Genomic DNA, 70753 nt, shown 5'->3' on the forward strand with positions numbered 1-70753 from the left:
ACTGCAGTGGTTAATGACTTGTTTCTCTTTTTCAAAAGCAATTTATTTTATTTATGTATGTGGCTAGGCTGGGTCCTAGTTGCAGTGTGTGGGATCTAGTTGCCCAACCAGGGATCAAACCCGGGGCCCCTGCGTTGGGAGTGCAGACTTAGGCACTGGACCACCAGGGAAGTCCTGGCTTGATTCTTGTAGAACTGGGTGGTCGGTGACATTCTTTATTACACAATCCCTCTATTTATGTCTTAATTTCAGCCAAGGTTTAGGAGACATTTTTCACCAATTTGTCCCAGGGTGCTAGGAATGCTCATTCCCAGGTCAGATGGGGATTTCACTGATAGGCCACTCACATGGTATTACTCACCCTGTCCTGGCAACAGTAGGACGGCTGGACCACCTGTCTTACAAGTCTTACAAGTCTCTCAGTTCCAGGAGATGGTTTCCACTTGTTGCTTCTTCTCATATCTAGAATCACACTACTACAATCATGGATCTTAGAGAACTATATATTTCATTTCAAGTAGCCAGGGCTAATGTATGCTTAGTTGCTCAGTTGTCTCCAACTCTTTGAGACCTCATGGACTGCAGCTCTCCAGGCTCCTCTGTCCATGGAGATTCTCCAGGCAAGAATACTGGAATGGGTTGCCATGCCCTCCTCCAGGGGATCTTCCCAACCCAGAGATCGAACCCAGGTCTCCCACATTGCAGGCGGATTCTTTACTGACTGAGCCACCAGGGAAGCCCAAGAGTACAGTAGTGGATAGCCTATCCCTTCTCCAGGAGATCTTCCTGCCATAGGAATCGAACCACGGTCTCCTGCATTGCAGGCAGGTTCAAGTAGCCTAGTTATCTAATTTTTTTCATCATTGACTCAAGAAACAAGAATCTTGTAAAATGGGCAGAACACAAACACAAGTAATACATCTAGTGACCTCAATAAGGTCGTAAGTAAGTAAGCAGTGTTATCTTCTAAGAAGTTCCATGGCTTGGGCTAGAAAAATTGATGTCTATGGTGGAGCAGATATTTCTGCTCTTAAGGAGGTCATATTAATGCACAATGCACACTAGCAAGGAAAGAAGAGGCCCAAATGGGCAGAGAAACATTTTATTTGCAAATTTTTCTTCTCTTGCCTTAAAATAAGAATTTTATTTCATTCCCTCTTAAGATTTGCCTGCATTAGGATGAACTTCTGGGAGCCCTCCCCCTCCACCCCCCTACCAATGGGTGAAGATCACACGCTTCATCCCACTCAGGAGTGAGGGGCAGGAGAGGGGGTCCTTCCCCTCCCCTCCCCCGCAGCTCTGCTTGCCAGCCCCTCTGGTCCTGGTGACGCCAGGATGCTGGGCTCTGAGGCTTTGTAATTGACAACAGGAGACTTGTGGGACCTTCACAGCCACCAGTTACTGTAAAGGCCTGCTGATCTCAATGCAGGGGAGCACAAGGGTGCACACACATGTACACACAGTGCACTGAGCATGCACACAAGCACACACCTTTATAGCGAGGCATCCAGATGCTGTCACGGCCCCTTTAAGAACTAGGGGACAGGATACTGGGCACTGGGGTGGGGCCCAACATCTAGTGTCACAGGCTGGACCACACCCCCAGGCTCTAGTCCAGGCCTGGGTCGGGAGTCAGTGGGAGGGGCTCCCAGAGACCTATGTTTGGGTGAGGGTGGGAATTGATTGGGACTCCTTTGAGCTCTAGGCAAATTTGCAGCAAGTAGAGTATGTGGATTTTGTTTTGTTTTGCTTTCTTTCTTTTCTTTCATGTTTATATTGAGGTTGAAAAGGTTATTATGAATGTGGGAGAATAGAAAAAGCCATTCTCTATGATTGTCAGCAGTGCTGATAGGAATAAGTAGCTCCAGAAAATCTTTTTAAATTGTGCACATTTATATAGTTCAAATTATGCCTGAGTCCCAGAGAAGCAGGAAGCAACATCAAAAAGCAACGGACATAGAAAAACACACGTATATGTCCCCTCACATTCAAACAATACAGTTCCTTTGACAATGGAAGCAGCAAACCCACCCCCTACAAACCACCTGCCCAAGAAAATTTGAAACTTTCTCTTGAAGAACAGAGTCACTCAGTAATTTTTGGCCTCCAGACCAGAAGAAGAAAATGGAAAACAAAACAAAACAAAACACCCAGACAAACTACAGTGTTAGGGTTGGCAGCATCCATGCTCTTCTCCCTGCAGAGGCAGGATCTGCTGTTTTGATCACTGAGTCAGGGGGACCACATCACTACCCCTCACAAACACTGCAGACAAGTGTCTTCAAGACTCTGGGGTTCCTCACCAGCTCTTTTTTTTTTTTTTTTTTTTTTGATTCCCCAGAGAGTAGTTGGGATGGAGGCCTTTACCCCTGGCTTCCTCTAAAATGCCCTTTAAGAAATGGATGTTTAGTGAGCCTGCAAAAATTCTGGAGCCAATCTCTTGGAGGACTGAGCACGAAGTGGGGCCCAGGAATCCAGAATATCTCATGCAAGAATCTCACCCACTAGAAATTATTGACCTTCAGAGCTCTTTTTTTAACTTAGAGGGGAGGTACACTGTACAGTTGCTCCACTGGGAGAAAAAAATCCCAATCCCTTCCTATCTGCCCACATCCCCTAAACTCTCCCAACCACACCATTAAGGCACTGCCGGGGGACAGACACGCTTTGGCAATGAGGCCCCTCCAGAGGCCCAGGGTGTGAACAGCTGCACAGAGGGCCGTGTGCTGTGGAGTCAGCACCTTAGGAGGTGGTGGGCAGAGAAGGAAGGAGTCTCAGGTCGTGATGGATCAGAAGAAGGAAAATGGGGAGAGGTGGTCAGGACACAGGAGATGAGAAAGCCAAGGATGAATGCAAGAGGGGTGAAAACCAGAAAATATAGAAAAGATGAGAGGAGCAAAGGAAAGAGGCAAAACAGGATGTGGGCAACAAAACAAGAAGGAGACACAGCAGAAGGAGGGAAGGAAACATAAAGAGAGTGAGATGAATGGGGAAGGATGTGAGGAGGGAGAGAGGGAGCCAGGAAGAGGACATCATAGGATATCTTCACTCCGTGAAGACACCCGATAAGACCAGACAGAATCAGGAGCACTGGAGACATCCTTAGTCCCTATGGAAACCTGGCGGGCCCAGTACACCAGGTCGACCATGTACATCAGCAGGTTGATGGCTGTCAGGATGGCTACAGCCAGGCACTGGTCCCAGTCGCACACGTTGTAGGAGAGCTCATCAACGCAGCTCATGTCCATGAACCGCTGGGGCAGTCCGCCGAGCTCCTCGCTGAACTGGTAGAGTGGCCAGAGGACCATAGAGCTGACATAGAGGAGGACGGAGAGCAGGGTGAGCAAAAGCTGGAAAATGGAGAAGGGCCTGGGCTGCATATATTCCCATTCACCCAGGTTTAGCAGGAGGACCACAGCTGCCAGGATGAAGCAGATGGAGTACACGGCCACACACCACTCCAGGGCTGGCTGGTGCAGGTACAGGGAGGTGTTGCTGAGGAAGGCAAAGATGACACCGGCCACAAAGGTCTCCAGCACCTTCAGCAGGGCTGACATGGTGTGTACATAGAAGAAGATCTCCTCAAGATCATACCAGGCCCTCATCCTGGCCACTTCTATGACATACAGCACAGACGCGATGCAGGAGAAAGCAGTGGCAGCGATTGCCCGGTCCCGGTAAGGATGATCAGGCAGGAACTGGAGGTAGGTGATGGAGTAGATGATGGAGGCCGAGAGGCAGATGAGGGCAGCGTAGCAGGCATAGGTGACGCAGATGTTATGCCAGTAGAAAGGAAAATCGTAATAGAGATTGCATAAGTCGACTATGGAGATGATGAGGGTCATGGCGAAACAGACACACCAGAAGGACATGGACCAGTTACCTATGGCGCCTCTCAGAGTGCCCATGTCGGCCACAAGCGAGAAGGCCACGCAGGTGGAGAAGAGCTGCGGCAGGCGGAGGAGCAGTAACACACAGAGGATGGAGTCATTGCTTAGGTGTATCCACCGGGTGGGCATGGTGCTGTGATGGTCAGGCAGGTCACGGTCACCAGTACAGCAGTGGTCTTCCCTGAGGACCCACCAGAGAAAGATCCAGTTCCAGAGGTGGATTGTGTCAGACGCCTGGAAAAGGCTCAAGGCCCTGTGAGGGCTGAGGCTCAGGACCTGTGGAGTTGGAACCAATGGCTCAGACACTCAGGTAACAAACAGCACAGCTGCTCCAGAATGGTTCTCCCCACCCATCACCCTTGGCCTTGTCAGGAGACTTGTCTTATCCCAAAGCTCCCAGCTGGTTGTGGTCTAGCCTCAAACCATGAACATTGTGGATCTCCCTAAGCTGGCCATTATTTATGGAGACACAGAGATGGATGGTCCTTATCTTTAATCCCAACCCTTCAAGTCTCTCAAAACTGAAAATGAATATTTAAAAAATTGGTAACAAAATTCGACCCAAAGAAACTTGAGACAAATTATGATCTTTTTTTATTTTACTTAATGTGACTGTTCAAAAGTTCAGTTCCCGAAACACTAATGTGTATGATTACAAGGTGCTTTCAGACCCCAGTGGGGTGTGATGTCATGTAGAGTAGATGTACTATGTCACCTGTATGGAGCTGAAAATCCTGAATTCTAGAGAATATCTGACCCCAAGGGTTTCAGAAAAGGGACTATGGAGTATCCTTTTGACTAACCCCATTTTACAGATGAGAAAACTAAGGTAGGGGAATTAAGTCCTTCCCTAAGGTGGCATGACCATGAAGCTGGAACCCCAGATAAATATACCAAAGCCGTGGGCATGAACTCTTTGCTCTACAGCACACATGGCAGAAATCCCCTTAGGTGGAGCCCAGGACCAAAGCCTAGAACACACCTTCAGGGCCACAGCCTCCTTCCACAGCAACCTGAAAATACATGAATCCAGGCCTCTCCTCCCTGCAGCCATCACTAGAAGAAGCTGCCATGTGAGGGGACACAGCTCCACCCGGAGGAGGGCAGCTTCAGAAGTGAACAGGGAGGAGCCATGGGGTGAGAGCAAGGCCGTGGGGACAGGATGAAATGGGAAGTAGGGACTATTGTGACTCCCCTCCCCAATTTTGCCTTCACATGTGACTCTTTTGCATTAGGTCAGGGGACCCCAACCTAGCATGATTCCAAGGTGGAGCATCATGGAAGAACCAAGGAACGAAATGTTAAAATGCCAGCTTTTTAAGCTCCAAAGCAGCAATCCACGTGCAAATCTAATCCTTTTAAGGGCAGGAGCTAAGAGAGGAGGCCCCTGCAGGACCCCTGGCAGAGGCCAGCCCTGAGGATGCGCCTGGGTTGGGGTGGGGGTGAGGGGGCAGAGTGGAGATGACTGGGGGGATCCCAGGGTCCCAGGGGCCCTGAGGCAGCCCAGTAGGGGTCTTCTGACCCAGAAGGGATGCAGGCATGGAGCCAACCTTCCCATGGAGGAGGGGCCTGGGCTGGAACTGAGACAGGAGAACAGGGGCCTGAAGGGGTTTCAGGGCTGTGACAGGGACATGTGGCCAGAGTGGCAGGGACCCTGGAGACCACGGAATTGCCCAGGTCACCGCCCAAGACAGTCCCTCCAGCCAGGGCTGCAGTCCTGCTCACACGGGGCCTCCTCCTGGGTCCCGTGTGTGGGGGGAGTGAGGCCTCTCCCAGCCCGCCCCCTCCGCAGGGACAGCCGCCCTGTTTCCAAGGGATTATTTGCTAAGAGGCCCCCAGGGCTGAAGGGAGAGCAGCCTGAGCCCCAGCCAGCTTCCAGCCATCAGGGGCCTTGTTGCCTTTGCTGATAATAAACCTGGGACAAGCTGAGGCTGGAAAGAGAAACAGAGAGCAAACCTGAGAACCTCCCTGGACTCACAAAGCTCCTTGAGCCCCATTGCAGGGGAGCCCTGGAGCCTGCTGGCCTCCTAGTGGGCACTGCCAGGGTGGGGAAGGGTCACTGGGCTGAGGGAGGGAGGGAGTGTCATGCTCTGTGTACCCCAGTTTGATCCCAGTTTAATTACTTGAAGTCACCCTGAAATTCCACCTAAGATAAGAGACAACTTGAATGTTTTGAATCCATTGAATGCATCAGAGAGAGGATATGGAGAAGAGGAGGCATGGGGATTCCAACCGCATGACCCTGGGTCAGGCCTGTGCCCTGGAAAGCAGGAAGTGGAAGTTTGTCTGAGTCCCCCAGCAGCCCCTCGTCCACTCTAATCTGTGAGCCTGGACGTGGTGCCCCTGTCAGAGCACAGCCGAAGTGGCTGAGCCCTGCCTGCCCGGCAGCCAGGCATGTGGACTGGAAAACAGTGAGCTGGGAAGGTCATGGCCAGAACAGAGGAAGGAACGAGGAGGTGCGAGAAGGGCAGAGAAGTGTGAGATGGGATGGACACTCAGAGTGACAAGGAGTAGAGCCTTCATAGCTGGATGATCATGGCAAGCTACTCAATAGAACCTCAGTTTCCCCTTCTGTTCAATGTCTCTATACCTACTTTGTGTCAATTAAATGAATAACAGCATGTGACGGGTTCATCAGAAGGCCTGTCACATGGAACCCTCAATCTGTGCCAGCTACCTCCCCGCCCCCCTCCCAGAGGACCCGGAAGGCCCTGGCTCTGGACATCAGCACATGCAGCTTGATTTGCTGCAGATCAGGGGCTGCAAGCCAGTTTGCACTGCAGGTGGACTCTTGATGTGTTCAGTTTTCCATCACAGTGTTTTCATGAAAAAATATGTGGTATCACTAGCATTACTATTTCTTCCCTGAGTGTTTGGTGGCTGCACATTGTTTTAATTTCACGTGACAATTCGGATTACAGCTCCTTTTCAAGCCTCAGGAGATACAGTGTCACCTGGTTTGGTTCCCTTGGCAGTGATGTTGCTGGAGATAAACAGCTGCTAGCCTCTTTTCTTTATATTGTTTTCCATCCTCATCTCTGTTTAGTATTTTCTATATTTCTCTCATTCTCATGTATAACTGACATAAAGCAGGACTATGATCATCTCTCCTGTGACTGGTTTCCCATCTTCGGCATGGCCAAGCTTCCTGCCTGCTCACAGGAGCGTCCACCCCTCCATCCAGGGAGCATCCATGTCCTCAACCTCAACCTCAGCCTTCAATACATTACAAATGCTGTGAAATCACGTGTAGACATGTGTGTACATACATGCATACATGTTTGTAGGGAATATCTGTATCTTTTTCCTGTTTTGTCAACATGAGACCACGTCTTCCCAGAGCATCTTGCTTTTGCACCGCCCCAGACAGGTGCAGCTGGTCCTCTCCAGGGATCCCAGTGCTCTCCATCCCCTTATTTCCTTCCCTCCTGGCTCCTTGGGCATCAGTGGTCCCTCCCCTGTGAGTCTCAGACACGGGACATAGGATGGGACAAGGGATCCTGGGATCCAAGTGATCACCATGCTCTGGTGCAGGAGGTCAGCAAGTTTTTCTGAGAAATTTTTTTAAAAATATGACAAAGAATATATTTTTCATTTCTGGAAATTAAATCTGGTTTCCTAGATCTGCAACAAATTATCACAAGCCTGGCAGCTTAAAACAGCAGACACATATTCTCTCACAGTTCTGGAGGTCAGCGTTTTGAAACAAGGTGTCAGCAGGGCTGCTCTGTCTCTGATACCCCAGGGGAGGGTCCCGCTTTGCATCTTTTAGCTTCTGGAGGCCCTTTAGCTTGTCCCATGTTACTAAACTCTGGCTTGTCCGGTCATCCCTCAAGAAGCCAAATACCGAGAGATGAGTGCTGGGCTTTGCCTGGGACGAGGTGCCGCTCCTCCACTGTGAACACAATCATCGCTCACGTCTGTGCATCAGCCCATGTTGGACGGTGGTTTGAAAAAAATACTAATAAACATTTCTACCTTTTTTTGTGGATCAACTTGGAGGATTTGGTTTTTTCCAGGTTAGTAGATCTGAGGTGAGAAAAAGATTGTATGTCCAATAACAGCCCCTGACTCTTCTCCTGCGCTGAAAGCTCCTGCAGGGAATCGTCTCAGTGGAAATCCACCCTTGGCACGCCCCCACCCCACCCCCACCCCAGGGGACACACTCTGGCCAAATCAAGTGATCTGACCCGTCTTAAAAGGAGAGACTCCTTCAGACCTCCTTTCTTCCTCACACTGTGGTGATCTAAGGCTGTGTCCCACCAACACACTAGAACCCCTCCTCCTTCCGGGGACTGGAGTTGGGGGGAGGGGGGCGCAGATGCCCTGGCAGCACCTGCCTCGGGCATCAGAACTGGAACCACAGAGCTGGGGCTGGATTCAGTTCCCTAAAAAGCTGACCCCTCTTCTCCCTCCCTTGCCTGCAGACTCCTCTGTGAATGCGGCAGGCTTTTCACAGTTTCGTTTCCTTTCTACCTTTAATTTAGTGCCCTTGTTGGAAGAATCCTTATTATGGAGTAACAGGAGACCTGCACATGGAGTTCCCTCCCACTTACCAGCTCTTGACAAAAGAGCTCCAACTGCAAAATACTGGAAAAATTTAGAGATCCATGCAGGAACCAATGATCTTCACAGCTAAAGACATACATGGGCAAGGTTGTATTAAAAGTAGAAAACCATTTTTTTCTTGATACAGGGTCATACTGTTAGGAGAAGCACACTGACACAACCACCCACCCTGGCCAGGAACCCTGGTAACCACTTGTATGAGTTGTCTTACGACAGGAGGTCCCGGTAAGAAACACGGAACTAAGAAGCCACCACCAACCGGAAGGGTTCAGGAAAGGTCGAAAGGAGACAGCATGTGTCTGACCACCTTCCACAATCCTTTCTGGCATCCATCCTGGCTGAACAAGGCGGGCACCACCAGGAAGGACTCTAAATCAGAATGATTGGCTATGGACAACCTGGAAACTAATCCCATCACCATAAAACCCAAGCCTGTGAGCCATGCGGCAGAGCTGTTCTCCTGTGTTCCCTTACCCTCCTGCTCTCTGCCCCGGCGCCGTTTCCAATAAAAATCTCTTGCTTTGTCGGCGCATGTGTCTCCTCGGACAATTCATTTCCGAGTGTTAGACAAGAGCACAGTTTCGGGCCCTGGAAAGGGACCCTCCTCCTGAAACAATACCTTTAGTTTTGCCAGTCTGCCAAGATGCGTGCCAGTGGACTTGTAGAAGGGATGGATGTAGGTTCCCTCCCCCCAATTCATTGGCTCCCCCAGAACAGATTTCAAACAAACAAGCAATTCTTCCTTGGGAAGAGAGTGGTACAGAGTCACAAACAAGCCATTTCCCACTTCTGCAGTGTCCAACTGGCCCCAAAGTTCCAAACAGCAAAGAATACACACGAACAGGTGGGAAGGGGGCTCCTGGGACCCACACCCCTCTACTCACTCAGTCAAGAGCTCGGTGCTCCTTCAGAGGCCAGTTTCCTTCTCTTAACAGAAAGAGAAAGCACCCTGTGAGCAAGGCCTGGGGAGGGGCAGGGCTAGTTCCTGAAACTAGCAAGTTCGGCAGCTGCTGGAAAAGACCTATAGATCTTCCTGGGACTAGCTGGCACTCCACCCTATCTTCCCAGTGGCACTTTGCACCTTGTTCTAGGAAGAAAGGGAGGGGTTGGAGACTTGGGGGCCTGACTCCTGCCTGGACTCTCAACACTGTCCCCCAAGTCAGGCCCAGCTGCTTGTCGCTGAAGAAGCCAATACAGAGAGCTAAGTCTTGGGTTTAAGCAAAGTAGCTTTATCTTAAGGAAGCCAGCAAGAAGGTGTTTTACTGCCCAGAAGAATCAACTCCCAGCACTGCAAGGCTCAGCCGGGATTTATACGAGGAGGGAAGCAGGAAATGGCTGTAGGCGGCATGCTGGGCGTGCGCTGTGCTTCTATTTTGGGGGACTTTACAGTATCCACCAGGAGCCTTTCTGGGCTGAGAACATGTGGTTCTTGCTTTGTTCAGATCAGCACATCAGTTCCATGGGTCAGTGATTGTTTATTTTCTAGAGAAAAAAGAATTGAGGCAGAAACAGAGCTTAACGGGCAAAGCAAAACTGAAACTAGAAAACAATGAACTCTGTTTAACTATTCATAAGCCTTTGGTTGAGAAACAAGCAAGGTTACAAACTGGTGCTGCTGACCTGCCTGACCACCATGATCACCATGTGCCCGACCTCAGGCCTGGGCACCAAGCCCATCGTGGACTTCTTCCTCCACTTGGGGCAGCTGCTCTCCACCTGTGTGCCCTTCTCGCTGGGGGCCAGTGAGGACACTCTGAAGGGGGACGTAATTAACTGGTGCATGTTCATCTGGTGCGTCTGCTTCACCGTGACCCTCACCATCTTCATAGGGGAGTTTTGTGGGCTCCGGTCTGGCCTCCCCTTCTCCTGGGACGGCTTTCTCTGCACCCACACCTTTTACTTCTCCATCTCCTGCCTCTCAACGACCATCATCCTTGGCACCACCTACATCAAGTTCTTGCCTCCAGGCTCCGCCCAAAACAGAGTCATCACTGCCACTACATTCGCCTTCGTGGCTGCTGTACTCTATGCCATTGAAGCGTTCTGCATCATATCCAGCCTGGAGGCATGGTCTGGTTCAAGCCAGCCTTCCCAGGCCTGCTCAGGAAGCCAGAGAACTATGCTGACTGGCTCATTATCACCTTCATCAGCAGCCCCCACCAGTATCAGCATCAGCCAGCCCTACGTTCGTGGTTGTGTCTTCAAGTCCCTGGGGTTCTTCACCAGCTCCTTTTTTGATTCTCCAGAGATTGGTTGGGGGTGGAAGTTATCCCAAATTCCTTTAAGATGCCCTCTAGGCAGCCAGTGTGAGGCTGAGCATCAGGTGGGACCCAGGATACAAATTCTCTGCTTCAGAACTCTTGCCCATTGGGAATCAGTGACCTTCAGAATTTTTTTTTTTTATTTAAAGGGGAGATGTACTATAAACTCCCTTCTATCAGGAAAAAGAGGCCCGATGCCTAGCTACCCACCCTCACTCCTTCTCGTCCTCATCCAGTCCGATGGCTTTAAGATTCCACTCAGTTGACAAATATGCCTGTGCACCAAGTGTGTGCCCGGCAGTTTTCTAGACACTGGACAGAGAGCAGAGAAGATAACCAGTAGTTCCTCCCTCATGGAGCTTATCCTCTAGAACACAAGATGGAAAATCTGAGAACCAATGTGTAATATCAGGTCAGTTCAGTTCAGTTCAGTCACTCAGTCATGTCCGACTCTTTGTGACTCCATGAATCACAGCACGCCAGGCCACTCTGTCCATCACCAACTCCTGGAGTTCACTCAGACTCACGTGCATCGAGTCAGTGATGCCATCCAGCCATCTCATCCTCTGTCGTCCCCTTCTCCTCCTGCCCCTAATCCTTCCCATCATCAGAGTCTTTTCCAATGAGTCAACTCTTTGCATGAGGTGGTCAAAGTACTGGAGTTTCAGCTTTAGCATCATTCCTTCCAAAGAAATCCCAAGGCTGATCTCCTTCAGAATGGAATATCAGGTCAGTGGGTGATAAATACTATGCTAAAGGGAAAACAGGTGAAAAAGAGAGTTATTGGAATGCAGGGATGGGCGAGGCTGCTATTTTAGGTGGTTGGAGGTCAGGCCACTCTATGGATGTGAGCTGGTCTCCACCTGTGTGCTCCCATCTCCTGAACCCCCCTAGCGCCAACACACACAGATCCTTCCTTGTCTTTCCCATCTCAGTTGACGGCACCACCTTCACAGATGTGCTTCACAAAATACTTTGAATACACACACACACACACACACACACACACACACACACACACTCTTCCTCCTCTCTAGAGCATCCACTTGATCTTGGTCCAGATCCATCCAGCCCTCTCACCTGTGCCCCCTCATGAGCTTCTCACTGCTTCCTCTATTTCCATTCTTTCCCTCAAAGTCGGCCTGGGCTGAACTCAAACTAAGTTACCTTTGACCGCTTTTCTTTGCTCCCTCAAACCGCACAACGTCACCTGCAAAGCCCTGTATGTTTGCACCCCTTTCTACCTCTCTAGCTTCATCACCTCCCTCCCTCCAGTCACTGAGAATTACTTCCAGTTCCTCTTGGTCATCTCAAGGCCTTTCCTGCTACATGTCTACACACACCCCAACCCTGAATGGAGACCAGAACTCAGCCTGGAACATAGTAGTCTTGTGTTCAGTCAAAGTCACTGCAGATGGTGACTGCAGCCATGAAATTAAAAGACGCTTACTCCTTGGAAGGAAAGTTATGACCAACCTAGATAGCATATTCAAAAGCAGAAACATTACTTTGCCAACAAAGGTCCGTCTAGTCAAGGCTATGGTTTTTCCTGTGGTCATGTATGGATGTGAGAGTTGGACTGTGAAGAAGGCTGAGCACCAAAGAATTGATGCTTTTGAACTGTGGTGTTGGAGAAGACTCTTGAGAGTCCCTTGGACTGCAAGGAGATCCAACCAGTCCATTCTGAAGGAGATCAGCCCTGGGATTTCTTTGGAGGGAATGATGCTGAAACTGAAACTCCAGTACTTTGGCCACCTCATGCGAAGAGTTGACTCATTGGAAAAGACTCTGATGCTGGGAGGGATTGAAGGCAGGAGGAGAAAGGGACGACAGAGGGTGAGATGGCTGGATGGCATCACTAACTCGATGGACGTGAGTCTGAGTGAACTCTGGGAGTTGGTGATGGACAGGGAGCCTGGTGTGCTGGCGATTCATGGGGTCTCAAAGAGTCGGACACCACTGAGCGACTGAACTGAACTGAAGCAGTCTCCCAGGCCAAGAAAATCCTCACTCAGATAAGACTACTCCTAGATTCTTCCAGACTCACACCTGGATGGCAGCTTTGGAGCTAGAGACAGACATTATGTTAACTTATTCTGTGGTTCCCCCATGCTCCACCTTGGAGTCATGTTGGGTTGGGGTCCCCTGTCCCGATGGGAAACAGTCACATGTGAAGGCAAAACTGGTGGGAGGGGATGCACAACAGTCCTTACTTTCCATGTAATCTTGTCCCCACGGCCTTGCTGTCACACCATGGCTCCTCCCTGTTCACCCCTGGAGCTGCCCTCCTCTGGGTGGGGCTGTGTCCCTCAGATGGCAGCTCCTTCTGGTGATGCTGCAGGGAGGAGAGGCCGGGACACGTGTGTCTTCAGGTTGCTGTGGAAGGAAACTGTGGCCCTGAGTCCTCACTCACTCTTGTACTGGGATGAATCAAGTGATCAGCACCAGCGGCCTTTGTTGGATTGGGGAAAATCATAAGAAGGAATGAAATAAAATTCACAATTTAAGACAAGATAAGAAAAATTTAAACAAAAATTATCTCTCCCGGTTTTGACTGCTTCCCTCCCGTCTAGTGCATTGTGCATCAGCATTATGTGCAAACCAGCCCTCCCAAGGGCAGAAATACCTGCTCCACCATAAAGGTTAATTTTTAAAAATAACTCCTTAGAAGATAATGCTGCCTACATATTAGGTCAGTGCAAACACAATTACAGTTTCAAACCATGGATTTTAAATCATTATAACTAGGCTCAAACACATCTTTATTAATCAAAATAGTAACCATTACAATCACTGCATTTTTGCCAATGAGAAATAAGTTTGTTTATTCCTGTAGCATAAAAATCCGTGCTTCAGGATACAACAAACTCTTGGAAAGCATTTTCTGCCTCCTGCTGGTTATGGAAGTGTGTTCTCTGTACAAAGATGCTCGAAGAAGTGTTAGTCAGTTGGTGAGAGGTCAGGTGAACATGGCGAATGAGGCAAAACTTGTTCACAATTTGTTCAACGTTTGAAGTGTTGCTTGTGCAACGTGTAGTCGGGTGTTGTTGTGAAGAATTGGGTCCTCTTTGTTAACCAATGCCAGCTGCAGGCATTGCAGTTTTGGGTGCATCTCATTGATTTGCTGAGCATACTTCTTAGATGTATTGGGTTCACCGGGATTCAGAAAGCTGTAGTGGATCAGACGGGCAGCAGATCACCAAACAGTGACCATGACCTTTTTTTGGTGCAAGTTTGGCTTTAGAAAGTGCTTTGGAGCTTCTTCTCAGTCCAGCCACTGAGCTGGTCATTGCTGGTTGTCACATACAATCCACTTTAAGAAAAAAAAATGTTTATTTTTAATTGAAAGATAATTGCTTTACAATATTGTGTTGCTTCCTGCCATACAACAATAATGAATCTACCACAGGTGTACTTATGACCCCTCCCTCTTGAACATCCGTTCCACTTCCCCTACAATCCACTTGTTGCATGCCACAATCTGATTGAGAAACAGCGCTGTGTTGCATAGAAAAAGAGAAGAAGATTCTTCAAATGGATGATTTTTTTGATTTTTGGTCAGTTTATGAGGCATCCAGGTATAAAGCTTTTTCACCTTTCCAATATCTTCAAATGGCAAGTGATGTTAGAACGGTTGATATCGAGTTATTCAGCAACTTCTTGTACATTTGTAAAAGGATCAGTTTTAATTGTTGCTCTCAGTTGTCATTGTCAACTTCTGATGGCCGGCCACTATGCTCCTCATCTTCAAGGCTCTTGTCTCCTTTGCAAAACTTCTTGAACCATCACTGGACTGTATGTCAGCGATTCCTGGGACAAATGTACTGCTGATGTTGCAAGTTGTCTTCACTGCTTTAAGACCCATTTTGAACTCAAATAAGAAAATCACTTGAATTTGCTTTTTGTCTAACAGCATTTCCATATTCTAAAATAAATATAAAATAAACAGCAAGTAGTAAGTCATTAGCAATAAACATAAAATTAGATACATGTAATTAAAATGATATATAGCATAACCAGCGAGAAGGCAATGGCACCCGACTCCAGTACTCTTGCCTGGAAAATCCCATGGACAGAGGAGCCTGGTGGGCTGCAGTCCATGGGGTCACTAAGAGATGGATACCACTGAGCGACTTCACTTTCACTTTTCACTTTCATGCATGAAGGAAATGGCAACCCACTCCAGTGTTCTTGTCTGGAGAATCCCAGGGATGGCGGAGCCTGGTGGGCTGCCGTCTATGGGGTCGCATAGAGTTGGACATGACTGAAGCGATGCAGCAGCAGCAGTAGCGTAGCATATCCACATTTATTTAGAATGTATTCCAATACCAAACAGCAAATTTCAATAATGCAAAAACCGCAGTTATATTTGTACCAACCTGATACTTATGACCAGCTTCCCAGGTGGCTCTAGTGGTAAAGAACCCATCTGCCAATGCAGGAGATATGAGATGTGGGTTCAATCCCTAGGTCAGAAAGATCCGCTGGAGGGGGCATGACAACGCACTCCAGTATTCTTGCTTGGAGAATCCCATGGACAAAGGAGCCTGAAGGGCTACAGTCCATAGGATCACAAAGAGTCGGACATGACTGAAGCGGCTTAACACACATATAGTACAATACTTAGAATCAGATTAATGTCACTACCTTTATTACTTGTATTCTACCTAATTCTATAAGATTCTTGTTTCTTGCATTAATAGTTCTGTGATTGTGTCTGTGATGAAATTTAATGATGACTAGGCTACTTGAAATTATTCATATAATATTCAGCTCTATAAGATCCATGACTGTAATCTTGTGACCCTAGAGATGGGAAGGAGCAAAAAATGGAAACCATTTCCTGGAGCTGACAGACTTGTAGGACAGGTGGTGCAGAGGCTTTTGGCTGCTGTTTACGGGACTGGATGAGGAACAGCACACTGCGTGGTCTATCAGCAGACTTGTCTTCTGAGCAGGGAATGAGCATTCCCAGCACCCTGGGACAAGTCAGTCAAAAAATGCCTCTGAAAATGGATAATAAGAGAGAAATGGAGGGGACTGTGTAATAGAGAATGTCGCCCAAGCCCAGTTCTCCAGGCATGAAGTCATTAGTCCCTGCAGTCATCTATGATCCACCATGAAAGGGGTTCAGTGCGAAGGTCAGGATGAGACATTTTGTGCTCTGAGAAAACTTGCAGAACCAGCCCTCTGGTCAACATTTTCTGGTGAAGTTTTTATGAACCCAGTTTCTCACTTCTTCCCATACTTAGAAAAGCACTAAAACCATTAACTAAGATATCTCTTCCTCCTGCGTGAAGTTACCTTCTTGCCAAGCTGTGTGCTGATTGCATGTCCCCCTCCCCCCAAGTCACATACACATTAAGGCCTCCAGTCTTACTTCCTCAGAACAGTTCTCAGAGCTTCCTGAGAGACTGTCTCCCCAGTTATAATCATCAGGATGGCTCGAATAAATTTTCAGTTTCTTTCTTAGATGGACTATTGATTAATTTTTTATCTACAAAAGCAACTACGTACTGACTTCCACAAGTCTCCTTGCTCAGCACGTTGAGAACAGGGCTCTTCAGTGAATCCAGGTGATAACTCTCTATCCTCAGTCCCTGGTGCCACAGGCCCTACAGAGGGGGCCCAAACTCAGCCCCACCCCCTGCCTCCTGCACATCCCTTCTCCCCAGACAAGCCAACCCCCACTCCTCAGGCTGGAGCTCGGGCTCTCTCCTTCCTGGGCCCCCTCTCCCGCCTCCTCCACTAAGACACACCCTTCACCCTCCACTTGGAACTGGTGTGTCCTGCCTGCCCCTCATCCTCCATCCCCACTCAGGACACCTGCCCTCCCCTCTGTGGACATGCCCCGTGGATGTACTGATGGTCAGGTCATGGGTCTCCCTTCCTTCATCTGAGAGTTTCATAAGGATGGGCTGGGCCTTGCTCACCTGGGTCCTCAGCCTCTGGTCCAGCTTGGCCCAGAGCAGGTGCCTCATAAACATCTACTGAGCTGCAAAGGCCCAGATGTGGCCGCAGTTCCTAATGTCCAGCCCACCTCCCTGAGCCCCTCTACCTGGGTGAGCTCCCAGCCCCCAGCATGTACCTGCACCTGTCCGGGGTTTTGGAAGGCCTGCTAGTTTGAGCTCAGGGTCCCTCTCACTTTTTGAACCCTCCCCCTGCCCTATTGCATATCTGCCATTTTGCTCTCTGGGGGGAAATCCAGAAGCTTCTCTGTAAGTGAACATCTGGTTACATCTCGGCATGGCTTCCCACTGAGTCCCAAATGCTTAATATGGTACCCAAGGGTGGGATGGCCTTTCCTGCCAGAGTCTACTCTCTCTCTCTCACTTTCTCTCTCCCATAAACCTTGCTCACTCCTTCTGTCCCTGGATTCTCCTGTGAGAATTACCCCTCCCCCAACAAAGCCCTCATTCAGGAGCCCCTCATTCCCTGAGGATGCATATTCCAGACCACAATCAACTCTTAAGAGTTTGATCCAAATGTTAGAGAATCCAGCAGCACTCCATCTTCCCCAAAGGTTTAAATAGTTACCTTCTGAGGGTCCTGTGACGGGGGTCCCCAAACTCCTGAATCAAAGCAGGAAAAGAGGACCATGAAGGTGAGTGTGGGCATCATTGTCAGGGCTCAGACTCCTTGGTCTGCCTCCAGAGGGACTCTCTTGTCTATCTGGGGCCTCTGGTATTTGTGGGGAGGAACCACAAGGGGGAGCCCTAAGTATGAGCCCAGGATTCTGCTCACCCACACCTGAAGGAAAGGTAGTGCAGGAATCACCTGACTTACTTCTCCAAGGCTGCTTCGTACCCTGAGGCCCATGGGTCCACTAATGTCCTGGAATGGGCTCTAGGAGATCTACAAGAGCCCTGTAACTGAATGCAACATTTCCAATGTATGAGAATGCATATTCCTGGGACAGTCATATAGTCAAAGGGATTTATGCGCAGAAAATATTAAAGAGTCTCTGGGTGGTTCCCGCATAACTCCAAAGAAGTAGGCTCTGCCAATGTTCCTAAACCAAACTGAGTAAGTGAGGGAGCATGGACTTGAGATCTCTCCGGATTGCCCATCTGGGGCAGTGATCTTTCTTGGCATCAGGACAAGCAGGTTCAGAAAGATCTGGCACCCTCTCTGAGCTTTTAATTTCCCAAGCTTGTCGCCTTCCCAAAGCACAGCATCAGAGAATCCCTTAGTGGAGGGATCTCTTTAGAACTTTAGTTCATCTCTACATTATACCCCAGCCTGGGGCTCATCCATCATTTCCCAGAGAGCGCTCTGCACAGTGCTCCTCAAAATGCAGTTTGTGGAGTAGTACCAGTTGCAAACTGTTCCTGGTCCACAATGAGATAAGTACACACAGTGAACATTTATAAACTTTTATAGTAATTTGACATTGTCCAAAGATCCAGGGGTATGACCAGTGCCAGACAATGGGGCCTGGAGTTTAAGTTTAGTGTTGGAGTTTGTGCTGATGGTCCAGCTGCAGTGGCAAGACAGACACGACCCAGATGAAGGAGGCTGGGCCAGCGAATCAATGCACTGCTTCCTTCATTGAGAATGTCCTGCCAAACACAAAAAATTAACTTTGCAAAACTAAGTAGCCAGCTTCAGTTCAGTTCAATCGTTCAGTAGCGTCTGACTTTTTGCGACCCCATGGATTGCAGCATACCAGGCCTCCCTGTCCATCACCAACTCCTGGAGCTTGCTCAAATTCACGTCTATCAAGTCAGTGATGCCATCCAACCATCTCATCTTCTGTTGTCCCCTTCTCCTCCTGCCTTCAACCTTTCCCAGCATCAGAGTCTTTGTCAAGGAGTCAGTTCTCCTCATCAGATGGCCAAAGAATTGAAACTTCAGCCTCAGCATCAGTCCTTCCAACGAATATTCAGGAGTGATTTCCTTTAGGATTGACTGGTTTGATCTCCTTGCAGTCCAAGGGACTCCTAGGAGTCTTCTCCAACACCACAGTTCAAAAGCATCAATTCTTCGGCACTCAGCTTTGTGGTCCAACTCTCACATCCATACACGACTACTGGAAAAACCATAGCTTTGACTAGACGGACCTTTGTTGGCAAAGTAATGTCTCTGCTTTTTAATATGCTGCCTAGGTTTGTCATAGCTTTCCTTCCAAGAAACAAGCATCTTTTAATTTTATGGCTGCAGTCACCATCTGCAGTGATTTTGGAGCCCCCCGAAATAAAGTCAGCCACTGTTTCCATTGTTTCCCCATCTATTTGCCATGAAGTGATGGGACCAGATGTCATGATCTTAACTTTTTGAATGTTGAGTTTTAAGCCAGCTTTTTCACTCTACTCTTTCACTTTCATCAAGAGGCTCTTTAGTTCTTCATTTTCTACCATAAAGGTGGTGTCATCTGCATATCTGAGGTTATTGGTATTTCTCCCGGCAATCTTGATTCCAGCTTGTGCTTCATCCATCCTGGCATTTCACATGATGTATTCTGCATAAAAGTTAAATAAGCAAGGTGACAATATACAGCCTTGATGTACTCCTTTCCCAGTTTGGAACCAGTCTGTTGTTCCATGTTTGGTTCTAACTGTTGCTTTTTGACCTGCATACAGATTTTTCAGGAGGCAGGTCAGGTGGTCTGGTATTCCCATCTCTTTAAGAATTTTCCACAGTTTGTTGTGATCCACACAGTCAAAGGCTTTAGCGTTAGTCAATGAAGCAGAGTAGATGTTCTTCTGGAATTCTCTTGCTTTTTGTATGATCCAGCAGATGTTGGCAATTTGATCTCTGGTTCCTCTGCCTTTTCTAAATTCAGCTTGAACATCTGGAATAGTCAGATGGTGAAGAGTTAAAATGAATGAATTATAGAAAGACTAAGGCATTATTGTCTTTTATTATGTGATAATATTCCAGCTAATTGTCTACAACTATTGTTTTATACAAAGTTAGAATGTATTATGGCACCCCACTCCAGTACTCTTGCCTAGAAAATCCCATGGATGGAGGAGCCTGGTAGGCTGCAGTCCATGGGGTCTCGAAGAGTTGGACATGACTGAGCGACTTCACTTTCACTTTTCACTCTCATGCATTGGAGAAGGAAATGGCAACCCACTCCAGTGTTCTTGCCTGGAGAATCCCAGGGACGGGGGAGCCTGGTGGGCTGCCATCTATGGGGTCGCACAGAGTCGGACATGACTGAAGCGACTTAGCAGCAGTAGCAGTAGCAGAATGTATTAAGGGGAAGGTCCTGTAAAAATATTCAAACAATAGAATAAACTCCTGGAGATGCTGCAAGATAAGTTTAGTCCCAACTTTTTAAACATGTCAAATGGACAATCAGATTTGCTTATTTATCTTAGGCCATCAGATTTTTAATGACTTTAATACTTACCTTCTATTAAAAGAAATACTATGTTTTTATTAGATTTTTTCATGTTACATCATTTTATTAAATTAGCCATTCTATGAATGTGTTAATCTTCCTGAAACTTTATTTTTATTAATTTTAAACAGTTATAGTGTGCCAGTTTTATTTATTTATTATTATTTATTTTTAATTGTCAGGACCATGCAACCTGTGGAATCTCGTTGCTTGACCAGGGGTTGAACCTGTGCCCTGTGCATTGGAAGCGCACAGTCTTAACCACTGTGCCACCAGGGAGGTCCTCTGAAACTTCATTTAAAATCATATCATTACCCTTCTCAAAATCCTCAAACTTCTTTTAAAAGATAAAACTCAAACTTCTCCTTGTGACAATTGAGATCCTCTTCAGTTGGCATTGACTTGTGTTTTCTGCCTTATTGCTCACTGTTTCTTAAAAAATTATCATTGCATTGGTTAAGGTGTGTAGTGATATCTCATTGAGGTTATACCTTGCATTTTCCTCACTATTAATGAGTTTGAGTATTTTTTTAATGTATTTACCTACCATTTAGATATCAGTCTTTATAAAATATTTCAGCCTATTTTTGCAATCAAGCTATGCCATTTGAACTACATGACTTATTTCTTATATGAACTCTCATTTTTCCAACACAGTGCAACTATCAGTTGACACAATTTATACACTTTTCCAAAAGAGCACAATTGGTGATTAGGTGGGTTTAGTGCATCTAAATCATTTATCTCTTATATTAATTTTCATTTTTGTAAAACAGTAACCATTCTCATAGACCCAGACCCCGGAGGCAAGACTTAAATTTGTATAGAGGATAAAATACCAAATGAAAACTTTGTTGTTAGAATTCTATAATACATAAAGAAATATAAAAAAAAGTTCTCTCATTTAAATCAGTCAGATACACTAAAACTTCTTAGGAAGTTTGGCCTATTTTGGGGGGTTGTTTGCCTATTTATTATTAAGTTGCAAAATTTCTTTCTATATTCCAGATAACAGAAATTAAAAATATAATCCTTGTCATATTTTTTAAAGTTTCCAGAAAAGCTTGCCCTACTCTTGCTCTGGAGTATGGTGGTCACAAGGATCCCAGGACCCGTTGTCATATCCTGGGTTCCCTAGTGTCCGAGACTCACAGGGGAGGATCCATTGATCTAGAGAAGGGTGGTCAGTGGAAACACCCACAGGAGGCACGAGGGAAGAAAATAAGTAAGGTGGATGGAGAGGACTAAGGTCCTTGGAGACAACCAACTGAATCTGTCAGGGGCGGTGGAAAAGCAAGATGCCCTGTGCATGACATAAGCTCATGTTTATAAAGTAGGAAAAAAAATCTACAGGTGCCCTGTACAAACATGTGTGCGTGTATGTACACACATATCTATATATGATTTCAGAGCATGTGAAATGTGCTGAAGGCTGTATATGAGGTTGGGGACATGGATGCTCCCTGGATGGAGGAGTGGACACTCCTGTGAGTAGGCAGGAAGCCTGGCCAAGTCCAAGAAGGGAAACTGGAACATGTGAGATAATTATAGACCTGCTTTATGTCAATGACACCTGAGAATAAGAAAAATATAGAAAACTAAACAGAGATGAGAATGGAAACAATATAGAGCATGTAACAGCTGCTCAGCTCCAGCCACCCAACCGTATTATCTATCACCAAGGGAATGTAGCCTAGTGACACCATATTTTTTGAGTCTTCTAACGGAGGTAGAAATCTACATTTTCAAGTGAAATTAAAGTGCTGTGCAGCAACCAAACATGCTGTTGTTGTTCAGTCACTAAATCATATCTAACTCTTTGTGACCCCATGAACTGCAGCATGCCAGGCTTCCCTGTCCGTCACAATTTCCCAGAATTTGCTCAAACTCATATCCATTGAGTCAGTGATGCCATCCAACCATTTCATCCTCTGTCATCCCCTTCTACTGCCCTCAATACTTCCCAGCATCACAGTCTTTTCCAGTGAGTTGGCTCTACTCATCGGATGACCGAAGTACTGGAGCTTCAGCTTCAATATCAGTCCTTCCAATGAATATTCAAGTTGATTTCCTTTAGGATTGACTGTTTTGATCTCTTTGCTGTCCAGGGGACTCTCAAGAGTTTTCTGCAGCACCACAGTTCAAAAGCATCAGTTCTTCGGTACTCAGCTTTCTTTATGGTCCAACTCTCACATCCGTACATGACTACTGGAAAAGCCATAGCTTTGATATACAGACCTTTGTCAGCAAAGTAATGTCTCTGCTTTTTAATACACTGTCTAGGTTTGTCATAGCTTTCCTTCCAAGGAGCAAGCGTCTTTTAATTTCATGACTGTCACATTAAATGGACACAAAGTTGTCATTTACTCTTAAGTATGAATCATAGGGTCATTTTGGTAGTAAGTTGGGAAAAATGAAGAGACAGTATGACACTCCAGTTTCCCTCACCCCAGGGCCCCTCCCCGACCCCGGCAGTGCCCACTGGGAGGCCAACAGGCTCCAGGGCTCCACTGGCAGTTGGGGCTGAAAGAGCTTTGTGAGTCCAGGGAGGTTCTCAGGGTTTGCTCTGTGTTTCTCTTTCCAGCCTCAGCTTGTCCCAGGTTTATTATCAGCAGAGGTGACAGGGCCCCTGATGGCAGGAAGCTGGCTGGGGCTCAGGCTGCTGGCCCTTCAGCCCTCTCAGCAAATAGTCCCTTGGAAACAGGGCAGCTGTCCTTGAGGAGGGGGCGGGCTGGGAGGGGCCTTACTCCCCCCACACACTGGACCCTGGAGGAGTCCCTGTGTGAGCAGGACTGCAGCCCTGGCTGGCGGGACTGTCTTGGGCAGGTGACCTGGGCAATTCCGTGGTCTCCAGGGTCCCTGCCACTCTGGCCACATGTCCCTGTCACAGCCCTGAAACCCCTTTAGGCCCCTGTTCTTCTGTCTCAGTTGCAGTCCAAGCCCCTCCTCCATGGGGAAGGTTGGCTCCATGCCTGCATCCCTTCTGGGTCAGAAGACACCTACTGGGCCGCCTCAGGGCCACTGGGACCCTGGGATCCCCCCAGTCATCTCCACTCTGCCACTCCCAACCCCACCCCAGTCCTGGGTGCATCCTCAGGGTTGTCCCTCCCAGGGGTCCATTCAGTGCCTCCTCTTTCAGCTCCTGCCCTTAAAAAGGGCCCCATCATCTGTCCATCCCCATCCCCTCCCTGGATACCCTGAAAGGCTCCATGTCATAATCAGACACAGCATCCTTGTTTATTTCCAATCCCTTCTTCCCAGCTTGGAAGCTGCTAACTGGGGGCTAGGGGGAGGGGGTGGGGCTTCCCAGGTGACTAAGTGGTAAAGAATCAACCTGCCAAAGCAGGAGACACAGGTTTGATCCTTGGTTTGGTAAGATCCCCTGGAGAAGGAAATGGCAACCCACTCTGGTATTCTTGCCTGGGAAATTCCATGGACAGAGGAGTCTGGAGGGCCAAAAAGACTCAGACACGACTAAGCATAACACAGCTGAACCAGTCTCACAGGCCTAAAATCTTCACTCAGGTAGGGCTAGTCCTAGATCTTCCCAGACTCACAGTGGGATGGCAGCTTCAACCCAGGGTTCGAACTCAGGTCTCCTGAATTGCAGGCTGATTCTGTGCCAGCTGAGCCACAAGGGAACCCCAAGAAGCGCATCTTCCCCACCCAAGAATTGAACTGGGGTCTGCTCCATTGCAGGCAGATTCTTTACCAACTGAGCTATCAGGGAAGCCCTTTAAAAACCAAACATTATGTTAATTTATTCTGTGGTACCCCATGATACTCCACATTGGAGTCTTGCTAGGTTGGGGTCTCCCTTCCCCAGTGGGAAAGTCACATGTGAAGGCAAAACTGGGGGAGGGAATTCACAACAGTCCCTACTTCCCATGTCATCTTGTCCCCACAGCCTTGCTATCACCCCTGGCTCCTCCCTGTTCACCCCTGGAGCTGCCCTCCTCCAGGTGGGGCTGTGTCCCTCAGATGGCAGCTCCTTCTGGTGATGCTGCAGGGAGGAGAGGCCGGGACACGTGTGTCTTCAGGTTGCTGTGGAAGGAGGCCATGGCCCTGAAGGCGTGTCCTGGGTCCCAGAGCTCCAAGCTTTTTTCCTTGGCTCCCACCCATGGGCCCTGGTGACATGTGGGCTGTAAAGCAAAGTGTTCAGGCTCCCAGCTTTGGCGTTTTTATCTGGGTTCTCACTCCTATCCACGGAATGTTATTTGAGGCACTTGGTTCCCTGAGCCTAATTTTCTCTTTGTCAGATGATTAGGAGGACAATGTATTTATACAATCACTGTTCTGAAAACTTTGAGGTCAGATCTGCTCCAGAGTCAGAATTTTTCAGTTTCGGGCAGGTGACATGGTGCATCTACTTTACAGGAGATACAACCCTACTGGGCTCTGAAAGCACTTAGTAATCAACACATTCGGTTCTGTGTGTGCTCAGTCATCTCCAACTCTGCAACTTCATGGACTGTAGCCCAACAGGCTCTTCCATCCATGGGATTCTCCAGGCAAGAACACTGGAGTGGGTTTCCATTTCCTACTCCAGGGACTCTTCCCCACCCAAGGATCAACCCATGTCTCCTGCATCTCCTGCGTTGGCAGGCAGATTCTTTACCATAGCTCCACCTGGGAAGATCCAGTCAAATATGTTAGTGTTTTTGCAATTGAACTTTTGAATTTTTGCACTAAGTGAAATAAAGACCATAAATTGTCTCATGTCCATTCAGGCCAAATATTCTTATGAAATAAATTTTTTAAAACTTGTATAATTTTCAGAGCCTTGGAGATTGGAGTTACAGATAAGGACAATTCTACCTTGTGTCTCTGATAGTAATGGCAAAAGCTGAAAGAGATAAGTAATGTTTATGGTCTGACGCCAGATCCAGCCCAGCTGTAAGGTTGGGATAAGCCAAGCCTGACAAGGTCAACGGTGATGGGTGGGGAGAACCATTCTGGAACAGCTGTGCGGTTACCCAGGTGTCTGAACCATTGGTTCAAACTCCACAGATGCTGAGCCTCAGCTGTCACAGGGCCCTGAGCCTTTTCTAGGCATCTGACTTAATCCACTTCCAGAGCTGGATCTTTACCTGGTGAGTCCTTTGCAAGGACCATGGCCATTCCATTGACAGAGACCCACATGACCATCATGACATCCACGTCATTGTCCTCAGGCTTGGACTCTGTGACCAACAAGAGCTACTTCCTCCACTTCCTGCAACTGCTCTCCACCTGCATGGCCTTCTTCCTGGTGACCAGGGAGAGCACTTGGAGTGTGCTCATAAGTAACTGGTCCATGTTTGTCTGGTACTCCTGCTTCGCCATGACCCTCCTTACCCTCATAGCTGAGTTATGTGCACTCCAGGATAAACTTCACTTCTCCTGGGATAGATTTCTGATCACCTCTGCCTGCTACTGCACCCTTTTCTGCCTCTCTGCCTCCATCACTTACCCCATCATCTACCTTCAGATTTTTCCCGATGGCTCCCCCCGACACCATGTTATTGCTGCCACTGCATTCTCCTGCATCGCTTCTGTGGCTTATGCTATCGAAGTGGTCTGGACCTGTGCCCAGACTGGCAAGTCCTTCTACTCTTTGCTAGGCCTGCTCAAGAGGCTGGAGATCTTCGTAGCATGTGTCATCTTCGCCTTCCTCAGCAACACCTACCCGTATGAGCACCAGCCAGCCCTGGTGTGGTGTGTGGCCGTGTATTGCATCTGCTTCATCCTGGGGGCTGTGGCTATGTTGTGGCACCGGTGTGACTGTGACAAGAGTCTGCCCTACTCCTGTTTGGGGTTTGGGCAGTCTGTGCTCTCCATCCTCCTCTACACCACTGCTCTGGTCCTCTGGCCTCTCTACCAGTTCAATGGGCAGTTCGGTGGGCAGCCCCAGCGTTCCAAAGAGTTGAGGTGCATTGATGAGCGCACCTCCTACGTGTGCGTCTGGGACCAACGACTTGCTGTGGCCATCCTGACAGCCATCAACCTGCTGATTTACGTGGTGGACCTGACGATCTTGACTGTGGTCAGTGACCGAGGCTCTACCCAGGGGCTCCAGATTCCCTCTTCTTACCGAGCTCTGCCTCCTCTGATGCCCTCTTCCTGGCTCCTCTCTCCCTCCTCACATCCTCCCCCGTTCATCTCACTCTCTTTTCTGTTTCCTTCTCTCCTTCTGCTCTGTCTCCATCCTGTCTTGCATGTTTGCCCACATTCTGTTTTACCTCTTTCTCTTGCTTCTCTCACCTTTCCTACATTTTCTGCTTTTTGGCCCTCTTTCAGTTATTCTTGGTTTTCTCATCTCCTGTTTCCAGACCAGGACATTTTCCTTCTTTGGATCTATTGTCATAACCATGCGTTCCAGGAAACAAACTCACTCAGAAGGACAATGCAGATAGTGGAGTACAGTTTATTACACTGGTGGGCCCAAGGCAGAGTCTCCTCTTAGTCAAGGACCTGGACCAGTTTTTGTGAAAACTTTATATACCTTAAGTGTACATGCCCAAACCCACCTCCCCAAATTCCCTGAAACTAGTCTGAACAAAGGAAAAGAAAGATACAGTCAAAGATGACCCATGATTCAGATGCCTTGCTGCTGCTGCTAAGTCACTTCAGTCGTGTCCAACTCTGTGCGACCCCATAGACGGCAGCCCACCAGGCTCCGCTGTCCCTGGGATTCTCCAGGCAAGAACACTGGAGTGGGTTGCCATTTCCTTCTCCAATGGGTGAAAGTGAAAAGTGAAAGTGAAGTCGCTCAGTCGTGTCTGACCCTTTGTGACCCCATGGACTGCTGCCTACCAGGCTCCTCCATCCATGGGATTTTCCAGGCAAGAGTAGTGGAGTGGGTGCCATTGCCTTCTCCTCAGATGCCTTAGGCCTAGGTAGTTAACAGAGGACCGTTATCAATAGGCCTGTGGTTATATTCCAGTAAGCATAATAGAATTTATGATTCTATTGGTTTATACACAGATAATTACGGTATTCTTTTAGGTGAGGGAGAGTCTAAGTACGAGCCCTGGGGTTCTTCCATGGTGGGTGAAGGGGTGGGGAGGGGGTCTGGTTTTTCAGTTGGTATGTTGTTTCCATAGATACTGGGCTCAAAGTCCACAGTCCAGACCAAGATGGAGTCCTGCTTTCAAGATGCAGCCCGTTCTGTCTGTTTCCTCCTTCACTATCAGGACCCGAGACTCCTTCCTCCTCTGCCCACCGCCCCTCCCACCTCCTGAGGTGCGGACTCCACAGCACACGGCCCTCTGTGCAGTGGTCACACCCTGGGCCTCCAGAGGGGCCTCATGGCCAAAGCGTGTCTGTCTCCCTGACGGTGCCTTAGTTGCTGTGTGTGTTTGGTGCATGTGCAGGTAGCTAAGGATTTGACCCCCTTTCTCTCAGGATAGGGCCTTGTACAGTGCACTTCCCCTTTCAGTTAAAAGAAAAAACTCCAGAGGTCAATAGTTTTCAGTGAGTTGCAAGCTTAAAGCAGAGACCCTGGATCCAGAGGCCCTGCCTGTTGCTCAGTCCCACCTGAAATTGGCTCCAGAATTTTTGTGGGCTCACTATAACCCTCTGCCTAGACCTCATCTTAAAGCTAGCAAGAGGTAGATGGCTTCCATTCCAATTACACTATGGGGAGTCAAAAATTGAGCTGGAAAAGAACTGCAGTTTCTTGAAGACAACCTCTGAAGTATTTTAGAGGGGCAGGGATGTGACAGCCTCAGAGCTAAAAACTGCATATCCTGCCTCTGCAGGCAGAAGAACATGGACCTTGCCGCTTAAAGAAAAATAGCCATTTAAAGCTGATGTTAGCTAGTATCAACTTTAAAAAGTAGTCACAACCTAGAAGATGAGAGTTATGTTTTATTTGATGGGAGTTTTTAGGACTTCAAGCCCGGCAGCCAGCATCTCAAGTGACCCTGAGAGATATGTTTTGAGGAGGCGGGGTTGGGAGGTGGGCAGGAGTCAGATTATATAGAAGCTTGTAACAAGGAGCAGGTAATCTAAACATCAAAGAATTATTGCTAATTAAGGAAATCCAGATCTCTCTAGTTAAAGAATTTAACACTTTTCTGTGAGAAGATGCAAGAGTCTGAGCTTACTAAAATCATTCCTTTCATTTGCATCTCAGCTGTCTTGGGCCAGCATCCAGAGATTTGATTACTCACATCCTTAGTTCTTTGTTCATGGTAGGGAGTGGCAGCAGCTCATGTTGCCAACTCAGTAGCTGCTGGACAGCAGGCATTGTTCTTCCTGGGCTCAGAAATTCACGTTTAGAGGGCTGGAAGACGGTGACATCCTGTTTATTGATATGGCAGGAAATACTCCATTTCACACTCAGTTCAGTTCAGTTCAGTCGCTCAGTTGTGTCCGACTCTTTGAGACCCCATGAACTGCAGCACACCACGCCTCCCTGTCCATCACCAACTCCCGGAGTATATCCAAACCCATGTCCATCGAGTCAGTGATGCCATCCAACCACCTCATCCTCTGTCGTCCCCTTCTCCTCCTGCCCTCAATCTTTCCCAGCATCAGGGTCTTTTCCAATGAGTCAGCTCTTCACATCAGGTGGCCAAAGTATTGGAGTTTCAGCTTCAACATCAGTCCTTCCAATGAATATTCAGGACTGATTTCCTTTAAGACTGACTGGTTGGATCTCCTTGCAGTCCAAGGGACTCTCAAGAGTCTCCTCCAACACCACAGTTCAAAAGCAGCAATTCTTCTGCGTTCAGCTTTCTTTATAGTCCAACTCTCGCATCCATACATGACCACTGGAAAAATCATAGCCTTGACTAGATGGATCTTTGCTGGCAAAGTAATGTCTCTGCTCTTTAATATGCTGTCTAGGTTGGTCATAACTTTCCTTCCAAGGAGTAAGCGTCTTTTAACATCATGGCTGTAGTCACCATTTGCAGTGATTTTGGAGCCCAGAAAAATAAAGTCTGTCACCGTTTCCATTGTTTCCCCATCTATTTGCTATGAAGTGATGGGACCAGATCTTAGTTTTCTGAATGCTGAGCTTTAAGTCAACTTTTTCACTCTCCTCTTTCATTTTCATCTTTTTTCATCATTTTCATTTCATCTTTTTCTTTTTGATCAAGGGCCAAATTACTATGTGACCTTATTCTTAAAGGGAAGTGTCTTTCAACCCTTTTTCAATTGGCAGGTGGGTTGGGTGGGTGGATATTATTGCTACAACAGTAAACATAATTCCAGTGCCTGACTATGTTACACAAGCAAGTTTCCGTGTGCCAGTTGCTTTCTGCTGCTCCTACATGCTTCTCTGGGACTCATGTATAACGTGATCTACATAAATGTATATAAATTTAAAGAATTACCTGGAGTTGCTTGGTCCCAACAGTCCCTGCTTTGAATCATAGCGAGAAGGCTTGTTCCTTCTCCTTCATCCATAATGTCTCTTTAAAAAATATAAATAGAAAGATAAAAGTAAAAAACAAAAACAAAATCAACAATCTAATTGACCCAAATTTGCCTAGAGTTCTGAAGCAACTGAACAGACTTCCATTTTCACCCAAACCACCATCTCTGTAAACCTGTCCCACTGTCTCCCAATTTCCATATTAGCCAGAACCTAAGGGCTTGGCTCAGTGCTGCAGATCTAGCGGTTGGGTCCCACCCCAATGCCCAGCGTTCTGTCCCCTAGCTCTTAAAGGGGCCATGATAGCACCTGGAGACCCCTCTATAAAGATATGTGCCTGTGTGCATGCTCAGTGTGTGTGTTCCTGGGCATGAGCACACTGAGACCAGCAGCTGTCTGCAGTAACTAGTGGCTGTGATGGTCCCAAAGTCTCCTGCTCCCAACCACAAACCCACAGAACCCAGCATCCTGGCGTCACCAGGGCCACAGGGGCCAGGCAAGCAGAGCTGTGGCGGGGGGGGGGGCGGGGGGGGGGGTGGGCAGGGGAAGGCCCCCCCACTGCTGCCCCTTAATCCTGTACTGGGATGAAGTGTGTGATCTTCACCCACAGGCAGATAGGGTGGATGGGGAGGGCTCCCAGGAGGTGATCCCCGTGGCGAAAAAATGGTAAGATGTAGTAATTTCCCTATTTTAAGGCAAGACAAGAAAAATTTAGACAAAATTTTTAGTTTGCTCTTTGGGCCTCCTCTCTGCCCTCTGGTGTGCAGTGTGCATTTATCTGCATTATGCGTTAACCTGACTTCCTCAAGGGCAAAACTACTTGCTCCACCATAAAGATAAATTTTCTTCTTCAGGCCCCAATCATGTAACTCCTTAGAAGACATCCCTACTTACTTATGACTGGGTTAATGTCATAGGCCATAGTATTTGTGTTCTGTGCTTTTCCTAAGATAATTGCTTCCTGCTTTAAAAAAAATATGTGATTGAGCCTCAGATAGAAATAATGATGACTTGAAATGATTGACCTAAAGTATAGTACTGTAAGATCCATTGTTGTAACAGTATGACTCTGGAGAGGGGAAGAAGCAACAGGGGGGAATATTTGCTGGAATCTGACAAACTAGTAAAACAGGTGGTTCAGAGGACTGAGGTTACTATTAACAGGACTAGGTGAGGCCTACCAACAAAATCTTCTCCTGACCTGGGAATGCATACCTGGTGTCCTGGGACAAACCGGTTATGAATGTCTCCCAAACCTTGGTTGAAATCAAGACCAAAAGGCAAGGGACTGTGATATAAAAATGTTGCCCACCACCCAGTTCTACAAGAATTAAGTCATTAACCACTGCAGTCCTTGACTTAAAATCAATCCTGGAAGGAATTCAGAGTGAAGATCAGGCTGAGGCACTCAGTATTCTGAGAAAACTGACAGAACCGGCCCTCAGATATTTAGATATCTCCAGGAAAAATTTTCATGAGCCCAGTTTCTTGCATCTTGCCATACTTAGAAAAGCACTAAAAGCATTAACTAAGATATCTGTTCCTCCTGAGTGAAGTAACCTTCTACCAAGCTATGTGCTGGTTGCCATGTCCCCTCCCCCAAGTCATATAGGCACTGTCCTCCCCCTCTTACATCCTGGGAACAGACAGAGACTCTCTCCCCAGTTGCAATCTTCAGGTTGGCTTGAAATAAAATTTCCATCTATTTTTCTAATAGATTGACTATTAGTTTTTCATCCACAAAAGAAAGTATGTGTTTACCTCCACAAGTTAAATGCAGGAAACTCATGATCTGATATTTTCCTGAATCAAATTGAACACAGCCCTGGGATCTCACTTCCCAGGAGGATGGAAATGCCTCTCTGCTTTAGTAGAAGAAATGCCCAGGGTGGGCTCACTTGAGGGGCTCACTGTCCAAGCCTCATGGTTCATGAGGGCAGCTGCTCCATCCCTCCTGTTGGGGGATTAAGGGTCATTTGTCACAATTCCAAGCCTGGTCCAGTCCCTCACTGTGGAGCTCAAAAGAGAGTGTAAATGTCCTCTGCTTAGTCCAACCCTCTCATCATAGAGGAGGAGCAGCTGGACCCCAGGGAGGGACAGTACTTGTCCAGAGTCACCCTGTGTGTGGCAGAGTCAGAGTCAGGACCAGGTGTCCTTTCACCAGGCTGGCTGTCTGCTCACAGCCTCACACTGCTTGTGACAAATGTGGCAGCAGCATCCTCCAAACTGGGATTCTGCCCCATCCACCCTCGTTCTGCACAAACCTGCCCCATCCCCCTGAGGAGGGCACTCACTGCTGGGTGAGTCTACTAAAGTATTACCAACGCTGAGAAGACAGCATGGCACATTGAGGTGTTTGTTGAATGAATATTACAGGAGCTTACAGGATCAGACTCTAGGCTAGACCTCCCAATCAAGATACGTTCCAATTCTTCTGCCTTTAGGGGAAATGTTTGAGAATTATCAGACATGTTTTATCTCATGTATTCCTCCTAACAACCCCAAGTCCTTGCATGAAGGATGTCTCCAGGGAGGGGACAACTGAGAACTTGAGACAGTATTTAAAGATGTCCCATCATGTAAGTCTTGGTGAGAGACTAGGCCTCAGACACATAAGAAACTTAAGAGGCCAGATAAATAGCTGACTTTCCCCTCAAGTGGTGTCTGGACACACACATAAGTAGTAGGTGACACACAGACACAGGTCAGATCAGAATTCCTTGTGTGGGGCCTGCAGTAGGAATAGCTGGAATACTGGAAGCAGTAGCACCCGCTGTCTGCTTCCAGTGGCCACAGTGCCTGGACCAACTGCCCTAGGCTGTGGCTGCCCAGCACCCCTCCTTCCCTTCCTCATCTGAGCCTAGTCTAAGCCTGGTTTCTCCCTAATAATTCTCCAAGCTACCCAGCAGGCTTCTAGGACAGTTGTTCTCTGCTTAAGTTGTCAATGATATTCTTTGCAGGATGTAATTAGGATTTGTCATGTCCAAAAGCAGGTGCTATAACCATTCCTTGGATGAGGAAACTGAAGCTTAGAGTGGCATTGACTGAGCACAGGACTACCGTGTGCCAGGCTGAGCTCTGGTCTCAGTTCAGGGTTGGAGGTGTGTAGACATGTCAGGGGAAAGGCTCTGAGATGACCAAGAGGAACTGGAAGACGTTCTCAGTGGCTCAGACTCTCTCAGAAGGAGGGAGGTGAGGAGGCTGGATGTCGGGAGCCGCGTTAGGCATTACTGACAAAATGGAGGCACAGCCCTAGCCCCATCTCTTCATTCCGCAGGCATGGACCCGGGATGAAGGAGTCAGTTCTTGTGATTCTGACTTGTTTCTTCCTTTCTTCAGTTGAGTTGGCTGAAAAGAATGTTAAGGTGCTTATTGTTCTTGAGAGAAGCACGAGAAAGCACAAAGCCTTCTGTAGTTGTGCCCAGAAAATAATCTATACAGTAACCATTGACATTTGTTCAAGGATCTTTACAAAGAATGTTCCAGGATGAGCACGTAGGCCACAGCTTGAGGCCATGGGAAGGATTGGTATCTGAGATCTGTTTGTGAGGGAAATGTTTATGGCAAAGGAAGTTTACTGAGCTTAGGGTTTAGGAATAATTAAGAATAGCTAGAAGCCTTTTTAGGAGATAGTGAGCTTAAGATACTAGGGGCAAGCAGGATTTAGAAAGATAAGAAATAAACTGAGGAATGTAGTATGCAGCCCAGAGATAAGCATGAGTTACAATGTAAACACAAGTAAACACGATTCTGAGAGAATCGCTGAAGCAGGAACTCTGTTTGAAGGGCAGCAATGAGACAATAATCTGGGTGAGGGGGAACTGTAAATGTCAAACCTCCTACCTGATGCTTTTGAAAAAGTATAAAAGAGAACCTGAAGCTTAAAATAAACATGTAGTCCTGTACCTCGAGTCAGTGGCTACATCATTCTCCACCGACACCACTCATCCCTTCAGGCTGATTCCCTGGCTGCCGGAGCTGGACTCCGGCAGCTGGAGAGGTAGAAAGGGGTCTGAGCTTGCAGGGCTTTGGAGGTGATGTTTTAGAGTTTGTGTTTCATCCCAAGAGAGTGAAGAAAAGCCTTCAAAGGTGTTTTAGTTTGAGTTCAGTCCAAGCAGACATTGAGGGAAGAATGGAAATGGAGGAATCAACTAGAAGCTGCAGGTGAGGGGATGGATGGATCTGGGGATGAAGAAGGTGTCTCTAGAGATGAAGAAGAGTAGGTGGGTTCACAAGTATTTTATGAAGAGCATCTGTGAAGGTGGTGCCAGTGACTGAGATGGGAAAGATGAGGAAGGATCAGTATATGTTCGGGGTGGGGGATTGAAGAGGTGGGACTGGACGTGTTGAGTGTGACGTGTCCTGAAACATCCAGAGGAAGAGATCAGGAGGCGGTTGGGTGTGACTGTGGATCCCAAGAGAGATCAGCTCCGGAGGCAGGAACTGGGGAGTCGTCATCATAGAACCTGTTCACTTCATTCAGTATCTTCTTAAATGTCACATCCATCAAGCATCTTGATCTCCACCCACCGAAGACAGCAGCCTTGCCCACCCCACTCCAATAACTCTCTTTTCTCCTGTTTTCTCTTTGTGCATGTGTGCATGCTGAGTTGCTTCAGTCGTGTCTGACTCTTTGCAATCCTATGGGCCGTAGACCACCAGGCTCCTCTGTTCATGAAATTCTCCAGGCAAGAATACTGGAGTGCATTGCTGTGCCCTTCTAGAGGGGATCTTCCTGACCCAGGAATCAAACTCAGTTCTCTTATGTCCCCTGCACTGGCAGGCTGGTTCTTTACCACTAGTGCCACAAGCCAGTGAAAGTGAAAGTCGCTCAGTCCTGTCCAACTGTGGACTGTAGCCTGCCAGGCTCCTCTGTCCATAGAATTCTCAGGCCAGAATACTGGAGTGGATAGCTGTTCCCTTCTCCAGGGGATCTTCCCAACCCAGGGATCGAACCCAGGTCTCCCACATTGCAGGCAGACTCTACCGTCTGAGACACCAGGGAAGCCCAAGCTAAGGGGCCTGCAGAAGCTAAAAGAACAAAGGAATGACCCTCCTGGAGCATCAGAGACAGCACAGCCCTGCTGAAAACTTGGCTTTAGGTTTCTGGCTTCCAGAACTATGGGACATAAATTTCTGTTTAAGCAATCAAAATAGTAATAGATTTTTGGATATAGTTAAAGGAAACCAAGATGAATAGTCAGAAGTAGAAAATAGAGTCTTTGTCATATCTTTTTCTAAGTTTCCAGAAATGGATTCTGACCTCCTGTTCTACAGCATGATAGTCACATAGATTCCAAGACCGCTTGTCATATCCTGGGTCCTCCCTGTGTCCGAGACTCACAGGGGAGGATCCACTGACCTAGACAAGTGGGTCAGTCCAAACACCCATAGGAGCCAGAAGGGAAGGAAATAAGTAAAGGGGATGGAGAGGACGAAGGACCCTGCAGAGGACCAGCTGCAACTGTCGGGGGTGGTAGAAAAACAAGATATTGTGTGATGACAAAATCTCATGTTTATAAAACAGGAAAAAAATACAGATATGCCCTACAGACACATGTACATGTATATACACATATTTCTACATATGATTTCAGAGCCTGTGAAATGTGTTGAAGGCTGTCCTTGAGGTAGAGGACCTGGATGCTCCCTGGATGGGGGGGTGGACACTCCTGTGAGCAGGCAGGAAGCCTGGCCACACCCAAGAGGGGAAAGGGGCACATGAGAGATGATCACGGTCCTGCTTTATGTCCATTATACATAAGAAGAAGAAAATAGAGAAAACATTAAACAGAGATGAGAATGGAAAACAATATAAATGGCATAGCAGCTGCTCAGCTCCATCTACTTGCCTTCCTGAGGGAACACAGCCCAGTGACACCAGATCTCCTGAGGCTTCAAAAGGAGCTGGAAATGTGGATTTTCACGTGAAATTAAAACACTGCAGCTACCAAACACTTAGTGAAGAAATAATACTTTACTCTATACACTGTGAAGGAAATCCTAACACACCTATGGACCACCTCCAGAACAAACTGGTTTGCAGTCTCTGATATGGAGCAAATCAAGCTTGCATGTGCTTATGTGCAGAGTGGGGCAGGGCCTTCTGGGTCCTCTGTGAGGGGGATGGGTAAGGGAACAGGTAGCTGGCATGACTGAGTGCACCATGTGACAGGTCCCCTGATAGACCCTCAACTTCCTTGTCACTCTGAGTGTCTTTCCTACTAGCTTCCTCCTTCTCTGCCCTTCTTGCACCTCTTCCTTCTTCCTTTGTCCCAGCCATGACCTTCCCGGCTCCCTGTCTTCCAATCCACACGCCTGGCTGCTGGGCATGCAGGGCTCAGCCACATCCAGCCTGTGCTCTGACAGGGGCACCATGTCCAGGCTCACAGATTAGAGTGGAGGAGGGGCTGTTGGGTGGCTCAGGCAAAGCTGCTGCTTTCCAGGTGGGGAAACTGAGGCCCAGAGAGGGCACGGGCCTTACCCAGGGTCACACAGCAGGAACCCCCATGGCTCTCCTTCCCCAAGAACTCACTCTATGCCATTCAATGGATCCAAACTTGTCATTTAACCATAAGTATATATCACAGGCTTACTTCATGGAGGTTAAGTTGGGAACAAATTTGCAGACAGACAGCAAGACTTTGCCGGCATCCCTGATAGCTGGTGCCCCTCCCCCACACCTGGCAGGGCCCACTGGGAGGCCAGCACCTTATAATCATACACATTAGTGTTTCTGTCACTGAACTTTTAAGTATTCACACTAAGTAAAATAATAAAAACCATGAAGTGTCTCCTGTCTGTTCAGGTCAAATTTTCTAAGGAACCTTTTTTTTAAAGTATTCTTCCCTCATAGCTCAGTTGGTAAAGAATCCATCTGCAATGCAGGAGACCCCAGCTCGATTCTTGGGTCGGGAAGATCCACTGGAGAAAGGATAGGCTACCCACTCCAGTATACTTGGGGGCTTCCCTTGTGGCTCAGCTGGTAAAGAATCTGCCTGCAATGTGGGAGACCTGGGTTCAATCCCTGGGTTGGGAATATCCCCTGAAGAAGGGAAAGGCTACCCACTCCAGTATTCTGGCCTGGAAGAATTCCATGGACTGTATAGATAATGTATAGATAATGGTACAAAACACAAAGAGATTTAAAAAATGTTCACCGTTTGAAGCCAGATCCAATCCAGCAGTGAGGTTTGGAATAAGACAAGTCTCCTGACAAGGCCAAGGGTGATGGGTGGGGAGAACCATTCTGGAGCTGCTGTGCTGTTACCCGAGTGTCTGAGCCATTGGTTCCAACTCCACAGATCCTGAGCCTCAGCCCTCACAGGGCCCTGAGCTTTTTCCAGGTGTCTGACTTGATCTGTCTCTTGATCTAGATCTTTCTCAGGTGTCTGTTCCAGAGGATCAAAGTGCAGTCCTCCGACGGTGACCCACAGGACCATCACATCCTCCTTCTGACCATCCTCCGGCCTGGGCTTTCTGACCATCATGGGCTCCTCCCTCCACTTCCCGAAGCTGCTCTCCGTCTGCATGGCCTTCTCCCTGGTGGCCAGAGTGGGCACTTGGACGGTGGAACTAAGTAACTGATCCATGTTCATCTGGTGCTTCTGCTTCACCGTGACCCTCCTCATCCTCATAGTTGACTTTTTTGGGCTCCAGTATCACCTATGCCTCTCCTGGGACAACTTTTTCATCACGTGGGCCTGCTATGTCACCCACTACTGCCTCTCAGCCTCCATCAGTAACCCCCTTATCTACCTTCAGTCTTGCCTTAAGGCATCTTCTGGAACCACACCAGCCCTGCCTCTGCATTCTCCTGCATCTGTGGTTTATGCCACCAACGTGGCCTGGACCTATGCTGGACTGGTGAGTTCTCTGGCTCTATGCTCACCGAGCCAGGACTGCTCAAGAGGCTGGAGCAAGATGCTGGGCTTGGCTGAGAGCAGGAGAGGAAGAAGGTTTGGAATGACTTCACAGCCACCAGTTACTTTAAAGGGCTTTTGGTGTCAAGGCATGTATGAACACAAACACACACGACCACACACAGACCCACACACTGAGCATGCACTCAGGCATACACCTTTAGATAGAGTCATGCAAGTGCTGGTGGGGGACTTTTAAGAGCTAGGGGTCAGAAAGTTAAGAGTTTAGGGGGTGCAACTGCTAGCTGTCTTGGGCTGGGCCATGTCCCCAGGCTCTGGGGAAAGCTGGGAGTGGGGAGACTGTGGGGAGACCTCACAGAGATGGTGATTTGTGTGAGAACAAAAATCTGCCCAGTTTTTCTGAGTTCTAAGAAAATTTAGATCAATTAGGGTATGTCAATTTTATTTTATTTTTTTAAAATCTTTGTATCAAGGTTTAAAAAAAGAACATTATAGATATGGGAGAAAGGACCAGGCTTCTCTCTATGATTGACAGCAGTTTTTGATAGTAACCAGAAATTCCAGGGAAGTAAAAATTACTTGTATATTTACATTTATTAGATATGGGAAGAAACAACAGGAAGGGATCATTTTCTAGAGCTTGACAGACTCTTGAGACAGGAGGTTCGGGGGATTAGGCCACTGTTGCCAAGACAAGATGAGAAATAGCACTTGAGTGGTCTATCAGTAAAATTCTTGGCTGACCTGGGAATGAGTATTCCTAGCACCCGGAGACAAATTGGTGAAAAATGCCTCCTAAATTTTGGTTGAACTTAAGACCAAAAGGAACAAGATTGTGAGTAAAGAATGTTACCCACCACCAGTTCAACAAGACTCAAGTCACTAGCAACTGCAGTTACTGACTTACAATCCACCTTGAAAGGAATTCAGGGTGAAGATAAGGATGAGGTCCTCTGTGCTCCAGGAAAACTGGTGAAACTGAAACTCACATAAATATTTTCAGGAGAAATATTTATGATTCCAATTTCTTGCATTCTCTCATACTCAGAAAAGCACTGAAACCATTAAATAGATGCTTGTTCCTTGGGAAGACTGTGTCCCCAGTTGTAACTGTCAGGTTGGCTTGAATAAAATTTCCTATTCCTTCCTTAGAATGACTACTGATTAATTTTTTATCCATAAAAGCAACTATGCATTGACCTCCACAGTCTGGGTGCAGGAATCCCATATTATACTATTTTACGGAATCAAATTGGGCCCAAACCTAGGCTCTCACTTCCCAGGAGGATGGCAATGCCTCAGTGCTTTAGTAAAAGAATTGCCCAGGGTGGGCTTACCTGAGGGGCTCACTGTCCAAGGCTGGTGGTTCATGAAGGTGGCTGCTCCATCCCTCCTGTTGCAGGAGGTTAAGTGTCATTTGTCTGCCTCAGGGCCACTGGGACCCTGGGATCCCCCCAGTCATCTCCACTCTGTCCCCCCGCCCCACTCCAGTCCTGGGAGCATCCTCAGGGTGGCCCCCTCCTAGGGGTCCTGCAGGGGACTCCTCTTTCAGCTCCTTCCCTTGAAAGGGGGTGATCATCCGTCCATCCCCACCCCCTCTCTGGGATGCCCTGAAAGTCTCCACGTGAGCATCAGACATAGCATCCTTGTTCATTTCCAATCCCTTCTTCCCAGCCTGCAAGCTGCTAACCAGTCTCCCAGGCCAGGAGAATCCTGCTCAGGTAGGACCACTCTTAGATCTTTCCAGACTCCCACCTGAATGGTAGCTTTGGAGCTTAAGAGCCAAAAAGAAGTGTAAATGAAATTGTTAGTCACTCAGTCGTGTCCAATTCTTTATGACACCATGGACTGTAGCTCACCAGGCTCCTCTGTCCATGGAATTCTCCAGGCAAGAATACTGGAGTGGGTTGCCATTCCCTTCTCAAGGGGATCAAACCCAGGGTTTGAACTCGGGTCTCTTGCATTGCAGGCAGATTTTTTTTTACTGTCTGAACCACCAGGGAAGCCCTAAGAGCCAAACATGTTTTGTTTTTTTTTTTTTTTACTGAGTTATACACTTGAAAACTGGGAAAATGAATTTTATGTCATGTCCATTTGATTGCAATTTTTTAGAAGGAATGAATCAAAGGTGAGTGAATCCCCTTCAGGTTTCAAGTCTGGGTAATTAAGAGACTAATAACTTTGATAGAGATGAATAAGTTAGAAAAAGAGACTTAGTTTTGAGGACAAACGGCAAATTCGACTTTAAACATGTTGGCTTCAACATGTTTATTTATCCTGTAGTTTCTTCAAGACACTCCTCCTTGGGGTCATACTGGGTTGAAGTCTCCCTTCCCAATGAGAAAGAGTCACATCTGAAGGCAAAATTGGGTGGGAGGGGGAGAGGGGATTCACAATAGCCCCTACTTCCCACGTCATCTCGTCCCACGGCCTTGCTCTCACCCCATGGCTCCTCCCTGTTCACCCCTAAGAGCCAAACATGTTTATTTATCCTGTAGTTTCTTCAAGACACTCCTCTTTGGGGTCATACTGGGTTGAAGTCTCCCTTCCCAATGAGAAAGAGTCACATCTGAAGGCAAAATTGGGTGGGGGTGGGGGAGAGGGGATTCACAATAGCCCCTACTTCCCACGTCATCTCGTCCCCACGGCCTTGCTCTCACCCCATGGCTCCTCCCTGTTCACCCCTAAGGCTGCCCTCCTCCGAGTGGGGCTGTGTCCCCTCAGATGGCAGCTCCTTCTAGTGATGCTGCAGGGAGGACAGGCTGGGACATGTGTGTCTTCAGATGCTGTGGAAGGAGGCCGTGGCCCTGAAGGTGTGTCCTGGGTCCCAAAGCCCCAAATTTTGGTCCTGGGGTCCCACCCCCGGGCCCTGCTGTTGTGTGGGCTGTAGAGCCAAGGGTTCAAATTCACAGCTTTAGCATTTTTATCTGGGTTCCCACTCTGCACTTTTTTACCTTAAACAAGGCACTTGACTGGACTTTCTCATCTGTAAAATGGGATCCGCAGGACAATCCACGATCCCTTTTCTGAAAACCTTTGGTTCAGATATGCTCCGGAATTTAGAAGTTTTCAGCCTCCAACAGCTGAAATGGTGTATTTGCTCCCCGTGACATGACACCCTACTGGGGTCTGAAAACACCTTGTAATCAAATACTTTATTGTTTCTGCAAAAGAACTTCAGAAATTCACACTAAGTGAAATAAATATAGACTGTAAATAGTCTCATGTCTCTTTTAGTAAAATTTTCTACCCCAAAATATTTTTAAAACATTATCTTTTTTTTCAGATCCTTGAAGCAGTGGGATTGCGGATAAGGGCCACCCTCCCCTGTGTCTTTGTGGATAATGGCACACAGCACAAAGAGATTAAAACATGCTCATAGTTTGAGGCCAGGCCCAACCCAGCTGTGAGATGAGACAAGTCTTGTGACAAGGCCAAGGCTGATGGGTGGGGAGAATCCTTCTGGAGCGTCTGTGCTGTTACCTGAGCGTCTGGGCCATTGGTTCCAACTCCACAGATCCTGAGCCTCAGCCATCACAGGGCCCTGAGCCTTTCCCTGGCATCTGATTTAATCTGCCTCGGAACCTGGATCTTTCTCAGTGGATCCTAAGTAAAGACCACTGCCATACCAGTGACTGTGACCTGAACACCCATCAGGACCTCCACGTGGTGTACCAGACATGGACACTGATAGAGCCCGGTTATGCGTCTACCGCCTGCTGCAGCTATTCTCCACGTGCGCGGCTTTCTCACTGGTGGCCAGCTTGGGCACTGGAATGGGGGCTGTAAGTCACTGGTCCATGTTCATCTGGTGCTTCTGCTTTGTCATCACCCTCATCACCTTCATAGTCCAATTAGGCGAGTACCAGCCCAGTCTCCCCTTTTCTGGGAAGAGCTTTCTCTTCACCTATGCCTGCCTCGCCACCGTTTTCTGCCTCTCAGCCTCCATCATGTACGCCATCACCTACATCCAGTTCTTGCCTCATGGCCCCTTCCGGGACCAGGCCACTGCCGCCACTGCATTCTCCTGCATCGCGTGTGTGCTTTACGCCTTGGAAGCGGCCTTTCTGTGGCTACTATTCCTGGGTGAGACCACTTTCTATTTTGCTACCATTCATGGCCTGTTCAAGCTGCTGGAGACATTGATGGCCTGCATCATCTTCGCCTTCATCAGCAACACCTACCTGCACCAGCACCAGCCGGCACTGGTGTGGTGTGTGGCCGTGTACTCCATCTGCTTCACACTGGGGGCCGTGGCCATGCTGCTGAAGCTGGTCAAATTCGAGAACAGACTACACACCTTCTTCCCTCGTTTCCTGTTGGGGCAGACCGTGCTCTCTGTCCTCCTTTATGCCAGTGCCCTGATCCTCTGGCCACTCTACCAGTTCAATCAGGAGTTCGGCGGGCAGCCCCAGCGGTCCAGTGATATGAGCTGCAGTGATGAGCTTGCCTCCACACTATGCATCTGGGACCAAAAACTGACTGTGGCCATCTTGACAGCCATCAACCTGCTGATTTATGTGTCTGACATGGCATACTGGATCCACTTCATTTTTATCAGGTACTGAGCTCTGCCCAGGGCCTCTGGATTCCATCTTCTTACCAAGTTCTGTAATCCTCCGACATCCTCTTCCTGGCTCCCCTCTCTCCCTCCTCACATCCTTCCCCATTCATCTTTCCTGTTTCCTTCCCTCCTTCTCATCTGTCTCCTTCCTGCTTAGTGTGGTTCCCCACACCCTGTTTTGCCTCTTTCTCTTGCTTCTCTCATCTCTTCTACATTTTCTGCTTTTTATCCCTTTTCTGATCATCCTTGGTTTTCTCGTCTCCTGTGTCCTGACCACCTCTCCCCATTTTCCTTCTTCTGATCCATCACAACCTGAGACTCCTTCCTCCTCTGCCCACCGCCCCTCCCACCTCCTGAGGTGCTGAGTCCACGGCACACGGCCCTCTGTGCAGCTGTTCACACCCTTGGCCTCTGGAGGGGCCTCGTTGCCAAAGCGTGTCTGTTCCCCTTGCGATGCCATAGTTGGTATGTGTGTGGGGGGTGGGATAAGTAGCTAGTCATTGGGCCCACTTTCTCCCAGTAGGGGAGAGTGTACAGTGTGCCTCTCATCTATTTAAAGAATAAATCTCTGGAGGTCAATAACTCCCAGCGAGTGGGAGTCTAAAGCAGAGACCCTGAATTCCTGGGCCCACCTGGTGCTCAGCCCCACTTAAGATTGTCTCCAGAATTTTTGTAGGCTTACTAAAACACACTGCCAAGAACAACGGAGTCCAACATTTTTGGCATCAGGGATCAGTCTTTTGGAACAACAATTTTCCATTTCTCCCTGGGGTAGGGCGGGGGGATGGTTCAGGTCATGCCCGTTGCTCACTTCCTGCTGCGCAGTCAGGTTCCTAACAGGTCACAGACCAGTACCCGTCCGTGGCCCAAAAATTGGGGATTCCTGGCCAAGATAGCATCTTAGAGGAAGTTGAGATGACTTCCATGCCAACTGCTGTCAGGGGAATTTAAAAAGGAGCTACTGAAGAAGCCAGCGTCTTGAAGACACCTGTCTGCAGTGTTGATGAGGGGCAGTGATGTGGGCCTCCTGCCTCAGTTATCAAAACACCAGGTCCTGCCTCTGCAGGGAGAAGAGTGTGGCCCTGCAGCCTTAAAGGGATGTTAGCCTGGGTGTTCTCATTTTCTTTTCTTTTTTTTTCTAGTCAGGAGGTCAAAAATTACTGGGGGACCCTATTCTTAAAGGGGAATTTTCTAATTTTCTTGGGCAGGTGGATGGGGGTGGTGGGATTGCTGCTTTCATAGTCAAGGGAGATGCGTTAGTTGAGCATAAGGGGATACACACATGCTTCTTGTGCCAATTGCTTTCTTCTGCTTCTTCCTGTTTCTCTGGGACTCAGACATAATATAATCTCTACAAATATATATAATTTTCAAAAAATTCCTTGGACCTTCTGGTTCCCATCAGTCCCTGCTATCAATCGTAGAGAATAGCCTTGTTCCTTGCCTATGTTCATAAAGCCCTTATAATTTCAATATTAAAAAGCTTCCCAGGTGGTTCCCAGGTGGTGCAGCAATAAAGAATTTGCCTGCCAATGCAGGAGATGCAGGAGATGCAGGTTCGATCCCTTTGTTGGGAAGATCCCCTGGAGGAGGAAATGGCAACCCACTCCAGTATTTTTGCCTGGGAAATCCCATGCACAGAGGAGCCTGGCAGGCTATAGTCCATGGAGCCACAAAGAGTTGGGCACAACAGTGACTGAGCATACACATAAAGACAAAAGAAAATAAACACCCCCCCCCCATGCCCTCCTCTCCTCCTCACCTTCGCAAAACCAAAATTCACACACTGTAATTTTCCCAAATTTGCCTAGAGCTCAGAAGTGTCCTAGCCAATTTCCATCCTCAGGCAAACCTAAGTTTCTGGGACTCTCTGCCCATACCTGGACCAGACACTGGGGGTGTGGCCTAGGGGGTGGGCCCACAAGAGGTTGGGCCCCACCCCAGTGCCAACATCCTTTTCCCCTAACTCTTAAAGGGGCCATGACAGCACCTGGATGCTTCTCTTTAAAATGTGCGCCCGTGTGCATGCTCAGTGTGTGTGTTTGTGTGTGTGTGTGTGCTCGCCTGCATTGAGACCAGCAGCCCTTTACAGTAACTGGTGGCTTGGATGGCATCACAAGCCTTCTTCCTCTCTTGCTCTCAACTGCAGAGCCTCAGAGCCCAGCATCTAGTGTCAAGCCAGGCAAGCAGAGCTGGGGGGGAGGGCAGGGGAAGAATCCCCACTGCTGCCACTCAGTCCTGTGCTGGGATGAAGCCTGTGATCTTCATCCAGTGGCAGGTTGAGTGGAGGGGAAGGGCTCCCAGGACAGGGTTCCCATAGCAGGAAAATCTTAAGAAACGATGAAGTAAAATTCATATTTTTAGGCTAGGATAAGAAAAATATAAACATAAAAATTTTTCTCTGCCCATTTGGGTTCCTCCCTCCCTGGTGGTCTAGTGGCTAGGATTCGGTGCTTTCGCCACCGCAGCCAGGGTTCGACTCCCAGTCAGGGAAAACTTTCTTTCTAGGGACTTCCCTTGTGGCTCAGCTGGTAACGAATCTGCCTGCAGTGCAGGAGACCTGGGTTTGATCCCTGGGTTGGGAAGATCCCCTGGAGAACGGAACGGCTACTCACTCCAGTATTCTGGGAGAATTCCATGGACTGTGTAGTCCATGGGGTCACAAAGAGTCCGACATGACTGAGTGACTTTCACTTTGCACTGCACTCCCCTCTAATGTGCATTGTGCATCTGTATTAACCAGCCCACCCCAATGACAGAAATACCTGCTCAGCCACAAAGACCACTTTATTCCTCTGGTCCCAGCCATGTAACTAGAAGATAATACTGCTTACTTATTACATGATTAATGTCCCTAGCTATTTTCTGCCTATTTTACAAGAGTTTTGTTTCTTGCATTAACAAATGTGTTATCAACCTTGTGGTTAAAAAATAACGGTGCATAAACCACTTAAAACAATTGACCTAATGCATAGTTCTATAAGATCCTTGACTGTAATAGTGTGACAATAGATATGGGAAGAAACAGAAAATGGAAACCATTTTCTGGAACCTGATAGACTAGAAAGATAGGTGGTCCAAATGCTTTTGTTCACTATTAAGAGAACTAGAGTAATAGCACTTGAGTGGGTTATCAAAGAAATCCTTCGATGACCTGGGAATGAACATTCTTAGCACCCTGGGACAGACTGGTCCAAATTGTCTCCCAAACTTTTGTTGAAATTAAGACAGAAATGGAGGGGACTGTAATAAAGAATGTTGCCCACAACCCAGCACGAAGCCATTAGCCACTGTGGTCACTGACATGCAATCCACCCTAAAAATAATTCAAAGCCAAAATCAGGATGAAGCATTTTGTGCTCTGGGAAAACTGGGAGAACCAGCCCTCAGACAGATATTTCAAGAGGAATTTTCAGTAACACGTTTTTGCATCTTCCCATATTCAGTTCAGTTCAGTTCAGTCACTCAGTCGTGTCTGACTCTTTGCGACCCCATGGACTGCAGCACGCCAGGCCTCCCTGTCCATCACCAACTCCCAGAGTTTACTCAAACTCATGTCCATTGAGTCGGTGATGCCATCCAACCATCTCATCCCATGTTTAGAAAAGCACTAAAACCATTAAGCAAGATGGCTGTTGTCCTGGAAGAGCAGTAACCTGTAACAAGGTGTGTGCTTAGTGGCGTGTCTCCCTCTCTCTGAGCCACATCCCTACTGCTCCCCCCGTACTCTTCTCAACAGTTCTCAGAGCTTCCTGAGAGACTGTTTCAGCAGCTTTACTCCTCAGGCTACTTTGAATAAAATTTTCCTTTTCTTTCTAACTTGACTATTGATTAATTTTTTCACTGACAAAAGCAAATATGCATTGACCTCCACAAGTCTGGGTGGAAGAATCTCATATTCTATTTTCCTGAATAATATAGAACACAACCCTGGGAGCTCGCTTCCCAGAAGATGGTGATGCCTCTGTGCTTTAGTACAGAAATTGCCCAGGGTTGGCTCACCTGAGGGGCTCACTGTCCAAACCTCCTGGTTCATGAGGGCGGCTGCCCCATCCCTCCTGCTGGGAGGTGAAGGGTCATTTCTCACAATTCCAAGACAAGGTCCAGTCCCCTCACTGTGGATCTCAAAAGAGAGTGTAAAGGTCCTATGCTTAGTTCAACCCTCTCGTCATAGAGGAGGAGCAGCTGGACCCCAGGGAGGGGCAGGACGTGTCCAGAGTCACCCTGCGTGTGGCAGAGTCAGAGTCAGGACCAGGCGTCCTGTCCCCAAGCCGGCTGTCTGTCCATGGCTCCATGCTGCTTGTGACAAGCGTAGCAGCAGCATCCTCCAGGCTGGGATTCTGCCCCGTCCACCCTCGTTCTGCACAAACCTGCTCCGTTCCCCCGAGGAGGGCACTCACTGCTGCTGAGTCAGTTTCCTCATCTGCTAGAGGGGGGAGGGGTGCCAGAGACCCCTGGTCCCTCCCAGCCCCCCTCTTCCCGGGGCCTCTGGACTTGCCAGTCCTGGAGACTCAGACATGGAGATGGAAGCCAGCTCCCTCTCCTCTGTCCACCCTCTCTGCTTGTTTCCTCTTGGCTGCTGGGTCCTGTTTATTGGTCACATCCTCCCTGATTACACAGACCCTCCTTCCCAATGACCTCTGTTTGGTGGGGACCATGTTTCTCTCTCATAACATGAGTTTCCTCAGTTACTTCCCAGGGGTCCAACTCTCCAGTGATTCTTGTCAAAAACACAAACTACTTCCAGGTGGCCCCACATTCTGAGGTCTCCCAGACTCCCTTGTTCCGGCACATTCTTGACTATTCACTTCTTCAGAGTCCAAATCAGCAGCCCAAGTGGTCTTGCCCTGTTTGGGGAGCTTTGTTCCTTTAGGGAATGCAAAGTCCTTTCTGCAGGGTGTACAAAGGGGCTGACCATAAGCAGGGGAAGATGAAACAGAAGCCCAGAGTGAAGAGAGAGGCAGACCCAGAGTACACCATGGTTCCACAGTCTCATGTGGGTCTGATTCCCAAGGAGAAAGCCTGGAGGAGGAGCTGAGAGATGCTCTCACAGGCCTGTCTCCAAAGGCAGAGGGAAGGGAGGCACTTTGGATCCAGGGATCTGGGGAAGGGGAGCTGTGGTCCCCAAGTCCACCTGCTGTGACCACGACTCCCCCAGTGCCAGGAGCCGGCATATTGCATATTGAGTGCATATTGCATATTGCATATTGAGTGCAGCACTTTCCACAGCATCATCTTTCAGGATCTGGAATAGCTCAACTGGAATTCTATCACTGCCGGGAGCCAGTGTGAGGAACTCTGCCCATGACAAAGGTCATGAGGAAGGAGGCTCGGCATACGCAAAGGTGGGATCGAGCTTCAGGAGTCCCCCTGGAAATTCTCGAGCATTTACACCCAAAACCAGAGTCTGCCTACTTTCTGCTTTGTGCCTTCACCTACACTTCTGACTTTACGGGGGGCTGTCCCCCACTACCTCTCTGAAAAAGAGTTAGCTTACAGCTCCAGTTAATAATTCCTGGGTGTGACAGTGTTTAACCTACAAACTCCTTTGGAAATCCTCTAGCCTGCCTGAATAGGTTTTTCCGGCCACATGTGATTGTTCAGAGCCTCCCAACTGTGAGAGGCAGGAGATGTTCTAAACTGTCTAAACACAGATTCTTTTGAGTAGTTAAAAGATTGATTAGAAATTGTATTGGTGAAGGGATTCTCACTTGTTGGGCCAATGTTTGCTGCTAAGTTTCCATATCCCTTACCTGCTATGTCCCTGGCAGTGTACTGATTAATATAATTGGTGTAAGTAGTAGCTTTAATGTTTGTAACCTGGGACCCTTGAGTTAATTCTTTTTCTTGTTATAGCCCACCACACCTTTGCTCTGTAGGAATGCAACTTTATCTAATGCTTTTGAAGGGTGGCTCCTGACCAATCACCTTTAGAGAAAAATAAGTTTTCTGAAGAAAAGGTCTTAAAATGTTAACAGGCCTCCGGGCCAGAAGATGATGCAAATCACCTAAGCTTTTGCATATGATAAGTTTGCAGGAAGAAAGCCTGGCTTGCTGCAAGACTCTACCCCTTCCCCCATTATCCTCTATGCATAACTTAAGGTATAAAAACTACTTTGGAAAATAAAGTGCGGGCCTTGTTCACCGAAACTTGGTCTCACCATGTCGTTCTTTCTCTTACCTTCTGGCTGAATTATTCAGCCTCTTTTCTCCACTGAATTTCCTCACTGAGCTATCCTCATTCTATTACTCTTTATATCCTTAATTAACGTTTAATTAAGCAATTGTTTCCTGATCCTCGCCTATGCCGTCTCTCCTTCGAATACCCTGGATCAGCCGGGGCTGGACCCCGGCACCCCAGACCTTTAGTACACACAGTTGATGGAGAAGACTCCTGGTGCCCAAGCCTCAGGCCCTTCCCTTGCTTCCTGCTTGGCCTGGGCTCCCTGTCTCCAGGGGCAGTGGCCAGAGGCTCCCTGTTCAGCCGGCCAGAGCTTCCTCCAGGCAGGGTGACTCCAGCTGGCGCACCCCCCTCCCACCCCCCCACCCCCCGACATCTGCCAGACTGTGTCCTGAGCTGCATCCAGAACAGAGCCCAGGGCACAGATGTTTCCATTCCATGGCTCTGGACCAGCTTCTTGAAAAAATCACAGAGCTGACCTTCCTCAATCCTCCGATGAGTAGAAAGAAGTGGGCCATTCCCTCGGCTCTCAGAGACCTGGCTATCTGCCTTGGGGGCCAGTGCAGATGGCCAATCCAAGTGGCCCTTGTCTGTATGTCTGGCTCCTGTCTAAAAGTTCCTGTAGGGAGCCCAGTGAGCTGAGGAGAATACAGTGAGGGTCCAGTCAGCACCTCTCTAAGTCTCCACACTCTCTGGCATTTTTTGGCTGGCTTGTCAACAGGAAGTCTGGACAAGTTGAGGGCATTGCAGCCAGACCAAGATCCACAGGAGGCAGGAGATGATTCTTCGACCCAAGAGAAGGGGGTCAGCATTCAGTAAATCTCAGCATTTCCCGAGGTTCTACTACCTGCTGAGTTTTGCAGGGTGACAGACGTTTATTCAAATCCAGGCTCTGTCAGGGAGTAAGTGTATGACCTTGAGTAAAATGATCTAATGTACTCTCTGAGCCTCAGTTTCATCATCTGTTAAATGGGGATGACAATAATAATATCCTTGAAGATAAAATGAAATAGGGGTAATAAGTTACGTTGTCAGACTTGCTGCTGAAGGCTATTGTCTCCATTTTCTGGATGAGCAAACTAAGGTTTGGAGTGACACTGACTGGGCACAGGACTACTGTGTGCCAGGCTGAGCTCTGGTCTCAGTTCAGGGCTAGGGGATGTGTAGACATGTCAGGGGAAAGGCCCTGAGATGACCAAGAGGAACTGGAAGACGATCTCAGTGCCTGGAGGGAGGGAGGCAATAAGGCAGGAAAAGTAGAAAGGAGTCTGGACTCTCAGGGCTTTGGAAGTGACATTTTAGAGTCCATGTTCCATCCTAAGGCAACAAAGAGAAGCCTTCAAAATATCTTAGTTTGACTTTATTTCAAATTCATCTTTGAGGGAAAGGATGGAAATAGAGGAACCAACTAAAGCAGGTGAAGGGATGGATGGATCTGGACCAGGTGGCTGTAGAGATGAAGAAAAGTAGGTGGATTTGAAGTATTTTGTGAAGAGCATTCAGGAAGGCAGTGCTATTGACTGAGATGGGGAAGATGAGGAAGAGCCCAAATTCTGTGGTTCTTATCCTGATGCCCCAGGCAAGGGGAGCCTGGAGCCTTCAGCCTCCCTCCCCCCAGTCTCTGGAAGGAGGGGGAATTCTAGTGCAGGAGCAGCGGTGGGGGGACTGCGGGGTGGGGGGAGAGGAGGAGAGCCTCAGAGCCCCCACGGCTTGAGGAAGAAAGGAGATTTGAAGTAGTCTCTCTCTTTAAGACCTAACAGGATACTCAGTTTGCCCAGAGTGTGTTCCCTACAGGGCCGGGGCAGTGGGAGGGTGGGGGGTCTGGGGTGGGGGGTGGGGAGTAGATTTTCACTGAGACAGTTCCCTGCAGGAGGTCTGAGTGCAGTAGGACAGCCCTGCGTGCTTGTCTGCTCAGTCATTTCCAACTCTTTGCAACCCCGTGGACTGTAACCCAGCTGTGGACTGTAGTCTTTACATGGGATTTCCCAGGCAAGAATAATGGAGTGGGTTGCCATTCCCTTCTCCAGGGGATATTCCTGACCCAAGGATCAAACCCAGGTCTCCTGCATTGGCAGGTAATTCTTTACCAGCTGGGCCACTGGGGAATTCCTACTAGGATATCCTTTTGGACAGCCATTGCTTAATTTTATGCTCCATTTTCCATCTCGCACATACTAAACTGGAAAAATGCCATTCCTCCATATCAAGCTCTTCCACAAAAAATGGTTCATTAGTATTTTTTTCAACCCACCATCCCGGTGATGATTGTGTTCACAGCGGAGGAGCGGCACCTTGTCCCAGACAGAGCCCAGCACTCATCTCTCAGTATTTCGCTTCTTGAGAGATGAGCAGCCAAGCCTGCATTTGATAACACAGCCACAAGGTAAGGGGCCTCCAGAAGCTAAAAGAGGCAAAGAGGGACCCTCCCCTGGGCATCAGAGGCAGCACTGCCCTGCTGACACCTTGATTTCAGAGTTATGATGCCCAGAACTGTGAGAGAATATATTTCTGTTGTTTTAAGCCACCAGGCTTGTCATAATTTGCTGCAGTGGCCCTAGGAAGCCAAGATGAAATTTTAGAAATAAAAAGTGTACTCTATGTCGTATTTTTAATAAATTTTCCAGGAAAGCATCCTGACCTCCTGCTCCAGAGCATGATGGTCACATGCATCCAGGACCCCCTGTGTCCCCCAGTGTCTGAGACTCACAGGGGAGGGTCCACTGATCTAGAGAAGGACAGTCAGTCCAAACACTCCCAGGAGCCAGGAGGGAAGTAAATAAGTAAAGGGGATGGAGAGGACCAGCTGCACCTGTCTGGGGTGGTGGAAAAGCAAGATTCTGTGTGATGATATAGTCTTGCATTTATAAAACAGGAAAAAAAGATACAGATACTCACTATAAGCATATGTACATGTATGTACACACACGTCTACATATGACATCAGAGCATGTGAAATTTGCTGAAGGCTGTACATGCAGTTGAGGACACGGATGCTCCCTGGAGAGAGGGGTGGACACTCCTGTGAGGAAGCGGAAGCCTGGCCATACCAAGGAGGAGAAACTGGGCACATGTGAGACACTCATAGTCCTGCTTTATGCCAATTATACTTGAGAATAAGAAAATACAGAAAATTACACAAAGATGAAAATGGAAAATAACATATAGCATGTAGCAGCTGCTCAGCTCCATTCACTGGCCCCCCATCTTGAGGACACACAGCCCAGTGACACCAGATCTCCTGAGGCTTCAAAAGGAGCTGGGAATCTGGATTTTCATGTGAAATTAAAACACTGCAGCCACCAACACTTAGGGAAGAAATAATACTGATTCTACACCATCTCTTCCTGAAAACACTGTGACGAAACACAAAACACATCCCTGGACCACCTGTAGTACAAACAGGTTTGCAGCCCCTGATCTGCAACAAATCAAGCTTGCGTGTGCTGATGTCCAGAGTGGGGCCAGGGTGTTCTGGGTCCTCTGTGAGGGGGAGGGGGACAGGTAGCAGGCATAGATTGAGTGTGCCGTGTTCCAGGCCCTCTGATGGGTCCTTCACGTGCTTTTGTTCATTCATTGACACAAAGCTGGGATTAATTCCATTGCAAAGATGGGGAGACTGAGACTGATGAGTAACTTCCCCAGTATCTTCCACCTCTAAAGTATCTCCTCCAGGCCCCACCTCTCCCTGTAACTGAGTGTCCCTCTCACTTCCTTCTCCTTCCTTTGTCCAGGCCATGACCTTTCTGGCTCACTGCCTTCCAGTCCACACGCCTGGCTGCTGGGCAGGCAGGACTCAGCCACATTTAGGCTGTGTTCTGATGGGGGCACCATGTCCACACTCACAGATTACAGTGGAGGACGGGCTGCTGGGGAAAGTGAAAGTGAAGTCGCTCAGTCGTGTCCGACTCTGCCACCCCATGGACTGTAGCCCACCAGGTTCCTCCGTCCATGGGATTTTCCAGGCAAGAATACTGGAGTGGGTTGCCAGTTCCTTCTCCAGGAGATCTTCCCAACCCAGGGATTGAACCCAGGTCTCCCACATTGTAGGCAGATGCTTTACTGGAGGAAGGGTTGCTGGGGAGACTCAAACAAACTTCCTACTTTTCAAGTAGGGGAAACTAAGGCCCGGAGAGGTCACAGGCCTTACCCAGGGTCACCCAGCTGGAATCCCCACACCTCTCCTTCTGCAACCCTCCCTTTGTAGCATTAAAAGGATCCAAAGATCTCTTGTAGTTCTAGGCGGAATTGTAGATGGGTTCTTGGAATTAGGTGGGGATCAAATTGGGGGATAGGCATCATGACACCGCCTGCCTCCCTCACCCCAGTATCCCTCCCCACCCCTGGCATGCCCACTGGGAGGCCCGCAGGCTTCAGGGCTCCACTGGCTATTGGGCCTCAAGGAGCTTTGTGAGTCCAGGAAGGTTCTCAGGTTTGCTCTATGTTTCTCTTTCCAGCCTCAGCTTGTCCCAGGGTTTATTATCGCAAAGGTGACAAGGCCCCTGATCGCAGGAAGCTGGATGCGGCGCTGGCCCTTCCACCCTGGTGGCTTCTCAGCAAAAAGTCCCTTGGAAATAGGGCAGCGGTCCCTGAGGAGGGGGCGGGCTGGGAGGGGCCTCACTCCCCCAACACTGGACCCTGGAGGAGCCCCTGTGTGAGCAGGACTGCAGCCCTGGCTGGCGGACTGTCTTGGGCAGGTGACCTGGGCAATTCCATGGTCTCCAGGGTCCCTGCCACTCTGGCCACGTGTCCCTGTCACAGCCCTGAAACCCCTTCAGGCCCCTGTTCTCCTGTCTCAGTTCCAGTCCAGGCCCCTCCTCCATGGCGAAGGTTGGCTCCATGCCTGCGTCTCTTCTGGGTCAGAAGACCCCTACTGGGCTGCTTCAGGGCCACTGGGGCCCTGGGCTCCCCCCAGTCATCTCCACTCTGAACCCCCCTGCCCCCTGCCCCCACCCTAGTCCCGGGAGCATCCTCAGGGTTGTCTCCTCCCAGGGGTCCATCAGGGGCCTCCTCTTTCAGCTCCTGCCCTTTAAAGGGGGTGATCATCCGTCCATCCCCATCCCCTCCCTGGATACCCTGAAAGGCCCCCATCAGCATCAAACACAGCATCCTTGTTCATTTCTAATCCCTTTTTCCCAGCTTGGAAGCTGCTAACCAGTCTCCCAGGCCAGGAGAATCCTCACAGGTAGGACTACTCCTAAATCTTTCCAGACTCCCATCTGGATGGCAGCTTTGGAGCTTCAGAGCCAAACATTATGTTAATTTATTCTGTGTTTCCTCCATGATGCCCCACCTTGGAGTCATGCTGGGTTGAAGTCTCCCCTCCCCAGTGGGCAAGAGTCACATGTGATGGCAAAATTGAGAGAGGGGATTCAGAACAGTCCCTACTTTCCACATCATCTTGTCCCCATGGTCTTGCTCTCACCCCATGGCTCCTCCCTGTTCACTTCTGAAGCTTCCCTCCTCCAGGTGAGGCTGTGTCCCCTCAGATGGCAGCTCCTTCAAGTGATGGCTGTAGGGAGGATAGGTCCAGGGCATGTGTGTCTCCAAGTTGCTGTGGAAGGAGGCCATGGCCCTGAAGGTGTGTCGGGTCTCAAAGCCCCGAGCTTTGGTCCTGGGCTCCCACCCATGGCCCTGATGACATGTGGGGTGTAGAGCAAAGTGCTCAAACCATGGCTTTGGTGTTTTTATCTGGGTTCTCACTCCTAACCTTTGACCTTGGGAAAGGTACCTGAGTCTCTCGGCTAACTCTCATCAATACATGGGAGTAGCAGTAGAATCCACAGTCCTTTATCTTTATCTTTGGGCTCAGGTATGCTCTAGAGCTCATAATTTTTCAGCTTCAGACAGATGACCAGATAGTTCTCTATAGAACATAGCATCACCCCAGAGTCTGAAAGCACCTTCTAATGAAACACATTAGTGTTTCAGCAACTGCAGTTTGGAACATTAACAGTAAATGATGTAAATAATGACCATAAATTGTCTCATGTACATTTTGATCAAATTTGCTTACCAAATAATTTTTTTTTAATCTTTTTCAATTTGGAGAGACTTGAAATTTTCAGATTGTATATAAGGACCATTTTACCTTGGGCCCCCATAGATAATGGCACGCAGCACAAGAGGTCCAAAACGTTAATGGTTTGAGGTCAGACCTAACCCAGTAGAAGGTTTGGGATAACACAGGTCTCCTGACAATGTCAAGGGTGATGGGTGGGGAATGTAATTCTGGAGCGGTTGTTCTGGTATCCCAGGTATCTGAGCCACTGGTTCTAACTCCACAGATCCTGGGCCTCAGCCATCACAGGACTCTGAGCCTTTTCCAGGAATCTGATTTAATTCACCTCCAGAGCCGGATCTTTCTCTGATGGGTCCTCAGGGAAGACCACTGCCGTGTTGGTGACTGTGACCTGCTTGACCATCACAACACCATGTTCTTCAGGGTGACATCTCGAGACAAGGTGCCTTGGACGTCATGTGCTGCCTCCTCCGCCTGCCGAAGCTCTTCTGCACCTGCATGGTCTTCTCCCTCGTGGTCGACATGGGCATCCTGAGGGGGGCCGTAGGTAACTGGTCCATGTCCATCTGGCGCTTCTGTTTTGCCATGATCCTCATCATCTCCACTGTAGAGCTGTGTAAGCTCCAGTCCCCCTTTCCTTTCTTCTGGTACAGCTTACCATCATCTACACCTGCTATGTTGCCCTCCTCTGCCTCTTGGCCTTCATCATCTGTGCCACCACTCATGTCCATTTCCTGCCTTATGGCCCTTACCAGGACCGAGCCATCGTGGCCACTGCATTCTCCTGTGTTGCTTCTGTATTTTATGCCATGGAAGTGGCCTGCTCATGGCAGTATTATGAGCTCAGTGAGATCCCCTGCTATGTGCACACCATGCCAGGCCTGCTGAAAGTGCTGGAGACCTTCGTGGCCTGTCTCATCTTTACGTTCTTTAGCCACACCTCCCTGTACCTGCACCAGCCGGCCCTGGAGTGGTGTGTCGCTGTGTACTCCATCTGCTTCTTCCCAGCAGCCCTGACCATCCTGGGGAACCTGGTTGGATGGGAATACAGGCTGCCTGTGACTGTCCCCATTTTCCAGTTTTTGCTGACCCTCTCTCTGTCCTCCTCTATGTCAGCACTCTGGTCCTCTGGCTGCTCTACCAGTTCAATGAGAAGTTTGGCGGGCAGCCCCAGCAATCCAATTATATGGACTGTATCGATGGGCTCATCTATTACATTTGCACCTGGAATGAGGAATGGCTGTGGCCATTCTGACAGCCCTCAACCTGCTGATATGCGTGGCTGACCTGGTGTACTGGGCCCACCAGGTTTCTGTAGGGACTGAAGATTAGCCTGGGGACTCCTGAGCCTCTCTGATTACCAGATGCATATTTACCAAGCTCTGATGTCTTCTTGTCTCTTCTCTCTCCCTACTCACATCCTTCCCCATTCATCTCACTCTCTTTTTTGTTTCCTTTTCTCCTTCTGTTCTGTCTCCTTCCTGTTTTGTGTGGTTGCCCTCATCCTGTTTTGCCTCTTTTTTTTGTTTCTCTCATCTTCTCTGAATTTTCTGTTTTTTTGCTCTTTTCTGGTTTTCCTTGGTTTTCTTATCTCTTGTGTACTGACCACTTCTTCCCATTTTCCTTGTCCTGATTAGAGCAGCCTGGCATGAATGAAACTCCCACTCTAGATCTCACTTGAAAATAAGACAGGAAATATTGGAAATAACCCAGGTGTTCATCTTTAGGATACAAGTTAATAAACCATGGCATAGTGCAAGAGGGAATCTTTTCCAACGATGATAAGTAAATATCTCTAGGATATATGATACAAAAAGTAGTAAGATACAGGCTGGGTGATTCAAGATGACGGAGTAGAAGGATGTGTGCTCATCTCCTCCTGTGACAGCATGAAAATTGCAACTAACTGTTGAACAACCATCAACAGGAGGATGTTAGAACCCACCAAAAAAGGATATCCCAAACCCAAAGACAAGGAAGAAGCTGCAGTGATATGGTAGAAGGGGCACAATCGTGATAAAATCACACCCCATACCTGCTGGGTGGGCGACCACAAACTGGAGAACAATAATACTGAAGAAGTTCTCCCACTGTTATGAAGGTTCTGAGTCCCATGTCAGGGTTCCCAGGCTGGCGATCTGAAAAAGGGACTATGAATCCCCAAGGAATTTGATTTTGAAGGCCAGCAGGATTTGATTATAGGACTTCCAAGGACTAAAGGAAACAAAGGAGGTTTTGGAGGTCACAAACGAAATCTTGCATGCACCATGACCCAGGCGAAAGGAGCAGTGACACCACAAGAGACTGAACCAGACCTCCTCTTAGTGTTGGAGGGTCTCCCGTGGAGGGTGGTTTGGCAATGGCTTGCCATGGGGACAGGGGCATGGGAGCAGGAGTCCTTGAGGGACCCCTTGGCATAAGCCCTCTTGGAGGTCACCATTAGCCCTACCATAGAGCTGACAGACCCAAGGGCTGGATTGCCTCAGACCAAACAACTAACAGGGAGAGCACTACCCCACCCATCAACAAATATGTGGATCAAAGTTTTGCTAAGCATGGCCCTGCCCACCAGAAGAAGACCCAGCTTTTCCCTCCACCAGTCCCTCCCATCAGGAAGCTTACTCAATCCTCTTAGCCTCATCCACCAGAGGGCAGACAGAGGAAGCAAGAAGAACACTAATTCCACAGCAGCTAGGATGAAAACCACATCACAGAAAGTTAATCAGAATGAAAAAGCAGAGGGTTATGTCCTAGATGAAAGGACAAGACAAAACCCCAGAAAAACAACTAAATGAAGTAGAGATAGGCAACCTTCCAGAAAAAGAATTCAGAATAATGATAGTGAAGAGGATCCAGGATCTCAGAAAACCAATGGAGAAGATGCAAGAAATGTTTGCCAAAGACCTAGAAGAACTAAAGAACAAACAAACAGAGACGAACATTACACTGCTGCTGCTGCCGCCGCTGCTAAGTCACTTCAGTCGTGTCCGACTCTGTGCGACCCCATAGATGGCAGCCCACCAGGCTCCCCCATCCCTGGGATTCTCCAGGCAAGAACACTGGAGTGGGTTGCCATTTCCTTCTCCAGTGCATGAAAGGGAAAAGTGAAAGTGAAGTCGTTCAGTCATGTCTGACTCTTAGCGACCCCATGGACTGCAGCCTACCAGGCTCCTCTGCCCAGGGCATTTTCCAGGCAAGAGTACTGGAGTGGGGTGCCATTGCCTTCTCCAGAACATTACACTGCTGCTGCTCCTGCTAAGTCGCTTCAGTCACGTCCAACTCTTAGTGACCCCATGGACTGCAGCCTACCAGGCTCCTCCATCCATGGGATTTTCCAGGCAAGAGTACTGGAGTGGGGTTCCATTGCCTTCTCCGAACATTACACTAGAAGGTATCAACAGCAGAATAAGTGAAGCAGAGGAACAGTTAAGTGACCTAGAAGACAGAATGGTGGAAATCACTGCTATGAAACAGAATATAGAAAAAAGAATGAAAAAAATAAAGCCAGCCTAAGAGACCTCTGCTGCTGCTGCTGCTAAGTCGCTTCAGTCGTGTCTGACTCTGTGCGACCCCATAGACGGCAGCCCACCAGGCTCCCCCGTCCCTGGGATTCTCCAGGCAAGAACACTGGAGTGGGTTGCCATTTCCTTCTCCAATGCATGAAAGTGAAAAGTGAAAATGAAGTCGCTCAGTTGTGTCTGACCCTTAGCGACCCCATGGACTGCAGCCCACCAGGCTCCTCCATCCATGGGATTTTCCAGGCCTCTGGCATAACATTAAATGCACCAACATTCACATTATAGGGGTCCCAGAGGAGAGGAAAGAGAGAAAGGACTTGAGGAAATATTTGAAGAGATAATAGCTGGAAACTTTCCTAACATGGGAAAGGAAATAGTCAGCCAAGTCCAGGAAGCAGAGTGTTCTAGGCAGGATAAACCCAAGGAGAACACACCAAGACACATAGTAATCAAACATGAAAATTAAAGACAAAGATAAAATATTAAAAGCAACAAGGGGAAAATGACAAATAAAATACAAGGGAATTGCCATAAGGTTATCAGCTGATTCCTCAACAGAAACTCTACAAGAAAGAAGGGAATGACATGGCCAGAGCTGGTGTGGCTGTGAGGGGCCATGGCTTGCTGTCTGTGGCCAGCTGGCCAGCTGGTGTTGGGCACCGGGCTTGCCTTGCCTGTCTCGGGGTGCCCAGGATAAAGGTAGTAGTGATGTTGATGCTGGCAAGCAAGCTGAAGAGTCAGCCACAGCCACTGACTCCACTCGGCTAGTGTTTGTGAGAGACAGGCTGCTTGTTAAAGAGGTTGCAGAACTTGAAGTTAATTTACCTTGTATGTATAAAGTGCATTTTCCTGATCCAAACAAGCTTCATTGTTTTCAGCTAACTGTCACCCCAGAGAAGAGTTACTACTAGGATGGAAAATTTCAGTTTGAAACTGAGGTCTCCAATGCATACAACATGGTGCCTCCCAAAGTGAAATGCTTGACCTGGATCTGGCACCCCAACATACAGAGACAGGAGAGATATGTCTCAGTTTACTGAGAGAACATCCAGTTGATGGCACCTGCCGGGCCCCTAAGAGGATACTGAAGGATGTTGTTTGGGGATTAAAATTTTGTTTATTGATCTGTTGAATTTTGATGATCCACTGAATATCAAAGCTGTAGAACATCATTTGTGGGACAAGGAGGACTTCCGGAATAAAGCTGAAGACTACATTAAGTGCCATGCCAGATGGTAGGAGGAGAGGACTGCAGGGCCATGGACTGTGCATGAGAAGAGTGTCCCAAACCAAAACTGGACTTGTATCCCAGTCCTCGGCTCCCCTCAGTCTTGCTGGGTCATCCGAGTCCTGTGACCATGTTGTCATGAGGAAGAATGTCTTCACGACCACCCATTGTAGCTGGAGAGTTCTGCATAAATACAGCCAGAAAATGTGTCTGGGGTTCTAAACAGTTGTCTTCTTACCTTAACATGTTTACTTTTTTGAAACTTTACTGAATAGGCTGTTGATGAGAATGAACTCAGCATCGAGGTAAAAGTTGCTTCTCCTCCCCCCAGTCAGTCCCTGCACAGGTGATGCTCATGACGCGCTCAGTGTAGCTTGCAGATTGGCCATCAGAAACCTCCTACAAACTGTGATTGGTGTGAAGTCTCTTAGCTTCTCCCACGAATGCCAGCCCTGCCTAGGTTCCCAGGATGCAGAGTCATTCACTGTAGATCTCTTACTGAAATGCGTATTTTATTTAATGTAAATATATTTTGGAACAGACTTGTAATTCGTACAATTTAGTGCTTTATTTATTTTTTCTATTCTCATTTAGTTTGTATTTTCATTGTATAGAGCAGACAGAAAGATGTTGAGTCAAGCAACTATTGAAGAGAAATACAAAGAAAATATGAAAGGCAAAAAAGAGAGAGAAAGAAAGGTATGGCATGATATATTCAAAATGATGAAAGGGAAGAAACTACAACCAAGAATACTCTATGCAGAAAGACTCTCATTCAGATTTTACAGAGAAATCACAAGCTTTAGAGACAAAAGTTCAGCGAATTCAGCACCACCAAACTAGCTTTACAATAAATGCTAAAGGAACATCTCTAAGCAGGAAACACAAGAGAAGGGAAAGATCTACAAAAAATAAATCCAAAACAATTAAGAAAAATGGTAATAGGACCATACATATTGATAATTACTGTGGAGCCCTATACCAAGGTCACAGGTGTGGAGCTCTGTACCAAAGTCACAGGATAAAAATCTCTGGAACTGACCAAGTACATAGTGCTTGGTCCAAGCCATGCCTCTGGATCCAAACCAGCCAGTTGCCTGATCCCACATTAGGTAAAATACCGACCCTATAGCTTCTTAACCAATCACCAAATGTCACCATTCCAGTAGGAATTTTCTGTGTCTTGAAGCTATAAAAATTGGTAGCTAGCCTGTGAAAAGGTTTAGCTCTCCCTTGAACCAGTCCACTGTTCTAACAGTGTCTCCTACTCTAATCAACTTTATTCTCTGTTCAATCTGCTTCATGTCTGGAAATTCTTTTCCAACCCATGCATGGACCACAACATTTTGGTGGCCTGTACAAGGACTTGGGGTCTCTTCCCCAAGTCTTGCCTCTCCTTTCTCGTAGGGACCCTCTATGAACAGGCAAGTGACTGTGGAAGCAGCTGAGGAACTCTGGCCAGAGTTACCCTCTGATGTGTTCCAAAGGCCCCACTGCTCAATCTGTCCCAGTAGCTGAAACCCAAAGGAGTGAGGGTCTCTCTTATTTACTACTTTCCAACTGAGGACTAGGCCAATCAATATTGTGCAGGCACAGGTCAGGCACTTAAAAGCCACTAGGGCACTTGTCACTGGAAGGCTTCTGTGAAAGGATAACGGATTGTGGTGGGGGTGGGTGGTGGGTGGGTCATGGAATGGACAAGGCCACAAGGGCATCCACCCCGAGCAAGACAACTTCGGTGTACCATATCAGGCACATATTGGTTCAAACAAACCACAGTCCACCACCCCTGGCCACTGCCTCCCCTATAGGATTGTGAGGCAGATTTCCCCACCTATCTTCCCTGTCTCTTTCACTTCTTTCCCTTTCAGTCTGGATTGATTTACAAGTACCTAAGTGTTGCCTCCGAGCTATCCTAAGAGTGCCTTCCATGTTTCAGGGAATCACCAAATGGTGAGTCACCCAGTTGCTCCCAGGGATCTCTGTCTTTCCCTGTCCATGTCACATGGTTCCTTGTTGTTGTTCAGTCACCCAGTCATGTCTGACTCTTTGCAACTCCATGGACTGCAGCATGTCAGGTCTCCTGTCCCTCACCATCTCCTGAAGTTTGCCCCAGTTCATGTCCATTGCATTGGTGATGCCATTCAGCCATCTCATCCTCTGATGCTGTCTTCTCCTTCTACCCTCAATCTTTCCCTGCCTCAGGGACTTTTCCAATGAGTCAGCTGTTAGCATCAGATGATCAAAATACTGGAGCTTCAGCTTCAGCATCAGTCCTTCCAATAAGTATTTAGGGTTGATCTCCCTTAACATTGACTGGTTTGATCTCCTTGCTGTCCATGGAGCTTTCAGGAGTCTTCTCTAGCACCATGGTTTGAAGGCATCAATTCTTTGGCATTCTGATTTTTTTTTTTTTTTTTTGCATTCTGATTTCTTTATAACCCAGCTATCACCACCACACATGACCACTGGGAAGACCATAGCCTTGACTATACAGACCTTTGTTGGGAGAGTAATGTCTCTTCTTTTCAACACACTGTCTAGGTTTGTCATAGCTTTCCTGCCATATCTCTGAATCTGGCTCAGACAGTAAAGCGTCTGCCTGCAATGCGGGAGACCCGGGTTCGATTCCTGAGTCAGGAAGATCCCCTGGAGAAGGAAATGGCAATCCACTCCAGCACTCTTGCCTGGAAAATCCCATGGACAGAGGAGCCTGATAGGCTACAGTCCATGGGGTTGCAAAGAGTCAGACACGACTGAGTGACTTCACTTTCACTTTCACTTTCCTGCCAGAAAGCAGCTGTCTTCTGATTTCATGGCTGCAGTCATCATCCGCAGTGATTTTAGAGCCCAAGAAGAGGAAATCTGTTACTACTTCCACATTTTCCCCTTCTATTTGCCATGAAGGAATGAGGCCAAATGCCATGATCTTAGTTTTTTTAATATTTAGTCTTAAGTCGTCTCTTGCACTCTCCTCCTTCACCCTCATCAAGAGGCTCTTTAGTTCCTCTTCGCTTTCTGCCATGAGAATGCCATCATCCTCATATCTGAGGTTGTTGATGTTTCTCCTGCCTATCTTGATTCCAGCTTGTAACTCATGCAGCCCAGCATTTCTCATGATGCGCTCAGCATATAGGCTAAACAAACAGGGTGACAGCAGACAGCCCTGTCATACTGCTTTCTCAATCTTAAACCAATCATTGTTCCACACAGGGTTCTAACTGTTGCTTCTTGACCTGCATACAGGTTTCTCAGAAGACAGGTAAAATGGTCTGCTATTCCCACCTCTTTAAGAGCTTTCCACAGTTTGTTATGATCCATGCAGTCAAAGGCTTTAGCATGGTTAATGAAACAGAAGTAGATGTTTTTCTGAAATTCCTTTGCTTTCTCTATGATCCAGTGAATGTTAGCAATTTGATCTCTGGTTCCTCTTCCTTTTCTAAACCCAGCTTGGACATCTGGAAGTTCTTGGTTTGCATAGTGTTGAAGCCTAGCATGCAAGATTTTAAGCATGACCTTACTAGCATGGGAGATGAGTGCAACTGTCCAATGGTTAGCACATTCTTTTGTACTACCCTTCTTGGAAATTGAGAGGAGGATTGACCTTTTCCAGTCCTGTGGCCACTGCTGGGTCTTCCAGACTTGCTGACATATTGAATGCAACACCTTGATGACATCATCCTTTAGGGTTTTGAATAGCTCTATTGGAATTCCACCACATCCACTAGCTGTATTAACAGCAGTGCTTCCGAAGCCCTACTTGACTTCACTCTCCAGAATGTCTGGCTCTGGGTGACTGACCACATCATCATAGTAATCCAGTTCGTTAAGATCTTTTTGTACAGTTCTTCCATATATTCTTTCCATCTCTTCTTGATCTCTTCAGTGTCTACTAGGCTCTGTAGCATTTCTATCCATTATTGTGCTCATCTTTGGGTGAAGAAAGAAAAGCCTTGGAAGAAAAGCTATGACAAACTTAGACAGGATATTAAAAAGCAGAGACATTACTTTGCCAACAAATATCCATCTAGTCAAAGCTATGGTTTTTCCAGTAGTCATGTATGGATGTGAGAGTTGATCTATAAAGAAAGCTGAGCACCAAAGAAGTGATGCTTTTGAACCATGGTGTTGAAGAAGACTCTTGAGAGTCCCTTGGACTGCAAGGAGGTCTAACAAGTCCATCCTAAAGGAAGTCAGTTCTGAATTTTCATTGGAGGGACTGATGCTGAAGCTGAAAATTTAATACTTTGGCCACCTGATGTGAAAAACTGACTCATTGGAAAAGAACCTGATGCTGGGCAAGACTGAAAGTGGGAGGAGAAGGGGACAACAGAGGATGCAATGGTTGGATGGCATCACTGATGTGATGGACATGAGTTTGAGAAAGCTCTGGCAGACGGTGATAGACAGGGAAGCCTGGCATGCTGCAGTCCATAGGGTCACAGAGAGTCGTACATGAGTGAATGACTTAACTTGGGCAAAATATTCTCTTGATATTTCCAATTTTCCTGAAGAGATCTCTAATCTTCCCCTTGTTGTTGTTTTCTTCTAGTTTTATTCATTGTTCATTGAAGAAGGCCTTCTTGTCTCTCCTAGCTGTTCTTTGGGACTCTGTATTTAGTTGGATATACCTTTCCCTTTTTCCCTTGCTTTTTACTTTTCTTCTTTCTTCAGCTATTTGTAAAGCCTTCTCAGATAACCACTTTGCCTTCTTGCTTTTCTTTTCTTTGGAATGGTTTGTTTGCTGCTTCCTATACAATATGATGAACCTCCACCCATGGTTCTTCAGGCACACTGTTGAGTAGGTCTAATCCCTTGAATCTGTTCATTACCTCCACTGCATATTCATAGGGGATTTGATTTAAGTCATACCTGGCTGGCCTAGTGGTTTCCCTGTTGTCTTTAGTTTAAGCCTGAATTTTGCTATGAGAAGTTGATGATCTGAGCCACAGTCAGCTCCAGGTCTTGTTTTTGTTGATTGTATACAGCCTCTTCATCTTCAGCTACAAAGAATATAATCCATTTGATTTCAGTATTGACGATTTGGTGATGTTCATGTGTAAAGTCATCTATTGGGTTGTTGACAAAGGATATTTGCTGTAACCAGTGCATTGTCTTGGCCGAATTCAGTTAGCCTCTGCCCTGCTTCATTTTGTTCTCCAAAGCCAAACTTGCCTGTTACTCCAGATATCTATTGGCTTCCTACTTCTGCATTCCAATTACAAATGATGAATAGAACATCTCTTTTGGTCTTAGTTCTAGGAGGTCTTCTAGGTTTCCTAGAGCTAACACACGGTGCCTCAGCTGCACAATTCCCAGGAGTCACCTCTCACCATCAGACCTGACTGTTGGGACAGTCGGCCGTTTTGTGCCATTACCTGCATGGAGAGATCACTGGGACAAAAAGGATGCCTTTCTGTCAGCCAGTGACTCTCAGAACTCCCATTCTATGGCATGCAGGCTAAGAGCTGATTCTGGTAGGTCCCAAGAGCCTCTCTCAGACTCACCCCTTGACTATATTATCAGGAACTGGAAAAATTTGACCCTGAAAATCTCAAAAAGACCTAGCCCTAGTACAAATTAGGGGATGAAAAATGGCCTCTGAATGGCACACTAGGTTGTAGCCAAAGCAGGGAAGGTTTTCACAGGTCCCTTTTGTTCAGTCCTTCATGGCCCTTAATCAGAATCCAGATCTGAGGGACTCAGGCCACGTGTCCTTTTATGACCATCCTATCTCCTCACCCCCCTGTCTCCCCCTCCATCAGATTTCCTAGATGACCCTTACTTGACCTTTCCTATCCACATTTGATCTCTATTGTTGGACACAAAGAAAGGATTCTGAGGTTCCCTTTGATCTAGGACTTTCTCCCATAATCAAAAGCCTGAAGGATCAAAAACATCTCACCCCAATCCAGTACTCTTGCCTGGAAAATCCCATGGATGGAGGAGCCTGGTAGGCTGCAGTCCATGGGGTCGCTAAGAGTCAGACACGACTGAGCGACTTCACTTTCACTTTTCACTTTCATGCATTGGAGAAGGAAATGGCAACCCACTCCAGTGTTCTTGCCTGGAGAATCCCAGGGATGGGGGAGCCTGGTGGGCTGCCATCTATGGGGTCGCACAGAGTCGGACACGACTGAAGTGACTTAGCAGTAGCAGCAGCAACATTCTAAAGAATCCCCTTCCAACTTCTATCTCTCAGGGTGGGGAGGGAACAAGCTTCTCCCACTCCTGCAAGTTCCTTTTCCCTTCCAAATTCTTCTGATCAAACTAGGACCACACCACATTTCCCCAGAGGGGTAATTCCTGCTGGGACAACTTTTATCAGTCAATCAGCCCCTGTTATCAGAGTCAATTTGAGCACTCTGTAAAATTTAGCTGTGAGATAATGACGACAGCAGGAAAAAGATAGTGTGGCCATGATAGTAGACTCTGGAGGAAACTGGTTAAAATGAAATCTTTTGAAATTACAAAACTGGTTCTTGCATGAAAAAGCTAGCTTGTTAAAATTATGCCTAGGAGAAAGTTTGAAGTTAACTCTTGTCATATGCGTGAAATTTACAGACCACTTTGCCTGAGACTTCAACTTTGAGCAAATTAAAACTTTAAGCCAAGAAAAAAAGGTGGGGCGGGGGGCGGGGGCGGAGGACAAAGAGACATTTTAAATCTCAAGCAGATAACTGTGAGATCTATGTCTGTCTGTCTGGATTTATGCATGTCTCAGTGTATGTCTTTGTCTTTGGATAATATTACTGAGGTTAGGTTGTAAATGAGCTCTAGTTTAAGTGACCTAAAGAAAAGTAAGCACTTACAAATCAAACAATTCTAAATACAAGAGAAATTAACCTAAATTAATTTCAGGTTCACATAAACTAGGAAATATTCAGTATTAAATATCTGGCATTAATGTTTGTTTAGTGATCTAATTAATGTAGACATGTCTAAGAGTCACTTATATTAAACATAACATTTTCATTATACTTAGGTTTGATATAAGTTTAACCTTATTATATCTGTCACAAATTTGTCACCGAGGAAAGTGACTGGAGTCCAAAAAAACTCTTCAAGAAAGAAAATGTGAAAAAGATAAGAGCTTATAGATAAACTCTATTAAGAATAATTATGCTTTAGGAATGTTGTTTGAAATAGTCTCTCCAGATTGAGGCAACTTGAATTTCTAGGGGTTTGTTAAACTAAGTGATGGAAGTTTACTAAATAGCTAGGTCATTTCCAAATAAAATAAGTTTCTGAAACATTAATTACTGAGCACTAACTTCCTCTTACAGAGAAACTAGAGATTCTGAACTATTAATGAATATGTGTGGTGTCATCCTGAGATGTTCTCTATAAGAAAACAAATGTTTTTAGAAATCATCACAGGTATTTATGTTCACAAATCTACAGAATGCTAATCTAAAGGACAGCTGTTGGTTGTTTAAGGAAAGTAGGATGTATGTTTTTAATAAAGAAGGTATAAAGAATGAAATTTCATTTTATTAAGAGAAAAGAAAGTAGGTCTGACTTACAGGTAGCTGTTTCTAAATGAACAAAGTGATAGATTAAAAAAAAAAAAAAAAGGTTTACGAGAAGTGGACCCCAAGAAAAGAGTTTTGTGTATAATACAAGTTTTCTTAATATGTTGAACTGCCTTTGATAATGGGTTTTAAGTTTCTTTACCTCTAAAGTGATCTGTTCTGTGTTTACCTTTGAAATCTTGTGTTACTTTGGGTAAGCAAATAACTATTGTTTCAGTGACCTATATGATCCAATCTGACTGTTATAAACGCTTTAGATATTTTTGAAAAAACTTCCTAAAATTAAATTCTAATGAAGTTCTTTGGACCTCTAGCTAATTTTGGAGTGTTTCAGAGGGCCCCTGAGACATCGCAAAGAGATATTAAAGTATTTGGGTTCATTTGACATGTTAAATTACTTGGGAAGTATTAGTAGAGGAGTGATGAATCTTCTCAGGTTATATTGTCTGGTTGATGTTACTAATTTAGATATCCTAGAAATTATATCGAATTCATGAAAATCTAGTATGTTCTGGTAAAATGTCAGTTATAATTCTGTTGTCATGTTAAAGTGTTACATGTCACAGCAATGACCAAGTTGCTTTGTTGATTGCAATTTGATTCTAAATGTGCCTTCTATGGTTTCACTCTGATGTCTTTGCAAGAATCCTGCTACTTCTTCAAGGTTTATGGAAAAAACTTTCTAAGATTAACCAGATAAATAAATTTTGTAATTAATAGTAAACTGGTACCAGAGTGAAATTTAGTTTTGTTTTTTCTGTTCATAACACAAAGTTTTCTTGAAATGTGGCTTTTAATAACAGACTATGTAAATTTCTTTACCTTTAAATGATTTATATTTGTTTTTAAAAGCTTTTCTTACTCTGGTAAAGTAAATAAGCATTATTTCACAATGATCTATTGCCGGAAGCCAGCACGGGAATCCCCACCCATGACAAGGCCACGTGGGAGAGTTCTGGTGGGCAAGGCGAGCCAGAACTCAAGGGGTGCCCCTCTGGGCCTGCCTGAGCATCTACCCCAAAACTAGAGTCTGTTTTACTACTTCATGACTTTCACCAACTCCTCTGACATTAAAGGGGGGCTATCCCCAACCACCTTTCTCTGTAAGAAAATCAACTTAAAACTCTAGTTAATAAGTCTCCTGGGCATAATAGGAGTGTTTCAATTCAAACCCCTCTGATGACTTTCTAGCTTGCCTGACAGGTTTGTTCAGATTCACAGCCTCCCAACCCCTAGAGGCACAGGAAGCTTAAGATATTCTAACAATACAGAGCTTCTCAGAGAGTTAAAGTTGTTAAATAGAACTAGTAGAGGATTTCTTTGTTGAGTTAATGCTTGCTGCCAAGTTTCCATATCCCTTACCTACTGTGTCCCTGGGAGTGTATTGATTAATATAGTTGGTGTATAGAAATGTAAGTAGCAGCTTTAATGTTTGTAACCTTAGACCCTTGAGTTAATTCTTTTCTTGTTATAGCCCACCACTTTTGCCCTATAGGTATGCAACTTTATCTAATGCTTTTGGAGGGTGACTCCTGACTTTAGAATAATCACCTTTAGAGAAAAATAAGTTTTCTGAGGAAAAGGGTCATAAAATGTTAACAGGCTTCCTAGCCAGAAGATGATGTAAATCACCTAAAACTTTTGCATATGATAAGTTTGCAGGAAGAAAGCCTGGCTTCGATAAGGATCAAGGACTGCTGACCTTGCATGACTCTACCCCTTCCCCCATTATCCTCTATGCACAACTTCAGGTATAAAAACTACTTTGGAAAATAAAGTGCGGGCCTTGTTCACTGAAATTCGGTCTCCCTGTGTCATTCTTTCTTGTTTCCTTTTCCTCCTTTTCTCTTCTGTTCTTCCTTCATGCCAAAATAATTGGAGCGTGGGGGTCCTCTGCGACCACTTACTTGCCTGGGCTTCTAAGACCCACTCGAGAAGGTGCCTAAGGTGGGGCACCTTCCGCTATTCGAGAGGGCGCCTGCGGCCTCCGTGGTCAGAGCTAACCTGGTGTCACAGGTTATATTGATTTTCCACGTAAACCAGTTATTATTGAGCATCTAATAAATCTCTGCTTTGCTATTCTAATCGCCAATGCTGTCCTCCTGAGGGAATCCCTGGATCCAACCAGGGCTGGACCCCGGTAATCTATAAAGATTATGGTGCATATAGATAAAGCTCATTCTGCTTCTTCAAAATATTAACCCCTCACTGTCAGACTTTTGCTATCCTGATGTCCTTAAACATGGCAATAGTCTACTCCTAAATCCAGGAATTAAAAATGGGTGAACAATAGCTGTAAGACAGTCAGGGCTGTGGGAAATCCAAGACAGCTGCTTGGCTTTCCCCAGATCCCTGACAAACCTCATTTTTATGTGATGGGTTAAAGCCTTCCCAGACTGCAGGGTTAATACCGACCCACCCCCACCCCCCCCCACACACACACAATTATGTCTAAATATTAAGTTTTGGTTTTGTTAATTAATGTTTGTGTTTACTTTGACTCATTTCTGAGATAGTTCCTTGTTTATGTTATACTGCTAAAAGGTTTAAGTTATTAAAGAGGACAGCCTAAGTTTGTTTCTAAAGTTTATCTCAGTAATCAGTCTTTAAATAAAGATCAGATGCTCCAAGATCTACAAACAGGAAATTAACACTAGTCGATAGCTGCAATTCATCGGGTCGCAAAGAGTCAGACATGACTGAGCAACTGAACTGAACTGAACTGATAGTCTTTGGGGCTTCCCAGGTGGCACTATTGGTAAAGAACCCACCTGCCAAGGCAGGAGACATAAGAAATGAGGGTTCAGTCCCTGGGTCAGGAAGATCCCCTGGAGGAGGGCCTGGCAACCCACTCCAGTATTCTTGCCTGGAGAATCCCATGGACAGAGAAGCCTCGTGGGCTGTAGTCCATAGGGTTGCAAAAAGAGTCAGACACAACTGAAGTGACTTACTATACATAATCATTTACCAAACTAGGTCAGATGACCTGGGGATGTACTGGGCTATACCTAAAGGAAATTCTTGACTTAAATTCTTGCTTAAGATCTTACTAATAATCGCTAGCTATATTTTCTATGTTGCCTGTTTCAGAAAATTGCTTCTTACATTATCAAATATGTGACTGAGCCTCTGATAAAATGATGATATGTAGTTCCATATGTGATCAGGAATTGTAAAAATCTAACTCTAGGTATGGGAAGAAGCAACAAGAGAGAATATTTTCCTGGACCAAGAGGCTAGAAATACAGGTATGGTCCAGAGACTTTCGCTACTTGTGAGGCCTGGTCCAGACAGAACTGGGAATGAGCATTCCTAGCACTGTGGGACACAATGGCCATGAAATGCCCCCCCCCAAAAAGTCAAATTTATGACACTGAAGGGCTCTGTCAACTGGAAATTGGCACTTGCTGTTTGCCTCTACAAAGAATTAAATCATGATCACTGCAAGCTGCTGACCTTCGACACCCCCTGAAAGGAGTTCAGGGTGGAGATCAGAAATAAGGCACTCTGTGCTCTGGGAAAAACTGTAAGAATAGGCCTTCAGATAGTCAGGTGTTTTCAGGTAAAGAATTTCATGAGCTCAAATTCTTGCATCTTCTCGTACCTAGAGAAACACTAACATCACAGATCAATGTCTGGTCCTGGTTCTCCTGGCTAGTCTCTTGGCAGCTCTTCTACTTCTATTAATCTTTGGGCCATAAATCCTTAACCTGCTTGTTAAGTTTCTTTCTTCTAGAATACAACTAAGTCTCCCACTGGTAGTACAACAAGAATATCACTCAGCCAACACCCAGACAGTGGTGGAACAAGAAGCCTTATCATTCCATGGATTCTCATCTCCCTCTGTAAATGTACCCTAACCGAGATCAGGCATTGGGGCCCAGGAACCCACAATGCCCCTGTCCAGCTTGAAGAAGCCAGGGCAGTCATCGGCCCTTTCCCCAATGACCTGGGTCCCCATGGCTCAAGACAGGGATAGGTACACAGTTATTCATGAGCAGGGTGTTAAGGGGCTAAAGATTTGGTCCATAAATAAAAAGAGGGGGAATGTGGGACTGTATAACAAGGCCACAGGTGTGGAGCCCTGTATCAAGGTAACAGGATAAAAGTCTCTGGAACTGACCAAGCCCCATAGCAACTGTTGCCATGAGCCTCTGGATCTAAACTGGCTGGTTCTCTGACCCCATACTAAGAAAAATACCCAGCATATTACATACCCCATAGCAACCTAACCAATCACCTAATGCCACCATTTCAGTAGAAATTTTCTCTGTTTTGATGCTATAAAAATTGGCTACTAGCTGTTTGAAAGGGTTTGGCTCTCCCTTGTATTGGCCCACTGTTCTAACAGAGTTTCTCACGCTAATAAACTTTATTCTCCTTTCA

The 70753-nt window shown here is 47.2% G+C and overlaps 3 protein-coding genes and 1 pseudogene across 5 annotated transcripts; 3 read left to right on the forward strand and 1 right to left on the reverse strand.

The window, feature by feature from the left end:
• Positions 1–1872: 1872 nt before the first annotated feature.
• On the reverse strand, positions 1873–10916 carry LOC133234151 (myeloid-associated differentiation marker-like). Of its 3 annotated transcripts, none has more exons than XM_061394369.1 (2): positions 9344–10916; positions 1873–4166 (listed from the first exon to the last, which is right to left on the reverse strand). In XM_061394369.1, exon 2 carries the CDS (start codon positions 4017–4019, stop codon positions 3033–3035), a length of 987 nt encoding a protein of 328 aa, XP_061250353.1. In that variant the 5' UTR covers positions 4020–4166; positions 9344–10916; the 3' UTR covers positions 1873–3032. The 3 variants fall into 3 exon arrangements, with proteins under 3 accessions (XP_061250353.1, XP_061250352.1, XP_061250354.1); XM_061394368.1 differs by lacking the exon at positions 9344–10916 and adding an exon at positions 8447–9335; XM_061394370.1 differs by lacking the exon at positions 9344–10916 and adding an exon at positions 8447–8521 and having other exon boundaries at positions 1873–7919.
• On the forward strand, positions 10093–35836 carry LOC133234720 (myeloid-associated differentiation marker-like). The gene is made up of 4 exons (XM_061395609.1): positions 10093–10711; positions 25247–26148; positions 30050–30105; positions 35719–35836. Exons 1-4 carry the CDS (start codon positions 10093–10095, stop codon positions 35834–35836), a joined length of 1695 nt encoding a protein of 564 aa, XP_061251593.1.
• Positions 35837–40626: 4790 nt separating this feature from the next.
• LOC133234153 (myeloid-associated differentiation marker-like) lies at positions 40627–42637 on the forward strand. The gene has a single exon (XM_061394372.1). The coding sequence runs from the start codon at positions 41003–41005 to the stop codon at positions 41888–41890; it is 888 nt and encodes a 295-aa protein (XP_061250356.1). The 5' UTR covers positions 40627–41002; the 3' UTR covers positions 41891–42637.
• Positions 42638–53633: 10996 nt separating this feature from the next.
• LOC133234722 (uncharacterized) lies at positions 53634–61107 on the forward strand (annotated as a pseudogene).
• Positions 61108–70753: the final 9646 nt, after the last annotated feature.

This window comes from Bos javanicus, chromosome 21 (assembly GCF_032452875.1).
Source record: "Bos javanicus breed banteng chromosome 21, ARS-OSU_banteng_1.0, whole genome shotgun sequence".
NCBI classification, from domain to species: Eukaryota; Metazoa; Chordata; class Mammalia; order Artiodactyla; family Bovidae; genus Bos; species Bos javanicus.

Bases quoted from the DNA above. Each gene is read 5' to 3' on its own strand.
- LOC133234153 (XM_061394372.1), top strand. From the start codon at position 41,003: ATGGACACTGATAGAGCCCGGTTATGCGTCTACCGCCTGCTGCAGCTA.
- LOC133234720 (XM_061395609.1), top strand. From the start codon at position 10,093: ATGATCACCATGTGCCCGACCTCAGGCCTGGGCACCAAGCCCATCGTG. The intron at 26,149-30,049 runs GCTCTGCCTCCT...CTTCACCCACAG, and splicing joins AGATTCCCTCTTCTTACCGA to GCAGATAGGGTGGATGGGGA. The intron at 30,106-35,718 runs GTAAGATGTAGT...CCTTTGTCCCAG, and splicing joins ATCCCCGTGGCGAAAAAATG to CCATGACCTTCCCGGCTCCC.
- LOC133234151 (XM_061394368.1), bottom strand. From the start codon at position 8,539: ATGTATGTCTTTAGCTGTGAAGATCATTGGTTCCTGCATGGATCTCTA. The intron at 4,167-8,446 runs GTAAGTGGGAGG...CCAACTCCACAG, and splicing joins AGCTCTTTTGTCAAGAGCTG to GTCCTGAGCCTCAGCCCTCA.